The following is a 72089-nucleotide window of genomic DNA, read 5'->3' as shown; positions in this document are numbered from 1 at the left end:
TTAAACTATATATTTTGAACAATACAAAAAAAACTTATAACGTATATATTTGAAACTGAGAGCATATTTATCTTGAATCAATTGATATGCAATCGACTCTGAGTCGGGTTTCTATATAAAGCCAACGAAGCCTATTGAGTGAAATCGATTTTACATTTGCCATTTTTTAAATGACATCATCTCCTTGATTAAATGTTATTTTTGTTAACATATATTATCTTCATCCCAATTATATAAGCTAAATGATAAAGATAAAAAATTGTATATTAATTAAATGTTTTATAATATAAATATATAGTTTTTGTTTTATTAAATGTTTAAATATTATATGTTTTATAATAAATTGTATAAAATATAAGTAGTTGTGTAATTATAAGTTTTTACTATTTTTACAGGTTCGATAAAACAAGAATAACCTTGGCGTTGCAAATGGGATTAAGATGATTCTTGGACCTGTAGAAAATTGATAATAATATCTACAATATTGTTGACAAGCATGAGATAAAATTCCTCTCACAATTGAGATCAAATTAAGCAACAAATAAAGTTACCGAAGGAGTGGCAGTTTTACCATGCTCTAGTATTTTGACCATATCTCTCAAAGTACTTGGTCAAATAGTTTGAAAAAAATACCACAACTAGACAACTCAATTATCCACATGTTTCTTTTTATGTGAAGAAGCAAATTCGGAGAAGAAGATTTTCAAAAGTGATGTGTAATATAATATTAATTTCTTAAAACACGAATGAAGACTTATGTGTAAAAAATAATATTTTATTTGTGATTGTCTCCCCAAATTTGGCTATAAATAGGGGTGCATTGTAATGTATTGAGATATCCCTCATTCTATGAACAAACCTTTGAGTTCATAATATTTCTCTCTATATTTTTCTTTTATTTCTTCATTTAAATATAATTAGCATGTTAATTTCATATTCAAAGTTTTACACTTTGAATAATGAATAGCTAACTTCCTAAAGTTGAGATGATAAGGTGAAGCTCTTGGTATGATAATAAGGTTATTAAAAGGTAAGAATCTATGTTTTATATTATTTAATCATTATTTATTGTTTATGTTATATTTATGTCTTTAAGCATTTTTATACCCTACTTATAAGTGGGAGTTTTGATTTATTGTTGCTATATGTTACTAGGGATGGCAACTTTCCCCATGGGTTTGGGGCCCCGCGGGGAAAACCCGAAACGGGGATGGGGATCCCCGATTTTTTCGGTTTTGGGTTCGGGGATGGGGATTTTTTTAAATCCCCGATGTATTTCGGGGCGGGTATGAGATTACTATCCCCATCCCCGAAATCCCCGAACCCGTCCCGAAAATAATATCAATAATAAAATAATAATATTATTAACATTAATAATATAATAATAATATTATTTTTTAAAATATTAATAATCTTATTATTATTAATATTGATATTGATATTAATATTAATATTATCTCTAATAATAATAGATAATAATAACTTTTGGTTTGAGAAAATCTCCGAATTCGTCATCGTCTTACCATATTAATATTTTTGAAACGGGGATGGGGACGGGGATGGGAAGTTGATCCCCGAAGTTTCGGGTTTGGGGATTCCCCGAACCCGAAAAAGCGGGGATAGGGGCGGGGATGGGGGTGGGGATGGAATTCGGGGATGGGGATGGTAATGGCAAACTCGCCCCCGCCCCGGCCCATTGCCATCCCTATATGTTACACTAAATTCTTGAAACCATTTAAATGTTAGTTTGGTTTTACCAACCATTTAGCTTGGATTCTTTGATTTATTATATATGAATATATCATAGTATTAATTTATTGGTACCATTTAAATGTTTGTTTGGTTTTACCAACCATTTAAAGTGGGAACCTTGATTTAGTGTTTACAAATATATATAGCACAATAAATACTTGACCACATTTATAAGTTTTGGTATATATTATATACTTATATGTTAATAATTTATAACATATTATAAATATGATTATTTAATATATTGGAACCATTTTATTAAGTGGATTTCAATATTGTTCGTTAATGTTAACTTTATTAAAATACCAAGAGTGGATCCTTTAATCTTAACTACTTAAATTAAAATTCGAACAATTAAAATTTACCCATTAAAGATTCAAACAATTAAAATTAAAAAGAAACAAAAACAAAAACAAAAACAAAAAGACATTGTAGTGGACTTGTAATTACCTTAGCTTCCATGTGGATACGATATTCGGACTCACCGAATTATACTACTTGTGTGGACAACCTGCTCTTGGGAGTGCAACAATCAAAGTCGCGACAAGTTTTTGGCGCCGTTGCCGGAAAGTATAATTTAATTTCAAGTCTATTTAATTTTGTTTATAGTTTTTTTTATTTGAATTTTTATTGCTTTTGTGTGATTTTATTCTTTTGCATTTGCATTTGCATGAGCATTTGGTCACATACACTTAATGGTCGACTCATTCGAAATAACCCTTTATTTTTACAAAATATGGCGGAAGAACCCATCCAAGAAAATCAAGATGAAATTCAATCCCAACATGATCATGATAGACGAAGAAAATTTAGAGATCACATGAATCCTACACGTACTAGTGCACCTTCATGTCTAGTTTTTCCCCCTGATGCATCTCATTTCAATTTTAAGCCTGGTATTATCCAACTTTTACCCAATTTTCATGGCTTAGATTCTGAAAATCCATACATGCATTTACGAGAGTTTGAATAAGTGTGTAACACATATAATGATCTAAATTGTAGCATGAACACCATTCGACTTAAGCTTTTTCCTTTTTCTTTAAAAGATAAAGCTTAAACTTGGCTACAAAATCTTAGATCGGGATCCATTCGAACTTGGGATGAATTGCAACAACAATTTTTGAAAAAGTTTTTTCCATCTCATAGAACAAATTCTTTCAAAAGGCAAATCATCACTTTCACTCAAAAACAAGGAGAAACTTTTTATCAGTGTTGGGATAGATACAAAGAATTGCTTAATCTTTGCCCACATCATGGTTTTGAAATTTGGAGAGTTGTTTCTCAATTTTATGAAGGCTTAACACCTAAAGATAGGCAAATGGTTGAATTTATGTGTAATGGAACATTTGAAGATAAAGATCCAAACGAGGCAATTGAGTATCTCGATTCATTAGCTGAAAATGCTCAAAATTGGGACACTATAGGTACAATCGAACCATCAAACAAGATTCAATCTCCTACATCTGGTGGAGGTATGTACACTCTCAAAGATGAACATGATCTTCAAGCTAGATTTATCTCTTTGGCAAGAAAAGTTGAGGCACTTGAATTGAAAAAGAATGGTCAATTAAAATCTGTTCAAGAAATTGCGTGTCACATCTGTGATACAAGTGACCATTTTACAAAAGATTGTCCCACTTTACCCTCTTTTAAAGAATGTCTCCATGAACAAGCCAATGTTTTGAACAATTTCAAAAGGCCAAATTTTGAACCATTTTCTCAAAATTACAATCCAGGTTGGCGAAATCATCCAAATTTTAGTTGGAGGAATGATAATGCTACACAATTACCGCAACCACATTTTCAAAATCAACAAAATTTTCAAAATTATGCACCTTATGTTCCTCCACCTAAAAGAAATTTGGAAGATACATTGAATTCTTTCATTGCAAAGCAAGAGCCTATCAATACTCAAACTGCTCAAACCATGACAGATTTGAAAGATACTCTTGCTAAATTTGCATTTGCACTTAATGTTCATGAAAATGGTAAATTTCCTTCACAACCTCTGCCTAATCCCAAGGATCATCATTCACAAACTGGAACTTCTGGAACTCAACCGATGGATCAGGTAAAATCTGTTATTACTCTTCGAAGTGGTAATGTTGTGGAAAAATCCATTCTTGAACCTTGTGAAGATGATGATAAATCAACTCCAAAGGGTAAGGAAGTGGAACCCATAACTTGCGAAAAGGAGGTTCAACAGACAGTGTCACCACCATTCCCTCATGCATTGAAAAATACAAAAAAATCAAATTTGAATTCTGATATATATGATATTTTTAAACAAGTAAAAGTTAATATTCCTTTATTAGATGCAATAAAACAGGTACCATCATATGCTAAATTTTTGAAAGACTTGTGCACTGTGAAAAGAAAATTGAATGTGAAAAAGAAAGCATTTTTAGCCGAACAAGTAAGTGCAATCATTCAAAATAATAATGCTTTGAAATACAAAGACTCTGGTTGTCCTACTATTTCTTGTATTCTTGGAGAACGAAATATTAAAAAAGCCTTGCTTGACCTTGGAGCTAGTGTGAATTTACTTCCATATTCAGTTTATCAAGAACTCAATCTAGGCGAGTTAAAACCTACTTCGGTAACACTTTTACTTGCCGATAGATCTGTTAAGGTGCCAAGAGGTATGGTAGAAGACGTATTGGTCCAAGTTGATAACTTTGTATATCCTGTCGATTTCATAGTTTTAGATACACAACCTATCGAAGCTTGTAATGCAATTCCTGTAATTCTGAGTCGTCCATTTTTAGCAACTTCTAATGATCTTATAAATTGCAGGAATGGAATAATGAAGTTGTCATTTGGTAACATGACCTTGGAGCTTAATGTTTTTAATCTTTGTAAGCAACCACATGACAAAGGAGATGAAAGTGAAGATGAAAATCTTATTGAAACTCTTTTGGAAGAAAACATTCAAGAAGGGAGTACTCGTGATCAATTAGATATTTGTTCAATTGAAACTGTTAAAGAAAATATTGAAATGGATCTTGACGATTTTTACAGGTATCATTCGTTACCAGGATCAGAAAAAGAATTTGAGGCGAAATATGAGAACAAAGACAAACCACCCATATTGGAGTTAAAACCCTTGCCAGAAGAATTGAAGTATGCATTTCTTGGAGAAGATGAAATATATCCGGTGGTAATTTCTTCCAAACTATCAAGTAATCAAGAAGGTAAATTAGTTGATATGCTTAAAAGACATAAAAATGCAATTGGTTGGACACTAAAAGATCTTAAGGGCATTAATCCACTAATTTGCACACACAAAATTCATTTAGAAGAAAATGCTAAAACATCTCAACAACCACAAAGGAGATTAAATCCACACATTAAAGATGTTGTGAAAATTGAAGTTCTCAAACTACTTGATGTTGGGATTATCTACCCTATTTCTGATAGTAAGTGGGTAAGCCCAACACAAGTAGTTCCAAAAAAATCTGGCATCACAATGATAAAAAATGAAAAAGGTGAATTGTTAAAAAGTCGAGTCCCATGTAGTTGGCGGATGTGTATTGATTATAGAAAATTAAATGACGCCACTAGAAAAGATCATTTTCCATTACCATTTTTGGATCAAATTTTAGAAAGAGTAGCAGGTCATCCATACTACTGTTTTCTTGATGGATATTCAGGCTATTATCAAATTCCCATTGCACTTGAAGATCAAGAAAAAACTACATTCACATGTCCTCTTGGAACATTTGCATTCAGAAGGATGTCATTTGGTTTATGCAATGCCCCAGCAACATTTCAAAGATGTATGTTAAGCATTTTTTGCGACATGGTTGAAAATTGTTTGGAGATTTTCATGGATGATTTAACTGTTTTTGAGAATACATTTGATAATTGTCTTGAAAATTTGGAAAAAGTTTTAAAAAGATGCGAGGAAAAAGGTCTTATTTTAAATTGGGAAAAATGTCATTACATGATTACTTCTGGATTGTTTTGGGACATGTCGTGTCATCTCATGGAATTGAAGTTGATAAAGCAAAAGTTGATGTCATTGCCAATTTACCCCTTCCAAAAACCATTAAAGAAATTCGCTCATTTTTGGGACATGCTGGATTTTATAGGAGGTTTATAAAGGACTTTAGTTTAATCTCTAAACCCATTTGTAACCTCTTGACAAAAGACAGTGCATTTGAGTGGACTCAAGAATGTCAAAATGCTTTTGATAAAATCATTCGACATTTAACATCAGCTCCTATCATTCAACCTCCTGATTGGTCTTTACCATTTGAAATCATGTGCGATACGAGTGATTATGCAGTCGGTGCAATACTGGGTCAAAGAAGAAACGGTAAGCCTTATGTGATATATTATGCAAGTAGAACTTTAAACAATGCTCAAATGAATTACTCCACAACTGAAAAAGAACTACTTGCTGTAATATTTGCATTAGATAAATTTCGTTCTTATTTGATTGGATCAACTACTATTGTGTTTACTGATCATTCTGCTATAAGATATTTGTTGACCAAACATGATGCAAAGCCACGACTGATACGATGGATTTTGTTGCTCCAAGAATTTGACATTGTGATCAAAGATAAAAAAGGAACCGAGAATGTCGTAGCCGATCATATATCAAGACTAGTAACAGGATCATCTTTTGAAATGACACCAATTAACGATAATTTTCCCGATGAACATCTATTTTCAATTACTACTACACCTTGGTTTGCTAACATAGTAAATTTTCTTGTGACAGGAAAAATGCCACCGCAATGGAGTTCCCAAGATAAAAGAAAATTTTTGAATGAGGTAAAAAACTTTTATTGGGATGATCCGTATCTGTTCAAGTATTGTTCAGATCAAATTTTTCGACGTTGCATACCCGACAATGAGGTAAGTAGTGTCATTAAATTTTGTCATTCAGAAGCATGCAGAGGACATTTTTCTTCAAAGAAAACGGCTGCAAAAATCTTGCAGTGTGGATTTTATTGGCCCACTTTGTTTAAAGACACCTACGAAATCTGCAAAATCTGTGAAAATTGTAAAATTGGGTGTGATTCAAAAAGAAACATGATACCTTTGAATCCTATCATTGAAATTGAAATATTTGACTGTTGGGGAATTGATTTTATGGGACCTTTTCCACCGTCGTTTGGATACTTATATATTTTAGTTGCAGTTGATTATGTTTCCAAATGGATAGAGACAATTCCATGTCGAACAAATGATCATAAAATCGTCATCAAATTTTTAAAAGAAAATATTTTTAGTAGATTTGGAATTCCTCGAGCCATGATAAGTGATGGGGGAACTCACTTTGTTAATAAACCATTTGCTTCATTAATGAAAAAATATGGTATTACTCATAAAGTAACTACTCCTTATCATCCTCAAACAAATGGACAAGTTGAATTAGCTAATAGGGAGATAAAGCAAATTTTGGAAAAAAATGTTAACTCAAATAGAAAAGATTGGTCTCTGGGACTTAATGATGCACTTTGGGCATATCGAACAGCTTTTAAAACATCATTGAATATGTCTCCCTATAGGTTGGTTTATGGAAAACATTGTCATTTGCCTGTGGAATTGGAACGTAAAGCTTATTGGGCGATCAAAACTTTAAATTCAAGCATGGATGATGCCAAAAAATTGCGTAAATTGCAACTTAATGAACTTGATGAACTCAGAAATGACGCGTATGAGAATTCAAGGATTTATAAAGCAAAAATCAAATCATTTCATGATAAAACAATTGTTAGAAAATCTTTTGAGATTGGTAGAAAAGGTTTGCTTTATAATTCTCGACTTCACATATTTCCAGGAAAATTACGATCAAGATGGATAGGCTCATATTTTGTAAAGCATGTGTATCATTATGGAGCTGTGGATATTGAAAATCCTAAAAATGATGATGTTTTTAAAGTAAATGGACAAAGGCTTAAACCATTTTTAGAAAATGAAATCTTTCAAGAAGAGTTTATTTCCCTTTCTGATCCTTGATTTTTATTTTTTATTTTTTGGTGTTGCATTTAAGTTTGTTTGTTTTTATTTCAGGTTTTCTTAATCTTTTTATTTTCCAGGTTAAATGGCGGATAACGGTATTCCGTGACTCTCATAGTCGGTTAAATCAGTTTCCCACAATTGCTGATACGAAAATAAAAAAAAATCATTTCTTTTCTTTTCAAAATGGATGAAATTCTCTCAAAAATTTGTAAATATTTTCCCTCTGTTTCTGAAAATGTTCTAAGAAAAATTTATGCAGGAAGGTGTGAAAGATTGAGATTGCTAATGCAAAAAGGAATTCCAGAAGATATCCGTCTTGTAATAGAAGCTAAGGTCTGATTAGGAGGAGAAGTTCCACAATCATTGCTCATTCGGTATTTGCCTGGATTAGGAAAAAGCACTTATGCGAAAAAACTAAGGGCCAAAAGTTTAGGGGTTTGTCATAAGTGTGCAAAATGGACTTGTGACAAACGATGCAGATCTTTGGGATGTGTTTCCAATAACAGAGAAGATAAAATTGGTTTCATTAAGAATGGGCTGAGTAAGGAGTCTGTAGATAACATCTTATTGACTCTTGAGACGCATTCTAGTGGACATGTGCATATTGAACTTCTCCGTTTATGGAAACAATTCCAAGATGAGCGTCATAGTCTTGGGAATCCGACTAAAAAAGACCCTGTTTGCCAATTTATAAGAAAATTGGATGGGAAGCATATCCTCGACTCATAGAAGGCGTTGAAGCCGTTTCTGGACGTAAAACCAGAGGAAAATTGTGAGCCACAATCACACTACTATTTATATGCATGTGTGTCATTATTGTTTTTACTATTTATTCTGTTTACAGCTGTGACTTATATTTTTGTCATGATAACATATTACCCATATAAAATCTCTCATCTTTCTCTCTATTTTCGCATAAAAAAAAAGTAAAAACATGGCTGGATCCTCTGCACAAACATTGAAAAATATTTGTGTATTTTGTGGGGTCGAGTCCTGGAAACAATGAAGTGTTTGTAGAAGCAGCGAATAATCTTGGAAAGATATTGGCTCAGAGAAAAATTCACTTGGTATATGAGGGAGGTAATATTGGGTTAATGGGATCTGTTTCAACATCTACTCATCTTGGAGGTAGTCAGGTTTTGGGTATTATTCCTACAGCTTTAGCTGAAGGAAATATTACAGGTGTTACGATTGGGGAGGAATTAAAAGTTTCTTCTATATATGAAAGAATCACTCAAATGATTGAAAATTCTGATACTTTTATCGCACTACCAGGTGGTTTTGGTACATTAGAAGAAATTTTTCACACTGTTTCTTGGGCACAACTTAATATCCATAATAAACCTGTGAGTTTGTTGAATATCAATAATTATTATGACAGTTTGTTGACATTTCTTGATAAAGCTGTGGAACAGAATTTATTTCAGAAAATTCACGACGGATGCTCATCTGTGCTTCGACTGCCGACCAATTAATTGATGATTTGGAAGCTTTTGTTCATAAGTCTAATTCGATGATAACAAAGATCAATTGGTCGCAATCAAGCAGTAAGAAAAGAAAGTTGGATCATTGATTCAAAAGTCGTGGATTTGTTTGCGTTTGTTTCAGTTTGTTATCTTCAATAAAATTCCAGGTGATATCTCTTTCATTATGTACTCTTTATTAATAGCTATTTTGACATTAGGGACAATGTCATATTCTGATTGGGGGGAGAACAAATAAAAAAAAGAACAAATTTAAAAAAAATATTATTTTAAAATAAAACCATGTTTATTGTTTGTATCTTAGTAATTTTTGCAAAAAATGTCATACATTACATATTTGAAAGATTTAAATTAGAACATGCATTAATCTATTTAAGAATGTTTAAATTTCTATTTGAAAAAAGGTCAATTTTAATATTCTGATCAATATAAAAATATGATTTATGAAATCTTTTTGAGTGATTAACCATTGTGATAAAATCAGGTATTAAAGTATATGGCCCAAGATATACCGTATATGAGTGCCTAAAATTTTAAACTCACACATATTTTGTGAGTGAGTGGAGAGGACTGAGAAAACAGCTTTCGAGCCTTTATTGATCATGAGAGAGACTATCTATTGTTTAGATCTTGAGTTCTTATTTTGAAAAAAAAAATTGATATTTCCTGAAAAAAAAGGAGAAAACTACAAAAAGAAAGATATTGAAGATCTATGTAATTTTTAAATTATATGCTACGACCCATATATCTCTCATAAAAAATAAAAAAAATAAAAAAAATAAAGAAATAGAGAAATTTATTGTACAAATTAAATAAATATGTGGTCAAGAAGCATAAACTTAATCTGATTCAATGATGTTATGAAAAAAAAATATCAGGAAAAAATATATAATAAGAACAACTATATTTTGAATCAATGGATTTTCTATCTTTTGATTAGTTTGGCTTGTTTGTCTGTCTGCATTCTGTAAACCATTTTCCTGAGCATTTATCTGTATTCCAACTCCATGAAGAAATCGTTGCCATAAATTGAAACATTTATTAACCTGTGATGATATGGAGTTGAGACTCTTACTAAGAATTTCTGAAGGCTGTGTACATTTAACTACCTGAAATAAGCTTTGAATTGATCATCTCAAATTATTTCATAAATTATAATTATGATGATCTTGATATAACTTTGACAGTTTTCAAATTTAATTTAAACACTTAGATAGTTTTGATTACATTTCTATTTATATTAATCAATATGTTTTGTATTACTATTAACGCTTAAATTGCTAGGGACTAGCAATAAGCTGGTTGGGGAGTGTGATAAAGATAAAAAATTATATATTAATTAAATGTTTTATAATATAAATATATAGTTTTTGTTTTATTAAATGTTTAAATATTATATGTTTTATAATAAATTGTATAAAATATAAGTTGTTGTGTAATTATAAGTTTTTAATATTTTTACAGGTTCAATAAAACAAGAATAACCTTGGCGTTGCAAATGGGATTAAGATGATTCTTGGACCAATAGAAAGTTGATAATAATATCTACAATATTGTTGACAAGCATGAGATAAAAATCTTCTCACAATTGGGATCAAATTAAGCAACAAATAAAGTTACCGAAGGAGTGGCAGTTTTACCATGCTCTAGTATTTTGACCATATCTCTCAAATTACTTGGTCAAATGGTTTGAAAAAATACCACAACTAGACAACTCAATTATCCACATGTTTTTTTTATGTGAAGAAGCAAATTCGGAGAAGAAGATTTTCAAAAGTGATGTGTAATATAATATTAATTTCTTGGAACACCAATGAAGACTTATGTGTAAAAAATAATATTTTATTTGTGGTTGTCTCCCCAAATTTGGCTATAAATAGGGGTGCATTGTAATGTATTGAGATATCCATCATTCTATGAACAAACCTTTGAGTTCATAATATTTCTCTCTATATTTTTCTTTTATTTCTTCATTTAAATATAATTAGCATGTTAATTTCATATTCAAAGTTTTACACTTTGAATAATGAATAGTTAACTTCCTAAAGTTGAGATGATAAGGTGAAGCTCTTGGTATGATAATAAGGTTATTAAAAGGTAAGAATCTATGTTTTATATTATTTAATCATTATTTATTGTTTATGTTATATTTATGTCTTTAAGCATTTTTATACCCTACTTATAAGTGGGAGTTTTGATTTATTGTTGCTATATGTTACACTAAATTCTTGGAACCATTTAAATGTTAGTTTGGTATTACCAACCATTTAAAGTGGATGCCTTGATTTATTATATATAAATATATTATAATATTAAATTCTTGGAACCATTTAAATGTTAGTTTGGTTTTACCAACCATTTAACTTGGATTCCTTGATTTATTATATATGAATATATCATAGTATTAATTTATTGGTACCATTTAAATGTTTGTTTGGTTTTACCAACCATTTAAAGTGGGAACCTTGATTTAGCGTTTACAAATATATATAGCACAATAAATACTTGACCACATTTATAAGTTTTGGTATATATTATATACTTATATGTTAATAATTTATAACATAATATAAATATGATTATTTAATATATTGGAACCATTTTATTAAGTGGATTTCAATATTGTTCATTAATGTTAACTTTATTAAAATACCAAGAGTGAATCCTTTAATCTCAACAACTTAAATTAAAATTCGAACAATTAAAATTTACCCATAAAAATTCAAACAATTAAAAATAAAAAGAAACAAAAACAAAACAAAAAGACATTGTAGTGGACTTGTAATTACCTTAGCTTCCATGTGGATACGATATTCGGACTCACCGAATTATACTACTTGTGTGGACAACCTGATCTTGGGAGTGCAACAATCAAAGTCGCGACACTAAAGTATTCATAAGTAAGTTCGGTTTTAATGTGTCCAATTTCGGTTCGATTTTTCGGTTTATGAAAATATAATCCGGAATTCGAATCATTTTAATTTGGTTCAGTTCAGTTTTGTAACATAATGGACCGATTTTACGGATCGATTTTGATGATACCAAAATTTTACCTTGGGTTCGGTCTGGAGAGCTGATATTCAAATCTTCACGGCTGAATGGGTTGGGTCGGATTTCTAGGTTCTGCACAGACAGAAACAGGGTTAGGGCGCTGGAGAGTTTTCTATCGTGACCCATTCGATGCTTAAGTCAGTCCGGGGAGCAAAATGAAGAATGTAATATAGTGCTAAGTGAGTAAGAGAATGCGAATGTGAAAAACCATTGTACATACCTGATATTTATAGGGGGATTAGTCACTTTGCTGGATTAGGATTCTTGCTCAAATAGAGTCCTACCTGAGATAAGAGACTTCAAACACTAGGACTATATCCCAACGACGGCTAGGACTCGAACCATATCTAGATCGGATTTACCCGAATCTCGGGTTCATCGGGACTCTTATCTATTGCTGAGAATATCTTCATATCTTTAAGTTACCTTAGGGCCCAGGATTCCAGACCCTTTGGTAGGCTTGGATATCTGAGCACCTTGGTGGGCTCAGATTTTTACAGGGATAGGGGGTTGTGGCTTGGATTCTTGGTAGGACTAGGTTCCATTTTGATGTGTCTTGGATCCGCCCCGGTGTATCAATTTCAGGGGGGTCAATAGTACCCCCAGTCTAAATGAAGTATGAAATTTATCCTTAAGAAAATCGATCAGTGTGAAGCTGTGGGGACCCGGACGCTAATCCAGTTCTTAATCGTTATTGGGACTAATTAATCAAGTATAATAAACAGGGTCTAAATTTTTTTTTTAAAATGCAAAGCGGAAACGTAATGTAATTAAATTCAAATTATATATTAAACATAACATACAATTATTGTATAATCTACAATAATCCGGCTAGGTTCAACTACAAGTCAGTGCTGAATCCTAAGTTGCTTCAAAGCCCGGATCTCCACGCTATCTAGTCCAGCCTCGTTCTCTTCTTGACACTGATCCTAGCCCACCTGTTGCCATGCACACATACAAACAAGACAACAGCCGGATATATCCGGTGAGATATAAATATCCCAGTATAAATCATGTATACATGCCATCATATAAACAATATAAAAGCACATAACAGAAAATCATATCCCATATCAAAATCATGACATGAATCAATAACAAGAATAAGTCATATTCTAAACATGTACCCTAATCAGGAACATAATCAATATCAAGAATAACTCCTATTCTAAACCGGTACCAATATCAGGAACAGCAAGGAATATGAACCATATTCAGGAACATAACCAACATCAATACATATAAATCAATGTAATTGTCACTCAGACTCGTGACTTCACGTTTTAGACTAGACTCAGTCCTAGCCTAGGGATCCCGATGTCCAGATGTGGTATTCCTATATCGACCAACAGTAATAGAAAAGACTCCAGTTCTATCCACGTCGATATAACCAAACATCCAGTGTCCTGACCTATCCGTCATGGACTATGGTCCTATCACCAATATCATGTCCTGTGACAAAGTGCAATGGGCCAGTGACGAGTCCTCACTATCCGGCCCTTCTGTCACAAGATAAAATGTCTACGACTAAGCATATCCGCTTATGACTCAAGACATACATTGTCTATAAATCCATAGACCAAAAATATCAATCGTATTCAATTGCAAATAACAATTCAATAAAATAAGTATGTGATTTAGGGAAACTCGAGTCAAACCTCACTCAAGTTGTGCAATCCCAACTCAACATTAATTTATACCTTTATCTTCTCGCTTAGAAGAAGAAGAAGTCCCGACTCTATCTCGGTCCATTCTCAATCTGGTAATAACAATACCGAACAGATATAATATCAATAAACAACTCAATTCAATACCTGTTCTGATCAATACTCAAATCAACACATAATCTGATCAATGTCAAGTCAAGACACAATCTAATCCATATCGACGATGTCACGATATAATCGAAATCACTACTGAATCTGATCAATATCAATCAACTGATGTTTCGACGGCATAACAATACTGTCTGGATAACCCCGTCATTCCCAACATCACAGATATAATACCAGAACTCATAATAAATATCGATATCAGTCATAATCTCAATAACCATACATATCTGATATGAATTCTCAGTCAAATCGACTTCAAAAATCATAACAATTTCATAAGCAGTCTGTTTCTCAATCTGACTTCGATTCTGTGATGTCTAACATGACAAGAACATCATATATGAATCCTATTCAATTCTGACAATAGTCTAATTTCAAAACATGTCAAAACGTAGAAAAACTTACGTCCAGTTGTAGCCTACGTTGATAGGAATACAGTACTGAAGTCGGATTCAAAATCAGACGGACGGATTGAAATAAAAAGGCGTAAGGATATAAAGCTTCCTCCTCGTTTCTTTTTCTGATTTCTGAAGGAAGATTCGTGTGTGTATATATATATATATATATATACACACACTCAACTTGCATGCATCAAGAAACGTGGCACATTTTCATATTTTTCGATCGGCGCTCGGGCGGTTAAACATTACCGCTCGAGCGCGGAATGTTCTGCCCGGATGCTTAGCCATTGGCGCTCGGGCGGTAACTTTCTACCGCTCGGGCGCCACATGTTCTGTCCCAAACCTATTCTTGTGGGACACTGGCGCTCGGGCGGTATTTTTCCACCGCTCGGGCGCCAGAGGTTCTGTCCAGAATCTTGGCTCGTAATGCACCGACGCCCGGCTTCACCTCTCATGTCTTATTTTCGTGTCCCGATTAATCCTTTCATAATCATATCAAATTATATATCAATAATTATAGATTACTAGGATTAAATTTCCGGGCATTACATTTCTCCCCCTCTAAGATATGATTTCGTCCCCGAAATCACAAACACTCAACTCGTGTTATACAGATAATCATATTATATCTCAAATCAGATACCGGAAGGAGATGTACAGAACTGCAATAAGCTCATATCAACAACAGCATTCGTGATAAAATCCATCTCAGAACAATGGCTGCACAACATCCGTATATGCCAATCTCCAGTTCATAACAAATCAGTTTTGGCATCTGCTACCAAATTCGTTAATCCTAGCCAAAGATATATTCAATCTTCGGCTTCAAATACCAACAGTCATCGTCCGACGTTAGCATGTTTATCTATGTATTCTGGGCTATCCTTGATTTCTTCTGAATCAGTTTCATTTTTCTTATCAGATTTCTGTTCCTATTAATTCCAGTCTCAAGCATCACTGCATTATCATTCCTCATTCAAAGGAAATCCACAGTCCTCACTGTACAATACCTTGACTAATGCTATTTCGATACTCATCTAATAGCTATTATCGTACAATAGTTCAAGAGTGACAATGAATCATGTCAACTAGTGCTATAATCCAGCACTACATTTCCTGGATATCCTCCAGTATCTAGATAGTTCACTCCGACTATCCTTCAATCTATAAATCATAGATGAGAATCATGTCATACACTCAGCCAAAAGTATAAATTCAAACGGAAATCACAGTCTGATAAAATCAACTCTGGCATTCCATACAATCTGACTCATGTTTCTGACATACTTCTCAGTCGTCTGGTCATATTTGTACGTCATCCTGTACAATATCACCTTTGCAGATTTGAACCATCGTTCAATCACAATCACTATTTTGGCAAGATTGCAGTAGTGTCATCACACAATCCATAGAAATGTACTCCCATTTCTATTTAAAAATCAATACTCAAGATCATTAATCTACAATTCCTATCTTTCTGTCTTCATCTGTCAGCGATTTAGACATTTCAGTACAAATTCTGACATAACTGATTTCATCGGTTTATATAAAAACTGTCTATTCGAATTATCACACATTTCCTGTTACCAGAATAATACTGCATCTATTACTGTGTGCATCTGACAATACCTGTCATTGCAACTTCGAATGTCTGACACAAACACATCAGGTAATAATATAAATTAAAGAAAAATACCTACCTGGTATTCGGTTCTGACTATCAAAATCAAGTTCTAAACAGTCTGATCAAACTTCTGAACTGCTTTAATCTTCAAAATCAGTTCTGACTCAACTGAACTGTATATAAGCTCAACGGTTCATAACAATCGGTATCAAAAACGGACTCAGAATGATAATAATATCGGATCAGCTTCAGAATATCACTACGCCATACTGATCTAATATCTGCATAGAACGCGATTTCTGACATTTCGAAAATTCTGCCATATTCAATGTCGTTCTCAGCCACTGATCACGGTTTCAAAGTGCTACAATCAATCAGTATACTATCTTCAGATATCACAGACTCTGAATACAATCTGTTACAATCCCAATTCATATCCAAAAAATTCTGTATACAACACTCTCAGTACCCAGAATATTCCATATAAATGTCAACTGTTCGATTCAATCAATCATATGCTACGAATATATCAAAAGATCATAGATAAAACGAGCATAAAATCATCAGAACACTTCCGAGCACAGGATTTATCAACCCATGAATGGAACTGAAGTACTTTACAGATAAACATATAATCAGATGTGACTCTAACTTTCAGGCAATAAATCTTTCAACTGATATCTCAATCCTTTCAATTCGATCAATATCAGTTTATAAGAAATTCTAAAATGAAACCAATACCTGGAATCACATCAAGGCTAAAGTCATTCTCCCTGATACAGGACCAACCTGAAATCTCATCTGAAAGACTATAGCAAATTTCCTGCTACTAGTGAATCCATTAATGATAGGCTCATCTTCAGTCATCAACTGAATACATAAGGAATTACTCCATTCCTTTCGATAATCATCGAATCTTATATAATACGGATATCAAGGAATTCAAAATCAAGAATCCTTACCGTATATCATTCATTCTTTGGCCATTTCAGGTCCAAATCTTACCATTTCCTGGCAAGACTCTATAATAGCTCTGTACATGTTCGATATATCAATATCAATCACGCAGTCATCATCAGACAATACAAGTACAAGCTAATCTAATTCAATCTTATTCTTAATTTACTGCAGTATATAATATATCACAGAATTCACTGCTATCAATTCTTTTCCCCAAAAGGTATAAAGGTCAATACTTCAGTAATACAGACCCAACAGGTACAACATATATCAATGCAACTCAGTCAACGATAACCTCAAGAATGCATTCGTATATATCAATACATATGCAATAGAATTATAAAAAAATCAGTACCTGTCACTGTATCATCAAGTGTGTCATGGGTCTGTTTCTCGATCCCTCCCACCAGAGGATTCTGCTCCTTGAAATCGTCGGGGACCCCTCTGTGGACAAGCTTTAGCAAAATGTCCTTGCTGTTTACAGATATTGCACCTACCAGTTACTCCCCGGCATTGCTCCGTGAGGTGTCTGCCGCCACAAACTCTGCAATAGGTTCCAGTATAACTCGGACTAGAACCGCTAGAACTAGATGAACCACTCCCTAACTTCTTGAATGGTTTCTTTCGAGCTATCAGCAAATCCTGCTTTCCACTCGTGCTACCGCGATCAAATCGGAGAGGGGATTGCTGTGTCTGGGGTTGCTTCACAGTTACCAAGGTGCGTATTTCTGGATTCAAGCCCTTGATAAACTGATCAGCTACAGCTGTATCATTTCTAGGCCACTTGCAGACCAAACTTTAACAGGGTAAAGAAATGGGCCAAATATTCATCAATCTTCAATGGACCCTGCCTCAAATTTGCAAATTCTGCACTTTTGTCCTCTCGATATGATAGAGGTACAAACCTTTGATAAAATTCCACTTTAAAAAATTTCCACGTAATCGTGAAACCACGCTGTGCTATGGCTTCCCGGGTTATCAGCCACCAATTCCTAGCGACTTCCCGTAGTTGATTCCCAATCAATTTAATTCTGCACTCATCTGTGAATCCCAGAAATTCAAACAGCATTTCAATCTCCTCCAGCCAAGTCTCACAATCAGCTGGTGCCTCAACACCCCTCAAAATTGGTGGTTGAAACGACTGAAACCTTATCATCTGTGTTTCCATCAAAGTTTCAGACACATCCATCTGATCAGACGAAGTACTACCCCTTTCTGGAATCCTTCTAGGAGGAATATCTGATAATCACAGATGTTAGTAATAACAGGAGACAGATCCGTCTCAATCCCAATCCTGATCAGCTTACCTCTGATCAAGAATTGGTTCTGATCCAGTTTCAAATAATACATATTACCAAATCAACTCAGATATTCAGGTAACATGTAGCTTAATATCCAGTAAGAACATACTGAAATAATAGCATAAACAATGTAATTTCAACATTATATTCAATCATCTGCCATATAAATCTAGGCAGTAAAACATAATATCATGCTAGCATACACAATGTAATTCTACATTATAATCAATCACATGCTAGCAATCACATGCAAGGAAAGAAAACTCATTCTACCCCGCTCACTCTCCTCTATCTCAGTGCTAAGGAACCTACAGTTCAAGGACCTACAGCTCTGATACCACCTGTTGTGGGGACCCGGACGCTAATCCAGTTCTTAATCGTTATTGGGACTAATTAATCAAGTATAATAAACAGGGTCTAAATTTTTTTTTTTTAAAATGCAAAGCGGAAACGTAATGTAATTAAATTCAAATTACATATTAAACATAACATACAATTATTGTATAATCTACAATAATCCGGCTAGGTTCAACTACAAGTCAGTGCTGAATCCTAAGTTGCTTCAAAGCCCGGATCTCCACGCTATCTAGTCCAGCCTCGTTCTCTTCTTGACCCTGATCCTAGCCCACCTGTTGCCATGTACACATACAAACAAGACAACAGCCGGATATCTCCGGTGAGATATAAATATCCCAGTATAAATCATGTATACATGCCATCATATAAACAATATAAAAGCACATAACAGAAAATCATATCCCATATCAAAATCATGACATGAATCAATAACAAGAATAAGTCATATTCTAAACATGTACCCTAATCAGGAACATAATCAATATCAAGAATAACTCTATTCTAAACCGGTACCAATATCAGGAACAGCAAGGAATATGAACCATATTCAGGAACATAACATACATCAATACATATAAATCAATGTAATTGTCACTCAGACTCGTGACTTCACGTTTTAGACTAGACTCAGTCCTAGCCTAGGGATCCCGATGTCCAGATGTGGTATTCCTATATCGACCAATAGTAATAGAAAAGACTCCAGTTCTATCCACGTCGATATAACCAAACATCCAGTGTCCTGACCTATCCGTCATGGACTGTGGTCCTATCACCAATATCATGTCCTGTGACAAAGTGCAATGGGCCAGTGACGAGTCCTCACTATCCGGCCCTTCTGTCACAAGATGAAATGTCTACGACTAAGCATATCCGCTTATGACTCAAGACATACATTGTCTATAAATCCATAGACCAAAAATATCAATCGTATTCAATTGCAAATAACAATGCAATAAAATAAGTATGTGATTTAGGGAAACTCGAGTCAAACCTCACTCAAGTTGTGCAATCTCAACTCAACATTAATTTATACCTTTATCTTCTCGCTCAGAAGAAGAAGAAGTCCCGACTCTATCTCGGTCCATTCTCAATCTGGTAATAACAATACCGAACAGATATAATATCAATAAACAACTCAATTCAATACCTGTTCTGATCAATACTCAAATCAACACATAATCTGATCAATGTCAAGTCAAGACACAATCTAATCCATATCGACGATGTCACGATATAATCGAAATCACTACTGAATCTGATCAATATCAATCAACTGATGTTTCGACGGCATAACAATACTGTCTGGATAACCCCGTCATTCCCAACATCACAGATATAATACCAGAACTCATAATCAATATCGATATCAGTCATAATCTCAATAACCATACATATCTGATATGAATTCTCAGTCAAATCGACTTCAAAAATCATAACAATTTCATAAGCAGTCTGTTTCTCAATCTGACTTCGATTCTATGATGTCTAACATGACAAGAACATCATATATGAATCCTATTCAATTCTGACAATAGTCTAATTTCAAAACATGTCAAAAAGTAGAAAAACTTACGTCCAGTTGTAGCCTACGTTGATAGGAATACAGTACTGAAGTCGGATTCAAAATCAGACGGACGGATTGAAATAAAAAGGCGTAAGGATATAAAGCTTCCTCCTCGTTTCTTTTTCTGATTTCTAAGGAAGATTCGTGTGTGTATATATATATATATATATATATATATATATATATACACTCAACTTGCATGCATCAAGAAACGTGGCACATTTTCATATTTTTCGATCGGCGCTCGGGCGGTTAAACATTACCGCTCGAGCGCGGAATGTTCTGCCCGGATGCTTAGCCATTGGCGCTCGGGCGGTAACTTTCTACCGCTCGGGCGCCACATGTTCTGTCCCAAACCTATTCTTGTGGGACACTGGCGCTCGGGCGGTATTTTTCCACCGCTCGGGCGCCAGAGGTTCTGTCCAGAATCTTGGCTCGTAATGCACCGACGCCCGGCTTCACCTCTCATGTCTTATTTTCGTGTCCCGATTAATCCTTTCATAATCATATCAAATTATATATCAATAATTATAGATTACTAGGATTAAATTTTCGGGCATTACAGAAGCATAGATGAACAGCCGAGATTCTCTGCCCGCTCAATTCCCGAGTTAACTGTACACCTGCCCGAGAAAATCCAAGCCCTTGATTTTAGATGATCAGACGACTATCCTGATGCTCATGTTCCCTATAAATGCGAGGTATCAGTAGCACATTCTTACTTTCCTTTCTCCGAGCTGTTACTCTACCGAAATTCCGAGCAAATTCCCAACCAGCCAACATCGTAGCCGAGACCTTAAAGTCTGACCCCTTCTTCAGTAAGTTTATTCATTCTAACTTGGTATTTAGGCTTTAAGACGTCTTCTCCTGATGAGTCCAATATCCAAGAGCTATTAGACAACTTAGATGAGACCTTGTCCCCTACCGGTGAGTCCGAGCCCCCTAAATCTGAGCCAGGCCCCTCTGAGCCCTTAGAACTCGAGAGAGAGAGAGAGAGAGAGAGAGAGATGGGGGTGAGAGTCCCGAACCCATTCACCCTAAGACCTGGGCGGAGAAATCAAGAAGATTGAGGCAACTGAAAGCCGGTGAAGTCCGATTGAAGAAAGACCCTGGTATGAGGTCTTACCCTCCCACTTAGATCCCCACCTAGGGCCTTCTATTAGAGAGGGCTTGGGCATGCCCCGTAGGTATGAAGCATGTATCCCTGGTCGGACAGATCGAGCTCATCTTCCCCCTGAGGGTTTCCACACGTTCTACATTGACCAAGTGGAGATGGGCCTTAAGTTTCCCGTGCCCAAACTCATCCAAACCACGTGTAGCTATTTCCAAATTTGCCCGAGCCAACTTAGTTCGAGCCGTACCCTGTAATCAAAGAACTTTCTTGCCCAATCTCGGTGGGCAGTACTGCTTTCATTTCATAAACCATGTTGTAAGGTGTTTTTTTGTAGCAGTCTGGGCTGTGGTTCTGTAAGACCAGAGTACGGTCGGGAGCTCAATTGCTTAGCTTCCCTGAGTCTCCCCTAACCGAGCCTTCAGAGCATGTCCTATTGTCATGTTGGTGACCTCAACTTGTCCATTGCCTTGGGGGTAGGCTACGGAGGTGAATAGCTGTTGGATATTCATCTCTTCACACCAGGCCCTAACCTTCTCTCCGCAGAACTATCTTCCATTGTCAGAAATGAGTTTTCGAGGTCACATACAATACTTTTCCATAGGAATTTGAAGACTTCATTTTATGTGATTTTGGCTAGTGGCTCGGCCTCCACCCATTTGTAAAAGTAATCAATTTCGACAAACATGATTTCTTTTGTCCCGAGCCCATTAAGAAGGGCCCAACAATGTCCATGCCTCACTGTTTGAATGGACATGATGCGAAGACCGCCTTCACAAGTTCTGCTGGCCTTTTTTTGGAGGTTGGCGTGTTTCTGACTGCTATGACAAGCTTTGAACAGGATGGAGGCGTCTCTTTTCAAAGTCTGCCAGAAGAATCCGGCTAGTAATGTTTTACGGGCAAGGACCATACTTCCCAGGTGGTTTCCGCAGCATCCTTCGTGTATTTATCTAAAGACGTAATTAGCTTCTGTTTCTCCCAGGCCTTTCAGGAGTGGTAGGTACAAAGAACTCTTGAACAAGATGTCCCCGATCATTACAAATCGGATAGCCCTTCTTTTGATTTCCCTTGCCTTTATTTCTTCTCCGCGTAGTCTTCCATTTTTTAGACATAGGTGAATATCGTATCTCTAGTCTCATTCCTCCTCCTCAGCAATTACGTCATCCAATTGTTCGATCTGAGAGACAAGCTCTCGACTAGTTGGGTCGGGTTCGGCCACCTGATCCAGAGCACTGACCAGTCTGGCCAGTTGATCTACTTTCTCATTATCTGCCCTGGGGATCAACTCCGAAATGAGTTTGGAGAACCCTTCCTTGGCTTTATCCAACACCTAATTATATCTGACCATCTTATCATCCTTCACGTCAAACTTATCATTACTTTGTTGGATGGCCATCTAGGAATCCGAGTATAGGATGGCTCGGGAAATTACCAGATTGCGGGCCATTTTGAGTCCTAGCACTCAACTTCATTATTCGACGCTCTGAAATCCAAGTTAACCGAGATTTCAGTCTCTTCTCCCCATGGAGAGATAATTATAATGCCGAATCCGCTTCCTTTCTGGCAAGAATATCCATCTAAGAAGATTTTCCATCGTTGCTTTTGTTCTAGATGTACCGTTTCCGCCAAGGAATTGACCAAGGCTTGTGCTTTTATTGCTGTTCGGGGTTCATACTTGATGTCATATTCATCGAGTTCTATTAACCACTTGATCAATCTTCCTTAAGCATCTGGGTATGTTGCGATTCTGCCCAGGGTACTGTTGGTAAGAACTGTTATGGGATGTGATAAGAAATAAGACCTTAATTTCCTTGTCGTAACAACCAGAGCCAGGGCTAGCTTTTCTTGGATTGTGTAATTGAGTTCAGGCCCTCTCAGGGCATGACTCACAAAATAGACAGGCCGGTGGGTCGTTCTTTCTCTTCTGACCAGGACCGAGCTGACGCCCCGGGGAGTAACTGACAAGTAGACCACCAGCTCTTCACCTCGGACTGGTTTGTTGAGAACAAGTAGCTCTTTCAAATAGGCTTTCAGTTCCCGGAAAACCTCTTCACTTTGTTCATTCCATTCAATATTCTTGGTCTTTCAGAGCATCTTAAAGAAAGAGAAGCTCATGTAAGCCGACCTAGCTATGAATCATGCTAAGGCGGCTATCCTCCCAGTCAATCTATGGACCTCTTGGACATTGCGAGGGGAACCCATAATGGCTAGGGCTTTAACTTTATGGGGTCTAGCTTCAATCCCCCTCCTTGTAACCATTTAGCCCAAGAATTTTCCAGTCTGGACTCCCAGTCTGCATTTGCTTGGGTTGAGGTTGAGCTTGTAACCGCGAAGTGTCTGGAAAGTTTGTTCTAGGTCGGCTATAAAGTGTTCGGATACCATTGTTTTGATGACGATGTACCATTGTTTTGATGACGATGTCGTCCACATATACTTCAATATTTTTCCCAAAATCGGGTGCTCGATTTTAATGGCCTTTTGTTCAACCCACACTTCTTCCACGTAACATTTCCGTGCTATTTTGTGATCTCTTCTAAATTCTCCGACCTCGTTGCTTACTGGGAACTTTATTTTTTGATGCAGAGCTGAGGCGACTGCTGAGAAAGATGTTGATGCGATCCTTGTGAAATGGACGAGCTGGGTCGGGAGCTCCACAGGATCTGCTATCAATAATTTATTTCAGGAAGATGAGCAAAGTAGATGGCTTCGGCTGTCACCTGCACACAATGAAATGAACTCGTGAATGGGCGCCGGAGGGGTGTCCGGCGTGACCACTCCGATGCTTAAGTCAGCAGGGTACTCAAGCAAGAAACCAATGTAGCCAAGTAATGGCTGTGTGATTGGTGTAAAATGAATGAATCTCTATATGTAAAGAGAGAACCTGGTATTTATAGTAGGAGAAGTAATAATGACCTCGATTTGCGTGTACACCTACCACTCATAGCATTTGATGTTGACTTCCTGTCAAGTTGTCCTATTTTCCCATCGTATCACATCAATAGGATTATGTCGGGTGCGCTTCTCGAGACAAGATCTTATCTTCTGAACCACTTGAATGCGACACTGTAATCGAGGTGCCCGGGTAGAATGCTTTATACAAGAGATTTATACAAGAGCCCGAGCCTATGACTGCCCGGAGAGTAGAGCATGGGCTTCCACCTGCCCGGCTCCAGAAGAATCCACCTGCAGACTTACTCGAATTTGGGAATCCATTTGATATTCCGGGTCATCCATGACCCGGGCTCTTACGGGGGTATCATCACACATCCCTTAAATAGTCGGGCTAGAGTCATACTCGCTGTCCCGATCAGTCATGCTTGGATTCCCAAAGAGATAATCAATCTTGTTCTATAAAAGCATCGGGGGCTTCATGTCTCCTAGAAATGAGAAGAAATGCCGGAGTATCGTGCCTCATGGACTTGAGATAAGATGCCGAGGCCTTTTGTCTCTCGGACTTACTGAATAACCAAGGTGCGGAGCCTTGGGCCGGGGAGCAGGTCCCGGGACTTGGAATGGTCGAGGTGCGGAGCCCCGAGCCAGGGTGTAGTGCCCTGGGCTTATCAATAACCAAGGTGCGGAGCCTTGGGCCGGGGAGCAGGTCCCGGGACTTGGAATGGTCGAGGTGCGGAGCCCCGAGCCAGGGTGTAGTGCCCTGGGCTTATCAATAACCAAGGTGCGGAGCCTTGGGCCGGGGAGCAGGTCCCGGGACTTGGAATGGTCGAGGTGCGGAGCCCCGAGCCAGGGTGTAGTGCCCTGGGCTTATCAATAACCAAGGTGCGGAGCCTTGGGCCGGGGAGCAGGTCCCGGGACTTGGAATGGTCGAGGTGCGGAGCCCCGAGCCAGGGTGTAGTGCCCTGGGCTTATCAATAACCAAGGTGCGGAGCCTTGGGCCGGGGAGCAGGTCCCGGGACTTGGAATGGTCGAGGTGCGGAGCCCGAGCCAGGTTTGAGAACCCTGGGCTTAATAGATAACCAGGGTGCGGAGCCCTGGCCTTCATAAATGGTCGAGGTACGGAGCCCCGAGCCAGGTTTGAGAACCCTGGGCTTATAAATAACCAAGGCGCGGAGCCTGGGCTTCATGAATGGTCGAGGTACGGAGCCCCGAGCCAGGTTTGAGAACCCTGGGCTTATAAATAACCAAGGCGCGGAGCCTGGGCTTCATGAATGGTCGAGGTACGGAGTCCCGAGCCAGGTTTGAGAACCCTGGGCTTATAAATATCCAAGGCGCGGAGCCTGGGCTTCATGAATGGTCGAGGTACGGAGCCCCGAGCCAGGTTTGAGAACCCTGGGCTTATAAATAACCAAGGCGCGGAGCCTGGGCTTCATGAATGGTCGAGGTACGGAGCCCCGAGCCAGGGTACGGATCCCTGGACTTAATAGATAACCAGGGTGTGGAGCCCTGGCCTTCATGAATGGTCGAGGTACGGAGCCCCGAGCCAGGTTTGAGAACCCTGGGCTTAATATAATGTGCCGAGGCCTCATACCTCCCAGACTTAAGATATAGTGCCGGATGCCGGGGCCTCATACCTCCCGGGCTCTGAATATGAGTGCCGGGGCCTAGTATCTCTCGGACTTAGAAGATTTTGTTTCTCCTGCTATATTAGTTTTATTAAAAACCAAATTACTAACCTGGAAATATTGAATCCAAATTCATTTTCGGTAGAGTGGAACTTCTCTGGTTGAGCTAAATTAGGTGACTAATATAGCTGTATGCTAATGAGTGCATAAAAAATGTTCTTCCATGCCAATCCGGGATAGCTGCTGAGCTTTGAGCACATATAAAACCCACATAAAATTTGAGTGCCGAGCTGGTCGGACTTGTATGTTTGCCAAGCAGAGTTGGGCTTACTGAGTGCCGAGCAAGGTCGGACTTGCTTCGAATGGAAACCATGTCTACGTCTTGAGCTCAAGTTTCCCACAGACGGCGCCAATGATGCGATCCTTGTGAAATGGACGAGCCGGGTCGGGAGCTCCACAGGATCTGCTATCAATAATTTATTTCAGGAAGATGAGCAAAGTAGATGGCTTCGGCTGTCACCTGCACACAATGAAATGAACTCGTGAATGGGCGCCGGAGGGGTGTCCGGCGTGACCACTCCGATGCTTAAGTCAGCAGGGTACTCAAGCAAGAAACCAATGTAGCCAAGTAATGGCTGTGTGATTGGTGTAAAATGAATGAATCTCTATATGTAAAGAGAGAACCTGGTATTTATAGTAGGAGAAGTAATAATGACCTCGATTTGCGTGTACACCTACCACTCATAGCATTTGATGTTGACTTCCTGTCAAGTTGTCCTATTTTCCCATCGTATCACATCAATAGGATTATGTCGGGTGCGCTTCTCGAGACAAGATCTTATCTTCTGAACCACTTGAATGCGACACTGTAATCGAGGTGCCCGGGTAGAATGCTTTATACAAGAGATTTATACAAGAGCCCGAGCCTATGACTGCCCGGAGAGTAGAGCATGGGCTTCCACCTGCCCGGCTCCAGAAGAATCCACCTGCAGACTTACTCGAATTTGGGAATCCATTTGATATTCCGGGTCATCCATGACCCGGGCTCTTACGGGGGTATCATCAGATGTCATAGCTGGTCGGCCCAGAATGACATTATACTCAGATGGGGCGTCTACAATTATGTAACCGACAATCCTGATTTTCCTAGTGTGAGCTTCCCTGAGTGTGATGGGCAAATTTATCATGCCTATCGGTCGAATGGCATGCCAGTAAATCCGAAAGCGAAGTTAGAACTGGCTCGATTTTATATTATCCCAAGTCCATTTGATCCATAGTTTCTTGGAAGAGCATATTTCCCGAGCTTCCTGAATCGACGAATATCCTGGCCACTGCATAATTAGCTATCATGGCTCGGATGAGCAACGTGTTATTGTGAGGGTCGGACAATCCGGCCAAGTCCCCTGGTCCGAATGACGTAAGACGCCATGTCCGGACTTTTTCCCGGTGATTTCCATGTTTGTCAATCTTCTACTAGTTGTCTTTCTGGATCGAACATCCAGTCCACTACATAGTTAAGTTAGCTTAGTTCAATTGTCTTAGCTGCGCATTAATCTTCAGTTAGGAATCCAATAGTTTGTGTATTTTTAGATCAATTCTTTTCAGTTTTCTCGATAAGTTAGTTCAATCTTTATATGCTCGGTTTGTCGAACTTCCGAAATTAAGTTTCTAACAAGGGATTTTTATGCACTTTAAATTCTTTTGATGTTAAATAAATTTTGGATTTTTGGAAATGTTGTCTATGCAAGTTTCGATTTTGAAAAAAAAAAACTTTAGTAGGATTTTAAGGTTTAAAAATAGTGGACGTTTCAGGTTGTAATAGTACATCTCAAATATTTTAAACCTTATAAGAGTCCAAGTACCACATTTTGATCGCTTTCTCAACAGAGATAATTATTGTACTCTAACAATTTTATTATTTTATTTTCATAAAATACATTAATTAATTAAGTCTAAATAGAGATGATTTGATTTATAATCAAAATGAAGATGATTGACCAATTTTTTTATTTCAAGTTATCTGGCCAAAATCGATGGCCATATGAGATAATTAGCAAAATAATTTCGGTTAATTTTTTTTAAAAATAACCTATATATTTGAAATCACTCAAATATGCCGTGGGAGGGTTATTTTCCAAAAAAAAAAAGTTTTGGCCGATATCATTCCCCCAAATTTCTCACGAAAAGTCATTCTTCATCTCTATGAAAATTAAATAGGCGTTCTAGTTCTTGTATTTTTATAGAAGTTGCACGATTAACCCATGTTAATTCGATTGTTGAAACATGCACCTATGTTGCTTTTATGAGACCAATTTTTTTAAAAAAATACATGAAATATACAAAAATTGTCTTTAGTTATTCTGAAAGGAAAATATAGTTATTTGCACCTAAACTCTCCGTGAAATTTCGAAAATACGTATTCCACTACATAAAAATTAAATAATTGTTTTTGTGTCGAATCAAATGCCATGTAACATTTGGATGATCTCACGTTTGGTTTTATATACTTGGTTTGTTATACAATTAATGTCATATGTTGATTTGATATTTCCAATGACAAATTCAACATACTAATTATAATGATTTACGATAAATTGAATACTCTACAGATTTCACGGATCATTCACTCATAGAGATTCAAGAAACATGATGAAAATGTCAAAAAGTTTCTGAATTCAATGTTAACCAAACAAGCATCACCACAAAAAAATTACAATCCAAATACCATAGCACCAAACCAAAATGATAAGTTCGTGCATATTTAATGAAATGTGTAGAATACCAAATTGTTTGCATTGATGTGGTTTTACTAAAACACTTACCAAGCAACAAAGAATCGGAGGAAAGAAGATGACATGTTGATCTCACGTTCTCCAAAGTTATATCACCCTCAAGTCTCTCCTATTAAATTCTTTCTTTAATGTCAAACAAAAATTAAATAATAGTTGATAACAATTTAATGAAATCACAACTACTTCCATGAGTGTTTGAACTTGGGACACATGTACAACTTCTATAAAAACACAAGTATTAAATTTTTATCAGAGTAAAATGTGTATTTTCGATATTTAACAAGGATTTTAGGTTAAAAAAACTTCATACATAAATTAAATAATAATTGAGGACAATTTAGTAAAATCTCAACTAGTACATATTCAATTTCTATAAAAACATAAAGATTAGGATGCTTGTTTAATTTTTATAGTGATTAAATGTGCATTTTCGATTTTTCATATTTTGTGTTATCCGTAAAAAAAACAAACAAACAATAAGAAATGTTAGATTTTTTTTAGAAAGAAAAGATATATTTTAAAGTGGAGGTTAGTTACTTGCTTACTTCCCGTAAAAGAAAAAGCCCTAAAACGGCATCAGTACACTGACTGCAGCCATTCAGATTCTCGTTCATCGCGTCATCGTTGGTCATCGGCACGATTGGTTCGGGGTTATGTGATTATTGAATGATTATAAGTAAATAAGTTATAAAAAGTTAATTGATTTTTGTTTTATCCTTCTTTTTCTTGATATTTGAATCAATTTTCTGTATGGTTTTCGAACTATTGTAGGTGACTTGACGCTTTTGGGGAGTTTGATAAGTTAGAGATTCCAGGTCTTTTTCGAGGTAATTTTCGAATTTGCTTGTTCGCGACGTGTTTCTATTTTTTAAAACCTCGCGTTTCCTTTAAGATTTTTAAATACCTTATTGTTCATGTTTGTTCTGTTGTGCTTAGTTTTTTGTAATTGTGGCCAAATAAAGAGATGAAGTAAAGGGCTGGCATGGATCAAGCTCTGTTGTTTTTGGTCCAATAAAAAGATGAAGTAAAGGGATTGTATTTGGTCCAATAAATCTGTTGTTTTTACTTCTGAACCGTTCATAAATCTGATTTAGTCTTTGCACATGTGAATTGAATAATATATTGCAATCAGAATAAATATGATCAGACTAATTATATGTTGTATGTTTATGCGTGTGTCTTTCATCTACTCGTATGAAATATGGTATGGAACTCTTCTAAGTCTAGAAAATTTATGCAGCTCCAAGGTTTAGATATTATATTGAAATTTGGATGTGTAGCAATCAGTGTAAGTTTTACTAACCATTCTTCAAACCAGTCTAGAAAATTTATGCAGCTCCAAGATTTAGATATTATTTTTCTTCGCAATTGTTCTACTTTTTTCCTGGTTTCATCTTCTTGAACTTTCATAGATTACTCTCTTGTTGCTTTTCATGTTGGCATTGTTCAAAGGTGGTATTATCACCTTGGTTTTGGTACTCTTTAGGATTCATTGGGCATTTGCCTACATTACATAATTTATACTGTTATTTGTGGTGATATTCTTGAGACCCCACAACATCTCAGGATGGATATTTTCCCTAAGCATAACAATTTGAGATTTGTGGTGAGAATATGGTGTTAAAGGTAGTATGTTTAAACTGATTTAATTATCTAATCGTATCATTTTATGAGGCAGTATGTTTAAACTGATTTATTATCTAATTTTTATCATTTTATGACCATGCTCAGGGTCTGTTATCACCCCTTCATTCCTCGCCATCATTTACGTAAGCATGAATGACGTGTTCGTATAGGGAAGTTATTGTCATTAGTCACATTCATCGTTAAATAACCTCAATCATAGTTATCTCTCTTACTCTTCGAGTCAATGGAAAAGCTGATTCATTGTGCTAGGTCAATAAGGGTCACGACTTAAGTCAACGAAGAAACTATAAACTATCTCGGTGATCAAATAATATAGTGGATTGATTATCACTATACCGTCTACATTCTTCATTGCTAGCTATTGGATTCACGTATTAGCTTGACATTCTATTGTTGAAAAGAGTATAGTAGAAACTAAGAAAAGAAAAAAAGTTGTATCAATTGTCGAACTAAGAGTCCCCAGCTGACATTTGACTTATGTCTCATATAATCATATCCACATACGAAATAAGGAATCAATTTGTATATTAAAACTGATTGGAGTTGTCTCGAAGGACAAAATGAGTTTCAATTAAGTTAGTTTTGTTTCTTTAGCATGTCTATGTATTTGGACATTTTTTATTCTTTTTCCATCTAAATTGTATTCTAATTTCTAAGTAGCTTCCTCCTTCAATTTTTTGACATTGCTCTCGTCATATCATTAAAGTTGATGTATTATTTCATATTTTCGTTTGTTTGTCTTTTTCCTCCTTCCAGTTTTTGTTTCGAAAATTAAGTATAAAATGGGTAACCTTTAGTTCTATTCCCATCCATTAATTTCATTTTGAAGCTCTGAAGCAATCTGTTTTTGGAGTGAGAATTTGAAGCATCATTGGCTTGGCCTTGGGAACTTTGTGGGTGTTTTTATTTGATTTTAAGTTCTATAGTACGTATTTTGTTGTGAAGCATGAGATGCAAACTGAGATTTAGAAATGTTGAGGTCTCTTGTTGTAATGCCCGGAAATTTAATCCTAGTAATCGGTCATTGTTGATTTATAATTTGATATGATTACGAAAGGATTAATCGAGACACGAAATAATATTTCATATGAATTGTGCAAGTTTTTAGCAGAACTATTGGCGCCCGAGCGGTAGAAAATGACCGCCCGAGCGCCAATGTTCAGCAGGGTAGGCTTTGGGCAGAGGATGTGGCGCCCGGGCGGTAGTGTTTGACCGCCCGAGCGCCAAGGCTTAATCGGGAGGCAGAGTCTTCCGCGCCCGGGCGGTAAGTTGTTACCGCCCGAGCGCCGAGCAAGCGCCCGAGCGGTAAAGATCTACCGCCCGAGCGCAAGACGTGTTTGGCCAAGAGTGAGCCATTTGCCATTATGCATGTGCTAGATGTGTATATATATATATATATATATATATATATATATATATATATATATATATATATATATATATATATATACATGCATTTCAGTTCTCCGGGAAAGGAAATCGAAAGCCGAGGGAAAAGTTTAGCTTCTTGTGATTCAAGTTGCGATTGTACAAAATCCGTCCGTCTGAATTGTAATCCGACTTCGGTACCGAGTTCCTATCAACGTAGGCAACAACTGGACGTAAGTTTTACTACGTTTTGACATGCTTTGAAATTATACTATTGTCAGAATTGAATGGAATTCATATATGTTGTTCTTGACATATTAGACATCATAGAATCGAAGTCAGATTACGAAACGGACTGATTATGGAATTGTTATGGATTTTCTGGGGTATATTGATTTATACCAGACAGATTTGAATTGTGATTGGATTACGGATTGTATTGGATATGGGTTATGGATTGTAACTGTTATCTGGTGATATGGTATTGACGGGGATACTGAGTTTGTACCGTTATGCCGTTGATTTTGAATTAAATCAAGATTGATCAGATTGTTATTGATTTGAAAGGTATATTGACATGAGATTATTGATATTGTCATTGCCAGACAGACTGCGAGTTCAGGACTTCGACTGAGCCAGAACCGACGAAAGAAAGGTATAAGTCAATGTGGTATTGGGAGATCGACTTGAGTCGGATTAGACTTAAGTTTCTCTAAATCACATACTTTACTTTATTGAATTGATAATTGCATTGATTTGACTGATGTACTTGTTTTATTGAATTATAGATAGCAGGTATCAGATGAGTTATCTTGTGACAGAAGTTCCTTATAGTGGTGGAATCGCCACGGGAACATTGCACGATGTCTCAAGATAATGATATTAGCGATAGAGCTACAGTCCATGACGGATAGGTCAGGACACCGGATGTTGGTTATATCGAGTAATTATGATTGGAATTCTTCTATTACGGAATTCGATATAGGAACACCATATTTGGTTATATCGAGTAATAGGAACAGAGTTCCTTCTATTACGGAATTCGATATAGGAACACCACATCTGGAAACCGGGATCCCTAGACTAGGATTGAGTCTAGTCTGAGACGTGGAATCACGTATATGTTTGATAGTTTTATGATTGATTATATTTCAGATTTTGATACATATATCTGTTACCTGATTACATGCTTTATATTTGTTTATATGATGGCATGTTTCGTTGATTTATACTGGGATTTATTCTCACCGGAGTTATCCGGCTGTTGTCTTGTCTGTATGTGTACATGACAACAGGTGGGACAGGATCAGGGTCCAGGAGATGAGGAGAGAGATCGTGATTAGAGTGGAGACTACGGACTTTGATTATGATGTATAATAGGGTTTGAACACTTGACATTAGTTGTTAAACCTTAGTTTAGTTTGAATGCATGCAGTACAGGACTTGTATTGTATTTTATACTGATATGTATATTAGTTTGATTTCACTACGTTCCGCATTTTAAAAAGAAAAAAATTTTAGACCCTGTTTTATAATTGATTAATTAGTCCCAACGATGATTAAGAACTTGATTAGCGTCCTGGGTCCCCACACTTGTTCTTTACATTCTAGTTTTCGAGAAAAGCGAGTATGTTCCACAGGTTTGCAAATCATAGCACTATTTTATTCTTCACCTTTTCCTTGGTTGTAGAGATGTGTATATTTTCTTAGAGGGGGTGTGCATATGTGTGTATAATTCTACCTTATTTTACCCATTTGAATTTGCCAATGCATATGAGATAAGATACATAAACATAACCACAGATTCTATAATTGAAAATTTTAGTTTCCATTTTTCTATTAAGATTTGGCACTACGTTTGGATTCCATCACAAGCAAATTTTTCGTTTTAGTCATTGGTTTAAAAGTTATGCAGAACTCAAATACGCTTTTTATCCATTTCTTGCAGCTTTATAATGTTTTATCATGTGGAGGGTTTATGTTGATTTTTATCGTATTTCTGTGCTTCAAGAGCATTATCTTTGTTTCAAGCTCTTTTCATGCTTTGTCTCTTGATAGCATTATAAATTTATAGTTTTTTTATCATGTGGAGGGTTCATGTTGGTTTTTATCTAGGTATTCCAAATCGACATACAATATTTTTTCATAGGAATTTGAAGACTTCATTTTATGTGATTTTGGCTAGTGGCTCGGCCTCCACCCATTTGTAAAAGTAATCTATTGCGACCAACATGATTTCTTTTGTCCCGAGCCCATTAAGAAGGGCCCAACAATGTCCATGCCCCACTGTTTGAATGGACATGATGCGAAGACCGCCTTCACAAGTTCTGCTGGCCTTTTTTGGAGGTTGGCGTGTTTCTGATTGCTATGACAAGCTTTGACCAGGATGGAGGCGTCTCTTTTCAAAGTCGGCCAGAATAATCCGGCTAGTAATGTTTTACGGGCAAGGACCATACTTCCCAGGTGGTTTCCGCAACATCCTTCATGTATATATCTAAAGACGTAATTAGCTTCTGTTTCTCCCAGGCCTTTCAGGAGTGGTCGGTAGAAAGAACTCTTGAACAAGATGTCCCGATCATTGCAAATCGGAGATCCCTTCTTTTGATTTCCCTTGCCTTTATTTCTTCTCCGCGTAGTCTTCCATTTTTTTGACATAGGTGAATATCGTATCTCTAGTCTCATTCCTCCTCCTCGGCAATTACGTCATCCAATTGTTCGAGCTGAGAGACAAGCTCCCGACTAGTTGGGTCGGGTTCGGCCACCTGATCCAGAGCACTGACCAGTCTGGCCAGTTGATCTACTTCTCATTATCTGCCCTGGGGATCAACTCCGAAATGAGTTTTGAGAACCCTTCCTTGGCTTTATCCAACACCTAATTATATCTGACCATATTATCATCCTTCACGTCAAACTTATCATTACTTTGTTGGATGGCCATCTAGGAATCCGATTATAGGATGGCTCGGGAAATTACCAGATTGCGGGCCATTTTGAGTCCTAGCACTCAACTTCATTATTCGACGCTCTGAAACCCAAGCTACAGAGATTTCAGTCTCTTCTCCCCATGGAGAGATAAGTATAATGCCGAATCCGCTTCCTTTATGGCAAGAATATCCATCTACGAAGATTTTCCATTGTTCCTCTTGTTCTAGATGTATAGTTTCCGCCAAGGAATTGACCAAGGCTTGTGCTTTTATTGTTGTTCGGGGTTCATACTTTATGTCATATTCATCGAGTTCTATTAAATCTTCCTTAAGCAGCTGGGTATGTTGCGATTCTGCCCAGGATACTGTTGGTAAGAACTGTTATGGGATGTGATAAGAAATAAGACCTTAATTTCCTTGCCGTAACAACCAGAGCCAGGGCTAGCTTTTCTTGGATTGTGTAATTGAGTTCAGGCCCTCTCAGGGCATGACTCACAAAATAGACAGGCCGGTGGGTCGTTCTTTCTCTTCTGACCAGGACCGAGCTGACGCCCCTGGGGAGTAACTGACAAGTAGACCACCAGCTCTTCACCTCGGACTGGTTTGTTGAGAACAAGTAGCTCTTTCAAATAGGCTTTCAGTTCCCGAAAAACCTCTTCACTTTGTTCATTCCATTCAATATTCTTGGTCTTTCAGAGCATCTTAAAGAAAGAGAAGCTCATGTAAGCCGACCTAGCTATGAATCATGCTAAGGCGGCTATCCTCCCAGTCAATCTATGGACCTCTTGGACATTGCGAGGGGAACCCATAGTGGCTAGGGCTTTAACTTTATGGGGGCTAGCTTCAATCCCCCTCCTTGTAACCATTTAGTCCAAGAATTTTCCAGTCTGGACTCCCAGTCTGCATTTGCTTGGGTTGAGGTTGAGCTTGTAACCACGAAGTGTTTGGAATGTTTGTTCTAGGTCGGCTATAAAGTGTTCGGATACCCTTGTTTTGATGAGGATGTCGTTTAATTATACTTCAATATTTTTTCCAATTCGCTCTCTGAACACCTGGTCCATAAGCCTTTGATAAATGGCCTCGACATTCTTAAGGCCGAACGACATAACAATATAGCAATAAGTTCCTGTGGATGTGAAAAAACTCACTTTGTTCGGGTCTTTCATTGCCAGTGGAATTTGATGGTATCTTTGATAGGCGTCTAGGAAACTTAGCAGTTCATGGCCTGCTGTGGAATCCACTAATTGATCTATTTTTGTCAGGGGATAGCAGTCACGGGGGCATGATTTATTTAGATTGTGGAAGTCGGTGCAAATATGCCATTTTCCCGAAGATTTAGGCACCGGGACAACATTTGACAGCCAGGTTGGAAAATGTACCTCTTGGATGTGCCCGGCCCTCAACAGATCCTCCACTTGTTCACGAATGCTACCATATTTTTCTGGCCCGAAATAACGTTTCTTCTGGATGACGGGCCGGAATTCATTTGAGATGATAAGTTTATACTCCATTACTCTCTTTAGACCCCTGTGAGGTCGGCCACAGACCAAGCATAAACATCCATGTTCTTCTGCAAGCATGTTATCACCTGACTCCTTAGGGCATCTTCCAATGTTTTCACTATCTTGACCATCCCGAATCTCTTCACACTCTTCCTCCGGGGTCACCAGGGCAGCGTCTTCTATCATGTTCAAATGGTTGTAATCCGGGGATTCTGGTCAGCTTGGGTGCTCGATTTTATTGGCCTTTTGTTCAACCCACACTTCTTCCACGTAACATTTCCGTGCTACTTTCTGATCTCTTCTAAATTCCCCGACCTCGTTGCCCACTGGGAACTTTATTTTATGCAGAGCTGAGGCGACTGCTGAGAAAGATTTCATAGCTGCTCTGTCCAGAATGACATTATACTCAGATGGGGCGTCTACAATTATGTAACCGACAATCCTGATTTTCCTAGTGTGAGCTTCCCTGAGTGTGATGGGCAAATTTATCATGCCTATCGGTCGAATGGCATGCCAGTAAATCCAAAAGCGAAGTTAGAACTGGCTCGATTTTATATTATCCCAAGTCCATTTGATCCATAGTTTCTTGGAAGAGCATATTGTAACGCCCCGAAAATTTAAGGGTCCACGCGAACCACATGCATGCAATTATTAAATTCTTTGTATTTTAGTTAAATTGTTTTAATGACATTAATTAATTATGTTGTGCATAATTGCATGTTTAAAATATACTCTTCTACATGGTTGTATTAAAAATGTATTTTTTAAAAGGTTATTCGAGTTGCGATCGAAGAACGGAGACCGATGGCTGAAAAATAGGAAATGATTTTTATTAAATAATTGTTTTTAATTATTTAAATTATGGGTGATGCTTTTTATTATTTTTGAAAATAAGGGGTTTTGAGGTGATTTTATACGCCGGGACGTAAATTTTATCGGTGTTGGTTTTTCAACTAAAATACGAACGTTTTGGCAACCCGGCTATTTAATTCACAAATCTTATTAAACAAACAAATTTTTATTATTTAATTAAAGATTTATGGGCCTAATTTGTATGCTTATTGGGCCTAAGCCTTGTTTAGTGAATTAATTAGTATATAATACTCAAAACCCTCCCCATTATCACACAATTCCCACTTTTAAAATTTATAAACTCTCCCCAAAATCCCCACCAACACACACGACACACTCAAGGGTTTGGAAAGGAAAAGCTTCGAAAATTCATCAAGGTTTCAAGCCAAGGTTATCCGTGTCGTCGTTCTTCGATTCGTCAACATATATTCGTGCGTTTAATACGCAAAGGCACGCCATATTCTCCTTTTACTCATCATCACACCATAGTATATTTTTATGCATGCAAAGAATGGAAATCAAGTGGCACTTCCTGTTATTTTCGGATTTATGGCCTATGTCAAGTTTTAGCTTGTATTTTCTTTCAAAAAAAAATCATGTTCTATATGTTTAAGAGGGCTGCCATGATATAGGTATTGATCAAGCATTGATTTACATGAATTTAAAGTCTTAATCATCACCTAAAACCCTGCACAACGAAAAGGAAAAGAAAAAACGTAAGCTGGAAGCATGGGGCTGTCATGAGAGACAAGGGTTCGGTTGTTGGGGTCCTACGGCTGGGCTTGGTAATGGCTCATGTCCAGGACTAGCCAAGGTCATAGGGGGGTCAAGGGAAGAGTCCTAGCCATGCTAGGACTCGAGCTAGATAGGCCGGGAAGAGTCCTTGTCCTTGTGGACAAGGACTCTCACCCGAGAATGGGAAAACAGCGCGCGCAGGTGCAGTGCTCGTCCAGGGCTTAGGGGCTTGGTCTGTGGACTGCGGGCTGGGCCAGGGGGTGACCTTAGGGTCCTAGGTAAGTGCTTGATACGTTGGTTCAGGGTTGGAGTCGTGGGTAGGGGCCCTAGAAGCATAAATCGTGAGAGTAACATGAGTTGCGCAGCTGCTGGGTTCCTGAACCAGGTGGCTCGCGCGCAGGTTTTAGGGTCTGGGCTTGGTCTGGTCATGGTCCAGGGATGGTTAGGTACAGGTGGGTTCGGTGGTGGCTCGTTTGGGAGAGTCCTAGACTAGATAGGAGTCTCTTTTGTTCAAGGACACTAGACACACACATGTGCAGAAATATGGGTCGAGTTCCAGGATCTTTTTGAGCGGGTTAGGGTCATGTTTTGGGGCAGGGCTTGCACAGTAGGGTCCCTAGATGGGTTGGCTAGGTTTTGGTTCAAGGCGGCTCGGGTGTGGCTCGAGAAAATTGGGAGATGGCTCGGGTGGTTCGGTAAGGGGTCAATATTTCGAATTTAAGAACTAAAATTGAATCCAAGGGTCCACGGGGGTGGCTCATGACTTGGAAGGGTAGAATAAGTAATAAAAAGGCTATGTTAAAAATTTGGGATCAAAATAACGAGTTTTGGATTTATTCGGAATTTAATCGCCGCGCGAAACGCTAATTAACGAGTTAATTGAAACACCTAGTTTTAGACTTTATAAAATTATGAAAAATTATATTTAAGCTTAAATAATTATTATAAGTCTAAGTTTTCAATTTGGTAATTTTATATTAAGGTTTGGTTTAATTCGGGATTAAAACGCATTAATACGTCATATTTAAAGATAAATTTAAAAGTCATCAAATTAAGCTAAATAAAAATATGAGAAAATTCTTGTAGGCTTAAATAATTATTTGGGACATGTTAGAGTCATGAAATCAAGAAAAAAGTCGAAAACGTAAAATGTCACGTCCAGGGGTAAAACGGTCTTTTTACACCTAAAAATTAGTAAACGTCATGGCAGTACTTTGAATGCTGTTTTATGTGTTAATATAATTACTTGAAATGTTTAAGAGTTTCATGATGTTGATTTTAAAAACGTTTATGTTTTTATTATTTTTATATGTTAAAACGTTTATTTTAAATGTTCATGGATTTTTATGGATTAATCGTTGACATTTAAAAGATATGTTGCATGCTTGGTTTCAAAAATAAAACGATATGTATATACATGATTTTTATTAAGTGATGATAACATGTTGAAGGATGTGAAGAGATTGTGACTACTGAATATGTTGGAAATATCGTGAGGGTTATGGTCCCAGTGGGAGCCCGACGATCGTGTTTCCTTGGATACGGATACGAATACGAATACGTGATACGAATATGAATATGTTAATACGTAGGCCAAGGCCCAGTTGACCGGTGAGAGTGTTGCTGGTGTCCCCGCCGCCCAGTACTGTGGTTTTCTTTAGATGGATCCATCGCCCATTAAGATTAAGAATACGAGTCACAATCACGATCTGAATTCAACAAACACGAACATGAACACGAACACAAATATGAATACGAATATGTTTATGTTTTTATGAAAATGTTTTTTTATGCATCATGAAAATGTTTACGAAAATGCTTAAGTTTAGGGTTATGCATCTTCATGAAAATGATATTTTAAGTACACGTATTTTTCACTGTTATATGTTAACTGTATTACGTATTACTTGTTATCAAAGATAGGACGTGTTGAGTCTTTAGACTCACTAGGTGTGTTGATGCAGGTGATATTAATAATTATGCTATTGGAGGTCTTGACGAGTGACTTGCTGGACTGTCGGTGCACACAACCCGAGGACCAGCGCTTCTATTTCCGCATTTAAGCTTATGATTTTAAGTTAAAGAATTTTACGACATTTTATCTATGTTTTGAGAGATTTTGAGAGGTTTAGGATGGGCTACACTTTTCAACATTTATTGCTTTCTAGGTTTGGTAAAACATTTGACGACTTCGTTTTTATGACTTTATCACTTGATTTTATGTACTAGTTGGTCGACGTTTTATTTCAAATGGCAAAATATTTTATAAATATATTTTCTTATGGTAAATGTACATGACCAAGGGTTGAGTGACAAAAAAAAAAATTCTAATACTTTTAAAGCAATAAAAAGGACAGGACGTTTCAGTTGGTATCAGAGCAGTGGTTCTTGTAAAGGGTTGTGCCACCATCAGCGCCGGAAAGATCAGTCGTCAAGCCTCAAATTTGTAAGTTTACATGCTTTATATGATTTTATGATGTTACCTGCATAAGTACATGACTTATATGTTTACGTCACATGTTTGTTTTATAAGCCTTGAATTTTTATACGTGATACGATATGAAATGAAAAATTATTTTTCAACGCATGTTGGTTTTGTGGTGGAATTGGACGATATTGACTTTTGGGTTTTAGTATCGACGTTCTAATTTTGGGTCATAAGTTAATCCTAAATATTACGAATGCTTTTTGGGACATGTAGATTTTCTAAGTAAATATTTATGATTCATGGTTGCTAGTCAAATTAAGTTATGGGAAACCCGTAGAAGGAAATTAAGAATGTCGAAAACTTATGGGTTAATCGTAGAATTTTCTAAATTTAGGACCAATTAAGATAATTTTTGAGGAACTTAAGAATTTATTTTTGCAATTGCTAAGGAATTTGGGGATTAGTTAGCAATAAGAACAAATTGAATGGGTTAAATAGTAAGAATTTTGATGATTTAGATTTTTAAGAATATTCAAAACCTTGGGATATCTTGGTTTTAGTATTATAAGAAATTTTAATCAAGGATTTTTAAGGATAAATCGATATTAGGCTTGAAAAATCTTAGCGTTAGCATATGCGTTTGGGATTTTAAGATTGAAATTTGATAAGTTAACGAACATTTTGGGTATAAATTAAGGAAAGTAATATACGATAAGTATGGTCATCCATATTTTATATTGGGAATCGTAAGAAAAATTGAAATTCGAGGTTAAAATAGCAATAGCACTAAGTCATTTGGGTATTTTAAGTTGCGATATGAAAATAAGAATTTAGAAAGAAAATTTAATTGTGATCAAGGAGACGTAAGGACATTCTAGAATTTAAGTTTTATCAGATTAGCGCATCGGAAGCATGGATTTTTTAGATACTAGAATTAAGTCTAAACTTTGCGTTATTAAGGATAAGCGAATTTCGAGGACGAAATTCAATTTAAGGGGGGGGAGATTGTAACGCCCCGAAAATTTAAGGGTCCACGCGAACCACATGCATGCAATTATTAAATTCTTTGTATTTTAGTTAAATTGTTTTAATGACATTAATTAATTATGTTGTGCATAATTGCATGTTTAAAATATACTCTTCTACATGGTTGTATTAAAAATGTATTTTTTAAAAGGTTATTCGAGTTGCGATCGAAGAACGGAGACCGATGGCTGAAAAATAGAAAATGATTTTTATTAAATAATTGTTTTTAATTATTTAAATTATGGGTGATGCTTTTTATTATTTTTGAAAATAAGGGGTTTTGAGGTGATTTTATACGCCGGGACGTAAATTTTATCGGTGTTGGTTTTTCAACTAAAATACGAACGTTTTGGCAACCCGGCTATTTAATTCACAAATCTTATTAAACAAAATAATTTTTATTATTTAATTAAAGATTTATGGGCCTAATTTGTATGCTTATTGGGCCTAAGCCTTGTTTAGTGAATTAATTAGTATATAATACTCAAAACCCTCCCCATTATCACACAATTCCCACTTTTAAAATTTATAAACTCTCCCCAAAATCCCCACCAACACACACGACACACTCAAGGGTTTGGAAAGGAAAAGCTTCGAAAATTCATCAAGGTTTCAAGCCAAGGTTATCCGTGTCGTCGTTCTTCGATTCGTCAACGTATATTCGTGCGTTTAATACGCAAAGGCACGCCATATTCTTCTTTTACTCATCATCACACCATAGTATAATTTTATGCATGCAAAGAATGGAAATCAAGTGGCACTTCCTGTTATTTTCGGATTTATGGCCTATGTCAAGTTTTAGCTTGTATTTTCTTTCAAAAAAAATCATGTTCTATATGTTTAAGAGGGCTGCCATGATATAGGTATTGATCAAGCATTGATTTACATGAATTTAAAGTCTTAATTATCACCTAAAACCCTGCACAACGAAAAGGAAAAGAAAAAACGTAAGCTGGAAGCATGGGGCTGTCATGGGAGACAAGGGTTCGGTTGTTGGGGTCCTACGGCTGGGCTTGGTAATGGCTCATGTCCAGGACTAGCCAAGGTCGTAGGGGGGTCAAGGGAAGAGTCCTAGCCATGCTAGGACTCGAGCTAGATAGGCCGGGAAGAGTCCTTGTGGACAAGGACTCTCACCCGAGAATGGGAAAACAGCGCGCGCAGGTGTAGCGCTCGTCCAGGGCTTAGGGGCTTGGTCTGTGGACTGCGGGCTGGGCCAGGGGGTGACCTTAGGGTCCTAGGTAAGTGCTTGATACGTTGGTTCAGGGTTGGAGTCGTGGGTAGGGGCCCTAGAAGCATAAATCGTGAGAGGAACATGAGTTGCGCGGCTGCTGGGTTCCTGAACCAGGTGGCTCGCGCGCAGGTTTTAGGGTCTGGGCTTGGTCTGGTCATGGTCCAGGGATGGTTAGGTACAGGTGGGTTCGGTGGTGGCTCGTTTGGGAGAGTCCTAGACTAGATAGGAGTCTCTTTTGTTCAAGGACACTACACACACACATGTGCAGAAATATGGGTCGAGTTCCAGGATCTTTTTGAGCGGGTTAGGGTCATGTTTTGGGGCTGGGCTTGCACAGTAGGGTCCCTAGATGGGTTGGCTAGGTTTTGGTTCAAGGCGGCTCGGGTGTGGCTCGAGAAAATTGGGAGATGGCTCGGGTGGTTCGGTAAGGGGTCAATATTTCGAATTTAAGAACTAAAATTTAATCCAAGGGTCCACGGGGGTGGCTCATGACTTGGAAGGGTAGAATAAGTAATAAAAAGGCTATGTTAAAAATTTGGGATCAAAATAACGAGTTTTGGATTTATTCGGAATTTAATTGCCGCGCGAAACGCTAATTAACGAGTTAATTGAAACACCTAGTTTTAGGCTTTATAAAATTATGAAAAATTATATTTAAGCTTAAATAATTATTATAAGTCTAAGTTTTCAATTTGGGAATTTTATATTAAGGTTTGGTTTAATTCGGGATTAAAACGCATTAATACGTCATATTTAAAGATAAATTTAAAAGTCATCAAATTAAGCTAAATAAAAATATGAGAAAATTCTTGTAGGCTTAAATAATTATTTGGGACATGTTAGAGTCATGAAATCAAGAAAAAAGTCGAAAACGTAAAATGTCACGTCCAGGGGTAAAACGGTCTTTTTACACCTAAAAATTAGTAAACGTCATGGCAGTACCCTGAATGCTGTTTTATGTGTTAATATAATTACTTGAAATGTTTAAGAGTTTCATGATGTTGATTTTAAAAACGTTTATGTTTTTATTATTTTTATATGTTAAAACGTTTATTTTAAATGTTCATAGATTTTTATAGATTAATCGTTGACATTTAAAAGATATGTTGCATGCTTGGTTTCAAAAATAAAACGATATGTATATACATGATTTTTATTAAGTGATGATAACATGTTGAAGGATGTGAAGAGATTGTGACTACTGAATATGTTGGAAATATCGTGAGGGTTATGGTCCCAGTGGGAGCCCGACGATCGTGTTTCCTTGGATACGGATACGAATACGAATACGTGATACGAACACGAATATGTTAATACGTAGGCCAAGGCCCAGTGACCGGTGAGAGTGTTGCTGGTGTCCCCGCCGCCCAGTACTGTGGTTTTCTTTAAATGGATCCATCGCCCGTTAAGATTAAGAATACGAGTCACAATCACGATCTGAATTCAACAAACACGAACATGAACACGAACACGAATATGAATACGAATATGTTTATGTTTTTATGAAAATGTTTTTTTATGCATCATGAAAATGTTTACGAAAATGCTTAAGTTTAGGGTTATGCATCTTCATGAAAATGATATTTTAAGTACACGTATTTTTCACTGTTATATGTTAACTGTATTACGTATTACTTGTTATCAAAGATAGGACGTGTTGAGTCTTTAGACTCACTAGGTGTGTTGATGCAGGTGATATTAATAATTATGCTATTGGAGGTCTTGACGAGTGACTTGCTGGACTGTCGGTGCACACAACCCGAGGACCAGCGCTTCTATTTCCGCATTTAAGCTTATGATTTTAAGTTAAAGATTTTTACGACATTTTATCTATGTTTTGAGAGATTTTGAGAGGTTTAGGATGTGCTACACTTTTCAACATTTATTGCTTTCTAGGTTTGGTAAAACATTTGACGACTTCGTTTTTATGACTTTATCACTTGATTTTAAGTGCTAGTTGGTCAACGTTTTATTTCAAATGGCAAAATATTTTATAAAAATATTTTCTTATGGTAAATGTACATGGCCAAGGGTTGAGTGACAAAAAAAAAAAATTCTAGTACTTTTAAAGCAATAAAAAGGACAGGACGTTTCAGTTGGTATCAGAGCAGTGGTTCCTGTAAAGGGTTGTGCCACCATCAGCGCCGGAAAGATCAGTCGTCAAGCCTCAAATTTGTAAGTTTACATGCTTTATATGATTTTATGATGTTACCTGCATAAGTACATGACTTATATGTTTACGTCACATGTTTTTTTTATAAGCCTTGAATTTTTATACGTGATACGATATGTAATGAAAAATTATTTTTCAACGCATGTTGGTTTTGTGGTGGAATTGGACGATATTGACTTTTGGGTTTTAGTATCGACGTTCTAATTTTGGGTCATAAGTTAATCCTAAATATTACGAATGCTTTTTGGGACATGTAGATTTTCTAAGTAAATATTTATGATTCATGGTTGCTAGTCAAATTAAGTTATGGGAAACCCGTAGAAGGAAATTAAGAATGGCGAAAACTTATGGGTTAATCGTAGAATTTTCTAAATTTAGGACCAACTAAGATAATTTTTGAGGAACTTAAGAATTTATTTTTGCAATTGCTAAGGAATTTGGGGATTAGTTAGCAATAAGAACAAATTGAATGGGTTAAATAGTAAGAATTTTGATGATTTAGATTTTTAAGAATATTCAAAACCTTGGGATATCTTGGTTTTAGTATTATAAGAAATTTTAATCAAGGATTTTTAAGGATAAATCGATATTATGCTTGAAAAATCTTAGCGTTAGCATATGCGTTTGGGATTTTAAGATTGAAATTTGATAAGTTAACGAACATTTTGGGTATAAATTAAGGAAAGTAATATACGATAAGTATGGTCATCCATATTTTATATTAGGAATCGTAAGAAAAATTGAAATTCGAGGTTAAAATAGCAATAGCACTAAGTCATTTGGGTATTTTAAGTTGCGATATGAAAATAAGGATTTAGAAAGAAAATTTAATTGTGATCAAGGAGACGTAAGGACATTCTAGAATTTAAGTTTTATCAGATTAGCGCATCGGAAGCATGGATTTTTTAGATACTAGAATTAAGTCTAAACTTTGCGTTATTAAGGATAAGCGAATTTCGAGGACGAAATTCAATTTAAGGGGGGGAGATTATAACGCCCCGAAAATTTAAGGGTCCACGCGAACCACATGCATGCAATTATTAAATTCTTTGTATTTTAGTTAAATTGTTTTAATGACATTAATTAATTATGTTGTGCATAATTGCATGTTTAAAATATACTCTTCTACATGGTTGTATTAAAAATGTATTTTTTAAAAGGTTATTCGAGTTGCGATCGAAGAACGGAGACCGATGGCTGAAAAATAGAAAATGATTTTTATTAAATAATTGTTTTTAATTATTTAAATTATGGGTGATGCTTTTTATTATTTTTGAAAATAAGGGGTTTTGAGGTGATTTTATACGCCGGGACGTAAATTTTATCGGTGTTGGTTTTTCAACTAAAATACGAACGTTTTGGCAACCCGGCTATTTAATTCACAAATCTTATTAAACAAAATAATTTTTATTATTTAATTAAGATTTATGGGCCTAATTTGTATGCTTATTGGGCCTAAGCCTTGTTTAGTGAATTAATTAATATATAATACTCAAAACCCTCCCCATTATCACACAATTCCCACTTTTAAAATTTATAAACTCTCCCCAAAATCCCCACCAACACACACGACACACTCAAGGGTTTGGAAAGGAAAAGCTTCGAAATTTCATCAAGGTTTCAAGCCAAGGTTATCCGTGTCGTCGTTCTTCGATTCGTCAACGTATATTCGTGCGTTTAATACGCAAAGGCACGCCATATTCTCCTTTTACTCATCATCACACCATAGTATATTTTTATGCATGCAAAGAATGGAAATCAAGTGGCACTTCCTGTTATTTTCGGATTTATGGCCTTTGTCAAGTTTTAGCTTGTATTTTCTTTCAAAAAAAAATCATGTTCTATATGTTTAAGAGGGCTGCCATGATATAGGTATTGATCAAGCATTGATTTACATGAATTTAAAGTCTTAATCATCACCTAAAACCCTGCACAACGAAAAGGAAAAGAAAAAACGTAAGCTGGAAGCATGGGGCTGTCATGGGAGACAAGGGTTCGGTTGTTGGGGTCCTACGGCTGGGCTTGGTAATGGCTCATGTCCAGGACTAGCCAAGGTCGTAGGGGGGTCAAGGGAAGAGTCCTAGCCATGCTAGGACTCGAGCTAGATAGGCTGGGAAGAGTCCTTGTGGACAAGGACTCTCACCCGAGAATGGGAAAACAGCGCGCGCAGGTACAGCGCTCGTCCAGGGCTTAGGGGCTTGGTCTGTGGACTACGGGCTGGGCCAGGGGGTGACCTTAGAGTCCTAGGTAAGTGCTTGATACGTTGGTTCAGGGTTGGAGTCGTGGGTAGGGGCCCTTGAAGCATAAATCGTGAGAGGAACATGAGTTGCGCAGCTGCTGGGTTCCTGAACCAGGTGGCTCGCGCGCAGGTTTTAGGGTCTGGGCTTGGTCTGGTCATGGTCCAGGAATGGTTAGGTACAGGTGGGTTCGGTGGTGGCTCGTTTGGGAGAGTCCTAGACTAGATAGGAGTCTCTTTTGTTCAAGGACACTACACACACATGTGCAGAAATATGGGTCGAGTTCCAGGATCTTTTTGAGCGGGTTAGGGTCATGTTTTGGGGCTGGGCTTGCACAGTAGGGTCCCTAGATGGGTTGGCTAGGTTTTGGTTCAAGGCAGCTCGGGTGTGGCTCGAGAAAATTGGGAGATGGCTCGGGTGGTTCGGTAAGGGGTCAATATTTCGAATTTAAGAACTAAAATTTAATCCAAGGGTCCACGGGGGTGGCTCATGACTTGGAAGGGTAGAATAAGTAATAAAAAGGCTATGTTAAAAATTTGGGATCAAAATAACGAGTTTTGGATTTATTCGGAATTTAATTGCCGCGCGAAACGCTAATTAACGAGTTAATTGAAACACCTAGTTTTAGGCTTTATAAAATTATGAAAAATTATATTTAAGCTTAAATAATTATTATAAGTCTAAGTTTTCAATTTGGGAATTTTATATTAAGGTTTGGTTTAATTCGGGATTAAAACGCATTAATACGTCATATTTAAAGATAAATTTAAAAGTCATCAAATTAAGCTAAATAAACATATGAGAAAATTCTTGTAGGCTTAAATAATTATTTGGGACATGTTAGAGTCATGAAATCAAGAAAAAAGTCGAAAACGTAAAATGTCACGTCCAGGGGTAAAACGGTCTTTTTACACCTAAAAATTAGTAAACTTCATGGCAGTACCCTGAATGCTGTTTTATGTGTTAATATAATTACTTGAAATGTTTAAGAGTTTCATGATGTTGATTTTAAAAACGTTTATGTTTTTATTATTTTTATATGTTAAAACGTTTATTTTAAATGTTCATGGATTTTTATGGATTAATCGTTGACATTTAAAAGATATGTTGCATGCTTGGTTTCAAAAATAAAACGATATGTATATACATGATTTTTATTAAGTGATGATAACATGTTGAAGGATGTGAAGAGATTGTGACTACTGAATATGTGGGAAATATCGTGAGGGTTATGGTCCCAGTGGGAGCCCGACGATCGTGTTTCCTTGGATACGGATACGAATACGAATACGTGATACGATTACAAATATGTTAATACGTAGGTCAAGGCCCAGTTGATCGGTGAGAGTGTTGCTGGTGTCCCCGCCGCCCAGTACTGTGGTTTTCTTTAGATGGATCCATCGCCCATTAAGATTAAGAATACGAGTCACAATCACGATCTGAATTCAACAAACACGAACATGAACACGAATACGAATATGAATACGAATATGTTTATGTTTTTATGAAAATGTTTTTTTATGCATCATGAAAATGTTTACGAAAATGCTTAAGTTTAGGGTTATGCATCTTCATGAAAATGATATTTTAAGTACACGTATTTTTCACTGTTATATGTTAACTGTATTACGTATTACTTGTTATCAAAGATAGGACGTGTTGAGTCTTTAGACTCACTAGGTGTGTTGATGCAGGTGATATTAATAATTATGCTATTGGAGGTCTTGACGAGTGACTTGCTGGACTGTCGGTGCACACAACCCGAGGACCAGCGCTTCTATTTCCGCATTTAAGCTTATGATTTTAAGTTAAAGATTTTTACGACATTTTATCTATGTTTTGAGAGATTTTGAGAGGTTTAGGATGTGCTACACTTTTCAACATTTATTGCTTTCTAGGTTTGGTAAAACATTTGACGACTTCGTTTTTATGACTTTATCACTTGATTTTAAGTGCTAGTTGGTCGACGTTTTATTTCAAATGGCAAAATATTTTATAAAAATATTTTCTTATGGTAAATGTACATGGCCAAGGGTTGAGTGACAAAAAAAAAAAAAAATTCTAGTACTTTTAAAGCAATAAAAAGGACAGGACGTTTCACATATTCACCGAGCTTCCTGAATAGACGAATATTCGGGCCACTGCATAATTAGCTATCATGGCTCGGATGAGCAACGTGTTATTGTGAGGGTCGGACAATCCGGCCAAGTCCCCTGGTCCGAATGATGTAAGACGCCATGTCCGGACTTTTGTCCCGGTGATTTCCGTGTTTGTCAATCTTCTAATATTTGTCTTTCTGGATCGGTTGGAGTCCCCATCGGTGGTCCTCTTGATATCATGTTTATGACTCCTTGAGGGGAAATACGATGTCTTTGGTTAGGCCCGGGCTGATTTTGCTCCGGGGGAGGATATTGCTCCTTTCACAGTTCACTTCCTTTTCTTCTGTCTTTGTGGTCGGGACCTTCCTTAGCCTTTTTTGGGGGTCGGTAGTCCGACCCTTGATGGGTTGGAATGTTTTTCATTTGCACGTCCTGTTGTATGATGCGTTCTATCTCATGACCCAGGTGTTTGCATTCATCGGTGGTGTGCCCATAGTCTTTGTGGAAGTCACAATATCTGTCCAACCTACGTCTCCGAGACCCTTGATCACTTCCTTGGGGCTTCTTTATAAGATGTTTGTTCTCACATATTTGGAGGGCCCCGAGCTTACTAAACTTAAGTGAGGTGTATGCGGTGAACTGGCCCAGGGGCTCCGAACAGGCTGGTCAGTCAAGACGGGGAGTGGAGTTCACTGGCTGGGGATTTTTGGGGCTGTTGGACGGCTCCCTCCGTTGATGGGCCCGGGCAAGCTGGAATTTTTCACGATTAACATACTTTGCCTCCCAGGCTAGAAGTTCGTCATAATTACTCGTCAGTTTTTTTTATCAGTGATTTGAGGAAATCCTTCATGGTGAGTCCCTGGATGATTGCACTGATCAATAAGTTGGACGTGGCAGAGGGTACTTAAATGACCACAATGCTAAACCTTCGTATGTATGCCTGCAAGCTTTCGTGCTCTTGCTGTCTCATAGCAAAGAGACTGAAAGGAGTGATGTGATTTTTTTTGTTGCTGGCGAATCGATGGAGAAAGGCTCGGTTCAAGTCCAGGAAGGTTTTGATGCCCTGGGCCGGAGTAGATTAAACCACTGTTGTGCCGATCTATTAAAGTTGTAAAGAATACCCGACACTTGATAGGGTCTGAATATTGATGCAAGAGTGTAACGTTTTCGAACCGCACCAGATGGTCTTCGAGGTTTCCTTCCCGTCATAATCTTCGATATTCGGGAATTTGAAATTTTAGGGAGTTCTTTAGCCAATATTTCAGCGGATAATGATATGGCCCGAGTTGGGGGAAGGAGATTACCATTCCATTTGTCCTTCAATTGCTCAACCTCCTCTATTAGTTTCTTCATTTCGGCAAGTTGTATCTCCTGATCGGAGGGCGGTGGGAGCATACCACTATGAGGCTCTGGTTCCCATTATGATTTTTGTTTTCATCGCCTCCATTGACGATGTCTTCCGTATTCACTATCTTATCTCTTTTCCTTCAATTTCCCACAGAGGACGCCAATTAATGATACCAAAATGTTATCTCGAGTTCGTTCTGGAGGGCGAATCTTCAAATCTTTAAAGGTGAATGGGTTGGGTCAGATTTCTGGGTTCTACACAGACATAAACAAGGTTAGGGGGCGTTGGAGAATTTTCCAGCATGACCTTTCCGATACTTAAGTCAGTCTGGTAAGCGAACTTAAGAGGGAAATACAGTGGTGCTAAGTGAGTGCTGCGATAGAGTCCTACCTGATATAGGAGACTTTAAACATTAGAAATCTATCCCAACGGTGGTTAGAACTATAGCCTTATCTTGATTGGATTTACCCGAATCCCGGATTCATCGGGAGCCTTGTACATTGATGAGAATATCTTTGTATCTTATAGTTACGTTAGGGCCAGGATTCCCGATCCTTTGGTGGGCTCGGGGGCTCGGATATCTGACATGGCTAGGGGGTTGTGGGCTTGGAATCTTGGTAGGGATAGAGTCCGTTTTGATGTGGGATTGGATCCGTCTCGGTGTACCAATTTCAGGGCATCAGATTTGAACAATACTATGTGGTACAATTTAAAAAAAAAATCATAAATTGCATCAAACATGCGATTTAGGGCAAAAACTTGTGTGAGACGGTCTCACAAGTCGTATTTTGTAAGATGAATATTTTATTTGGGTCATCCATGAAAAATTATTACTTTTTATGCTAAGAGTACTACTTTTTATTGTGAATATCGGTAGAGTTGACCCGTCTCACATATAAAGATTCGTGATACCTCCTCACAAGAGACATACTCGTGATTTATATACACACATAACGTCAAAGTATACCAATAAATCAAGAAACATTAAAACAAAAACGGAATGATAATAGCAATGATAATACTATATATTTTTTTTCTTTTTTCTGTTGTCAGGTGTATAGTTCAGGTTATAAGTTTAATTGTATTTTTTCGGTTTTATTGATATACTTTTATTGTTTAAATATTGACAAACTTGTAATTATTTTTTAAATGAATTAAATAAAAATAAAATAATATTAGTGAATTAAGTCTATATATATGACGAATATTGTAATTTATCTTAATAAATAATCATTTGTTTTCGGAAACCCTTCAGCAGAGCTTAGTGTGAAGATCGAAGAATAAAAAAGATGAAGTTTGTGGATTGGTACTTGAAGATTTCGATTGTTTCGGCCATGATTGGAGGTTCCATGGAGTACTTCATGATCAAAACTGGTTTCTGTGTGAGAACCCTCCTTTTTCACTTCCAATCTCCATTTTTTCAGTTCTCGATTTTGTTCATTACCCATTAAAGATGAGAACCCATCTTACTTATCATGGAAACTATGACTTTAACCTTGGGAAAAACAGAGGTGAAACCAGGGTTGAATGTATATGAGGAGGATAGCTTGTTAGTTGGTCTGTTGAAAATATCATCTCTGAATATTGATACCCGATCCCACTTTTGTTGGCTAGATTTGAACTTGAAGACATGGCTTGATTGCTGCTGTGTCCAAGGTTAATGCTTGTTTTCGTAATCAGGATTCAACAATACCATTACTTAGATTAGTATTTTTCTACGTATGGAATTGGGCGATGCAAATTGATAACCTTCCTTCTAGACAGGAAGTAGATCTAATGTTTTTATTCGATAGCAGCTGCGAGCCTCTTATGATAGATATGAGTATTTTTGGATGTCGTTCTTTTAAACTTCCTTCTTCTTGTTTTCGCTGTGAAGGACTTGGATTATTGAAATTGCAATATGATTCTTGAGGTGAATTAGCAAGTTCAGATTCATGTTCATTTGTTTGTTCAGGTGTATCACTTGAGATGCACAACTTTGTTTGATTTTCTCTGTGGATAACTGCAGATGATAAAGTAACAGTTTTGGAAGCGGAGAAGAGGTCTTGGGAGAGTACCCCTGAAGCTCAGGCAATTAGAGATGCTCTTAATCCCTGGAGAGAACATGATAAACAAGCCAAGAAAAGCTCCTAGCACTAGTTTTCAAAGGTCCTTTCACAAGTTCTACGAGAAACGGTTATCAGGATCAGGCTCACCTAAATAAGTCTGGTTTTGTCTCTATGGTGTATTTTGAAACTAATGACTTTAAATGACCTTCCTTGTATTGGTAATTAGCTCCTTTAAAGGGATGTCTGGAGTAGGCAAACAATCTTGAGACACATTGGTCATATATTCCCTAAATGTCATTGTTATGGGCAAAATTAGCTGCTGCCTGTTGGTAAAATGGAATTTTATTTTAGTACCTTATCTAAAGAGTTTGGTACAATTGTTCGAAGTTGTGTGAACTGATGGATGATGCCATGGCGTTAATAATTTCTTCAAAGGTCTTTTCATCATTTTTTTTTTGTTCATTTGCAGAAACCGCAGTCTGATGCACGAGATAATTCAAGTGAGCATTGATGATCTGAGCAATATGGCTTGTCCTAGCCAACTATGATGGGTGTTTAATCACGGTATATGAAGTTTCGTCTGAGTTTTCGTTTCATGGAAATACATTTGAGCCGTGTTACTTGAAAAGACGATAATAATCATTCTTCCAGTTTCAAGTCTGTTGTACTTACCGATGATTTGTTTCACATACAGATTGAAGTTGTATGCATTCTTGCATTCTATTTCTCACATTAGTAATTGCCTATGCATAGAATTCAATTAATGGACTCATGGATTTGGATCGCACTAACTTTTCATGTGAATCTTGTAGATATTTCCTCATCTTATAAAAGTGAGCTGAAGAAATGAAATTTATGCCGTATAATAAAAAAAAAATGTTCAAATTTGGTGCAGGGGTGCAAGTGAGTCAAACTAATCATGAGTAACTCATGAGATGCTCAGTCAAAACTCGACTCTTAACTCTAAGTTGAGTTCGAGTTTTAAATGTTTCTATACGTGCAGCTTGCGAGCTAGTTGATTATATATATATATATATATATATATATATATATATATATATATATATATATATATATATTTAAAGATGTATAATGAAGGGTAATTATGTCAATATGAGTATGATATAAACCCTAAGCTTAAATCCTAAAAGAACCCAAGTAAAAGAAGTCAATGTGTCCGCATAGTACGTCATCCTCATTCCTTCTTTCACTTCTCAATCAAATTTTAACATTGGCCGCAACGTCATTCGTTGGCGTTGATCACCATGTTTGCCATTAAATTTGAAGATAATACATTTTTCAAGTTTCTACATTATCGTTGATGAAGAATATTGTGATAGAAATGGCAGCGAGGAGACTGAAGAAGAGCTGCCGATGAGAGTTCAGCGAACAACAATTTCATTACAGAATTGGCGAAAATTCTAGTTTTCCTACTGATATTTATTATGTTGAAATTTTGATTTTTAATAAATATAATCTCATAATCTTGGTGAAGAACTTCTTTTAAGGCAAAAACTTGTGTGAGACGGTCTCACGGATTGTATTTTGTGAGACGGATCTTTATTTGGATAATCCATGAAAAAATATTACTTTTTATGCTAAGAGTATTACTTTTTATTGTGAATATGGGTAGGGTTGACCCGTCTCACAGATTGTGATCCGTGAGACGGTTTCACATTAGACCTATTCTCTTTTTAAATATATATGCCTGAAAAATTGGCGAATACTCAAATGTTATCTTGCAATCAATCTATTTGTGAAAATTAGAGGTATCAAAATGTGTTAAGTATGTTGGATTGGCTTGCCTTGAAATAGGTGGGGTGAGGTGGGTTGGGTTGGGTTGGGTTGGGTTGGTAATTTTTCAAGCCACCAAATAGCGGTATAGGCCGTCTAATGGAAGTTGTGCGTCGGCTCGCTTCAGCCCGGCAAATTACACATAAGCTCGGCGGGTTGCTTCATTCCGCCATATAAAATAAATGTGTTGGGTTGGGTTGGATTGGGTTGGTGTTTTCTCAACCTACCTAAGAAGCAGGTTGCCCCGCCCCACCTAATGGTGGTAGGTTACAGTGGGTTGTGGGTCGGCGGCCTGTCCCGAGCTCTCGCTAACCCAGTTTGACACTTCTAATGAAAATTACGCGTGCAGAGGACACATTTCAGTTACGTGTGTGTGAATATGGTGATACATTCGAGCTTTCTCGAATAACTCATTATGTTCATGAGTCGAGCTCGAATACTCAATCGAATTTTAACTCGACTATAAATTTGGTCTTCAAATGCTTTTGTCATTGAATTTTCTATCACATAGGCTATTAATATAGATAGTACAATTGAGGGGGAGCAGCTTGATGAATGGAACAAGACAATTGTGACGCTCATTCCGAAAATTAAAGTTTCCAGGACTATAAGGGACTTTAGGCCGATAAGCTTGTGTAATTGCTCGAGCTTTAACAAACAAACTTAGACCAATCCTGAAGATGACAGTCGACCAGTTCCAGAGCCTGTTTATCCCAGGACGTTTGATCATTGATAATATTATAATGTGATTTGTAATACGAAGCATAAAACTCAACATGAGCAAAACTTATGATAGGTTCGAATGGATCTTTTTTGAACGGATTATGGAGAAGCTGGGTTTCTTGGTGACTTCTACGAAGTTTCTTTTTGTGCAATAGATTTAAAGTTTATAGACCACAGTTTCTACTACAGCTAATAGTTTAGCGTATTCTTTATTATTATTATTATTATTATTATTATGTTTGGATCGAGAAGGTGATGAGGTGATTTCAAACAATCAAACACTCTTTTTCTCTTAATGGTGAGATTGGATGGGTCCGTGCTTCCGGGCAGAGGACTGAGACAGAGAGAGACCCTATTTTTTGCGTACGACAGCCTAATATTTTTTAAGGTCACAATGAGCAATTGTGACGGGATAAGGCCAGCTTTGTCCTTTAGCCCGAACACAGCTGAGGAAATTGCCGAGAGAATCAAAACCGAGCTAGATATCCCCTGCAGTGCAAGGCCGTGAGGTGTAGTCTCGGGGTGGCCCATGTTCTCCCTTCGTAGTAAGAAGTTGCAGTTTCGTTATCTGGTAGAGCGTGAGGAGTAAACGAGGAGAGGAAAAGAATGCACTGGATGACATAGAAATCTCTTCGTAAACCGAAATGCATGGGTGGAATGAGCTTTCGACAGCCGGAGGCTTTCAACGAGGCCCTTTTTTTTGCAAAGCAGATTTGGAGAATCATCATCGACCTGGGATCACTAGTTGCTCGAGTTCTCAAACCTAGGTACTTCAAACATCAGGATATTATCGATGCAAAATTAGGGGGCAACACTTCCTATATCTTTGTGAGATTTGCTAGGGAAGGGACTTTGTGGGCGTGTTTGCTATAAAAAGAAAATAACAACATTCAAAGACCAATGGATTCCCGGCAGAGTATCAAGTGATCAAGGTGACTTCAACACAGTAGACTCACTCATTCAGAGAGGGACTCGGAACGAAAGTTTTGTACGCAATCTATTTCCTCTCCACGTAGCTCAAAACATCTTGTCTATCCCATGGTCCCCATCGCTAACAGAAGATTCCAGATTTTGGTCCTTCGATCAGAAGGGCAAATACTTGGTGCGAGATGGCTTCAAAATGGCAATTGGTTCTTGTCCCTCCGAGTCATTGCTCAGAACCACGTTCAAAAAGCTGGTGGAAGTTAGCAGGGACGCTGCCGATCGCCCCTGAGGTTCGGATATTTGGTGGCTCACACTACACAATATTATTCCCACGGAAGGGAATCTACTGGCCCCCATCATGTCCCCGTGAAAGGAACATGTCCAGTGTGCCAATATGGATGACCCTACAATGCCATGCACTGTTTTGGTGCCCATGATGAAGATGTGTTGGTAGGGGACAATATTCAGGCAACTCCTGAAACATGTTTGAAATTTATACATCCTCGATATTTTGTGATTTCCTCCCCCCCCCCCTTTTTGTTTGGGAGCTTGAGAATTTCTCGCTTGTAATGGATGATTTAATTTCTGCTTAATAAAATTAGAAGCTTATCCTGTCAAAAATAAAATGCGTTCATATGTATAATGCGATCAACCCATATTAATTAGCAAGTCCATAATATATATATACATACTTCGGCACATTCGTTGAAATAAGAGCAACTAACTGTCTTGTTATCCTATAACTTCCTTGTGATCGCAACTTTTCAAATTAAGCAATCACTGTTCTCTAAATCTAATGGGAAACACCAATGTACCCCCAGATATAGCAGAATAACTAGTGAATTAGGTATGCTTCAAAGTTTGGGACAGCAGGCAATACTCAAAGGAAAAACAATCACAAACGCATGCTCCAACCCAATGCTAGCACTAATGATTACATTAAACATAAATGTATTGAAGAAGCGAAAATTACAGTTCACCATGCGCTACTCGCACATTTTCGTAAACGATGCTTCACACAACACTTGTGAGTGCACTTCAACAGCCAAGAACAGAACAAACAGGGACCTTCAACGAGGACTGCGCATCAGAAAAATAGCAATCAGTTCCTACTGAACTGCGTGATATGCTTGAATACATTAAAATGAGAAAATTATCGCAAAAGAGAGCAGCATGGAATGCAGTAGAATAAATCAAATACAAACTGGCCCAAAACATTTGTTGGGAACATGATGACATATTTCTGAGAGTTAGAAATTTTAACATGATACAGAGCTGTAGGATCGAGAGAAAGAGACCTGGCTGGACTCCTAGAGTTCCTTCTGGGACTCTGGGGTGTGCTAGCTGGTACATAACCAGTCCGACCTTTTCCTGCAGGACTCGAGGATTGGAGACTTGGCCTGTGATTTTTCTCATGACGTGGAGAAGGAGAACGCGTGACAGATCTGGAATGTCGGGGAGATCTCTCATGATACTTGTGATCTCTATCATTCCTGGGAGAAACTGATTTAGAAATAGATCTTGATCTGCGGGGGGATAAGTAATCATCCCTATCGCCATGGCCCCTGCCATACATAAAATAAAATCAGTTGCTGCAATTTTTTCATTTCACAATAAATTAGCAGAGTAAAACGCATCAAACCAGCTAATAGCCTAGCAATACCAAATTCTAATAAAAGGTAATGACCTTCCAGAACTCACTTTGAAACAAAATCACAAGTCAAAAATTTAATAACAATATAACATTCTCGGCACCAAGACTAGAATCTCCCTTGAAATATCTAGTGACTTGAGCATTACCCTTTACCTGCAACTTTTTCACGGAAAAACAAGGATATTTTGATCCACACACTGTTTAAGGCTTTATAGCAGTATACGGGTACATCAGCATCTCAAAACTTCAAAGCTTTCTTTGCGCCCAACAATTAGAAACCTCACACTATCTTTTCTTGCCCAATTTCACATCATCTCAATCAGTAATAACTTTGAATGGCTTTGCTTCTTTGAAGATGATTTCTTTCTTTGTCCAACTATAAGCTCTATGTTCTTTCTTTAACTGGATATTACGCAACATAGATATCAAACTAAAAAGCTAACAGAGAGAAACAAAATTTTGTTTTCCTTATAATCACGTAAGGCAGAAACCTTACAAGCTGAAAAGCGAAATAAAGCAATATTTCTTCAAATTGAAATTTATCGGTTATGATTTTGGAAGGCATTGACAAAATATAAAGCAAGTAGTCTTTGACTTTTCATCCCTTTCTCATTTCCCTTTATTAGTCTTGAGTTCTTTATGTCTCTCTTTGTCAATTTAGATCTGCATAGATAAGGCCATCAGCTCGTCATTCAATTCTACCAGAAACCATCCATCATATAGTTGAGATAATTTTAAAGCAATCTCAAGAAAATGAAGAGTAAAAGATCAAACACCACTTTCCAACCAGGTAAAAGAACTAAGAATGAACATCATTTTTTTACATAGAAATTAAATTTTTAAAAAAGCAGTAGTTTATGTTCCTGTAATATTGCGCTAATAAAGTTTTGAACACTCTAGCTCCTGCACACTATTTAGAGTAGAGGGTAGCCGTAAAAAGATAAAAAGATATATAAAACAAACAAATAGATAAAAAACCCCTCTTCACCACCTTCCTCTCGGTAGAAGAATATGATAAATGTCATATCATCCACAAAATCTCCAGATAGACCCGTAATCTTATTCCCAACTAAAGGATATGCAGGGATTACAGTAGTTTCACACATCACACTAATTAAATACTAAGGAATATTAAGCAGGTTTTGAGAGAGAGCGCTAGTTTCTTCTTAGGTCTCATGATTAGATATGAAAATATAACCATCCAACTGAATGAGAAAAAATTTTTTAAAAAAAAGTGAATAACAATAGACTGATCCACGATATAATAATAAACTAATATGTCAGAACAAAAATAATTTTGATTTAACCTGCCATCGAGCGCAACTATCACAGACATTTTAAAACTCAAGATCAAGATCAAGAAAGAGAAGATTGTTGTAAAGATTTTCTAAACCTCAAAACTCAGCACAAGCCACAAGACGTGAAAGAAGTTGACAGAAGTCAAAAACCAGATGAAAAAATAACATCCAAGTATTAAGCAGACCTTGATTCACGGCGTGCTAGAGAAGGGGAGCGCGAGTCAGCTGCCACATATTAAACATAAATCTTTCAGCGGGATAACAATATCATAAGAGAATATTAATTCTTCTTTCTTTCATTATATTCCTAGATGAGTCTATCCAATCAGAATTTAACCGCATAGATGATTTGCACATGCTAAAAACTTTTGGAGTAAAATGCCTACTGAGAAGAATATAAATTCTACTAACAGTGGTATTGCCGTCTAGGGGACCATGATGGACTCCGCCTCCGGTTATTTACCCGAGAGCTGCAACAGAAGATAAAAGTAAAAATACTCAGCAATCGAGAAGTACATATCCGAAATTCTGAACATAGGAAAAAGAAACAGCCATTAACAGAGTACACATCGACATGGACACAAACCTTACTCGTGAAACCCTACGCATTTCTTGAGGAGTTTTCCTGTTCTCTTCAGCAAAATCAATTCTTATTTCACGTCCACCGATTAGAGTGTGGTTCAATTGGCTCTTTGCTTCAGCTGCATCTTCAGGATAACGGAACTTAACAAATCCAAAGCCGCGTGCCTCCCTGCATTTTCATCAAAGAGTTTATATGACATTTGAGAAACAAAAAAAGTTTCGGGGATGACTGAAGCGTGTAAAGCCATAAAGAGATGAAAGCATACCCAGTATAGTAATTTTTGGGTAAATAGACATCTTTTATCGGACCGTATCGTTCAAAAGGAACCCTGAGGTCCTCTGGCCTGCCAAGAAGTAAATAAAGATAAATTTCCACTTTTTACAGATGCAGCAGATTTACGAAATGGAAAAATGAAAAGCAACAGATTTGGCAAACTTTTGTAAAATAATATGCTTATTATGGAAGCTAGAAAATTGAAAAGTTCAATAACACATTGCACCACTTGCTTCAGCTGGCTGACAGCAAAGAATCTAATGCAACTCCTATATTCCTCTACTAAAGGAATAAGTACAACATACTATATATTTTACAAATGCAGCATCGTCATCTAAGCAGACACCAAATTGAAATTAGACCATTTTTTAAATTAAATGCAAGCCCAAAAATTGTGTACAAAGAGAGTTGAACACCCTGCATAACTCAACCATGACAATGTACACACCTCATAATTACACCACAAAAAAATACTTTTGTTGATAAATATCCAATTGATTGATTACCAACCAACAAATTGAGAACCCATTCGAATTTAAGAACACCTGTATTCAATGAAAGTTTTCGAGGCATTCCAAGACATTTGGAAGAGTCAGAACAGAGCAATTCCCACACGAAATTCCAAACAATGTTTTTTTAAAAAAAAAAAACTAACAGCAGCAATCTTCATACAGCACAAATTCGCAGAGCGTTGGAATGACAATGATAACCTGGCACTGAGAGAGATGTTTCGAACAAGGAGACCAGAGGGTGCCGGCGAGCGTCTTTCGCGGCGGTGGTCACGTGGGTCGTCGTAGTGCTTGCTTCGCCTCACGGGGCTGCGACTGCGGCTTCTATATCTGGGCATGATTAATTATCTTGGAGGAAATTCGAAAACCCCGCAACAATCGTGAAACCCTAACCTCGGAAAGAAGCGGTATATATGTATAGCCTTATGGCTCCGGATTTAATATTTACATCTTATTTGTGTGTATAAAATTTATTCTGAAATAAAATAAAATAAGTTAAGGACAAATTTGAAAAAAAAAATATATTTGTACATTCTTGATTTAAGATTGAGTACTTAGATGATTTTTTTTACAAATCAATACCTGACAATACTACAAATATAGTTTTAATTCCCTACAAAGATAAATTTACATCTACCAATTGTGTGTTTTCCATCTCAATTTACATCTACCAATTTACATTTTTGACAACACTACTAATTGTGTGTTTTCCATCTACCAAAATATTATTATCTATTAGTATCTTTATGGGCTTCAGATACTTTATTTTGCTATTTGAATGCTCCAAATGTGTAAAAAATACTATATTTTCAAAGAATCATCTTAAATTCAATCATTGTTGGTTTTCATAAAAAATGCATTATGATGATTTATTCATGTCATTTTATTTTTTTAAAAATATAATTTTCACTCATCATGAAATAAGATTGTTGTGGATCGATATAGAGTTTAAATGGATGTGAATAAACTCGTTCCTTTGTTGGACGTTTTTGCAAAGGGTGCTAGAATCTTGTTAGAGATTATAGCTAATCTTGTTCGAATAAATATCCAGCAGATCACAATAATAAGTGCGGAAACGATCTAATGGTATGGGGTGAAAACAATAAAACAGTAGACAGTGATTGTTTCTGGAAGTTCGAAGATGAAATCTTCTACGTCTCCCCTTCTTCTGTTTTCAGAAAGTATCACTAAAAGACTTTGGTTATTACAGTACAACTTTTATACACATCCACTTCAGTAGGACTTACCATTAGCCTACTGAAACTCTTAGTTTCACACCACAATAGAACGAACACAACAAAGTTCTGGAAAAGACTCTTTTCCAAATTACAGACTCTTCTCAATAAGATATAGTAACACGGATAGCTTGTGAAGAAATAACGAAATAGAAGCACAATATGATCTCAGAAGATCAGATAATTGCTATAACGAGTGTGCTGTTTTTCTGTATGTAGATCTTTGAAGATAAGAAGTAGTTCTTTGATTGCTCAAAAATAGCGTTGGAAGAATGTATTGCTTGATAATAATAATAATCGTTATTTTCTATATATGGTTGATCCTTATATATAGAAAGCTTTGAATCCAATGTTTATAAATAAAACGACTTCTTTGACTTCTGAGTAAATCAGTTATATCACCGAAAAGGATCCTACAAAAAGCTTCAGAATAATCAGTATTTGTTTTATATCAAAACTGGTAAGGTTCTTTAAATGACTTCGTACCGCATTAATGGTGCAATTAATACTAGTACTAGGTAAAGTAACGGTAACATTTAAGACTGTAACGATCAAACAAAAGACGTTAAGTTCTGATAATTTTTGCTTCTGCTTTTCTAAGTTCTGATCCTGCTTTTATAAGTCGAGTTCTGCTTCTACTTTTAAAAGCCGATAAGTACTTTGAAAAGTATTGCTTCTGTTAAAGCGATACGAGGGCTTCTGCTATTTATACTATCTTCTTGTTTTACTATCACGGCCTACTGGTTTTGACTTTCATCTCCACAATTAAATTAAGTCTAACTATTGGAAACTAAGTTTCGGTTGTTTGACAAACTAAATGATTAATGTTCGTAACTGATTCGAGAGTTATTGAACATATACTCTAACTGATAGTTGCCTGAAACTGAAGAATAACGCGCAGATTTTCTAAGGCAACAGAAACCAGCTGAACTAAACTTTCAAAGACAACTGACTGATCAGTTGCTATATTGTGAAAGGATCGGTTAAACGAATAAAGAGTGTTTAGAAGGGGGGTTGAATAAACACTCCTCAAATTTAAATATTCTTCGACAATATGAGTTCAGTTTTGTTACAAACTGATACTAGGTATCTCGTCGGTCAATGAAAATCAGTTAAACTGAATGAAACAGTTGCGGAAAATAAACTGACTGAAAGATAGAGTATCTAACTGAAAAGTAACGACTGAAGTAAAAATAACACAATTTGTTTCTGGATGTTCGGAGACTTGAATAACTCCTACGTCACCCCTTCTATCACGAAGATAGGATATCCACTAAAAGACTTTGATCAAATACAAGATACTGTACTGACCCACTTCAGTTTGGACTTATCACTTTGCCACAACTGAAACTCTTAGTATGTAACACTTTTACAGATGGTAACTGATCTTAGCACAACTTAGAAAAACTATCAAAGATTACAAAGTGCTATTTAAGCTCGAGAATGTAGCCTTGAATGCTACTGATATATCTAGTAAACGTGAGCTTTTTGCTTCTGAATGTGAGTAGATATTTTAGCAGCGTAACAGCAAGTAGAATGTAATAGCTGAAATCAGTCGTGTTATCTTCGGCTGCTACCTTCGATTATTTATAGGCTTCTCTCTCAACGGTAACATTAAAGGATATTTAAATATTCTAACCGTTGATTTCCACGTCGATATACTCTGACAGTCGTACACTGCTCATTCTGAAATGCGGCGTTCCACTACTAGTTGCAGGTAGTTGTACTATTTGTCGGTTGTCGTTTTCAAATGATGACGTGTACAACTGAGAGATCAGCTGGTAAAGAGTCAGTTGACGAGAATGACTGAAGAGATGTTCAGCTAAAAGAGCAGCTTGCAGTTATATTTCAGTTGCGTCGATCAGTTAGCTGGATTCAGTTGCTTAGTTCAGTTGGTTTATCTTTTGTCAAACACCGGAATTAAGTTTCCAACAATTTCCCCCTTTATGGTGTTTTGACAAAACTAGAGTAAAATAAAATCGAATAACTGAACTCATAGTAGATAAAATAAGAAGTAGAACAACTGAACTCATATTCTTCACAAATACAAGAAACACTGCTGCTTATTAAGATTTCTTTTGCTGTTCTAAAATCTCTTTGAGCTCTTCCCCCTTTTTGTCAAACAGCTCAATGTTGATAGATAATTTTCGAACGTCAGTAGATAGAAGCCGGAAAGAAGTGGAAATGTTTTCGATAGCAGAGGTCATTGCGACTTGTAGCAAATCTATCTTTCTGGAGACGAGTGTCTCGACACTGTCAACTCATTTGTTAATAGAGGTTTGAGTTGCAGTGAGACTCAAAGCTATCCCCTTGTTCTTCTGGATTTCTTCAACTGCAGATGAGAGAGATGTAATAGCAGTTTGGATAGCCTTCATGTAACGTACCGTACTTTTACTACTTGAAATTTGCGGAAAAATTAAAAACTTTATTAAATAAAAACATCCATACGGTCGTCACCCAACATTCATAAAAATATTTTTAAAATAATCCATCACCAATTAAAAAGTTGCTAAAAGAACGCTGTCTCAAAACATCTCACATTCAAATCATAAAAATTCAGAGTATTTAAAACTGTGCTTAAAAACATAAACTTGCGGTCCTCAGGTTTAGCCTGCCGCTCAGCCCAAGCCTGCCCCTTGGTCGCCACCTCCTGTCTCCTGTTCATCGTACTCACCTGCATCGATCAAGTCTAGTGAGTCTAAAGACTCCACACGTATAAACTGGAAATAACGAGTACTACATAATAAAATCGCATGCATCTTTAATATAGGACATACATAACTTTAAATTGAACTTGCATAAACTTCAACTTGAAATAAACTTGAACTTGAACATACATATTACGACGTGCCATGATCATAAACTTTTCTTAAACATGCTATCATGCTTCACATACTTGGCTGCATAATTTTTACGTAGAGGATGTTTCAAAGCAAGTGACCCTTAACATGATAAACGCCTGATCAGACACACCACAGTACTGGGCTGACAGGGATGTATCCACTGCCGCATACATAAGATCCCTGTTCATAATTTAACAGGCCAGTTGATCCACGTTCATAATTTAACGCTTCACAACCACGATCTAACCCGTTCATAATTTAACGGGCGGATTGGTCCCCGTTCATGATTTAACGCTTTCCAATCCTAACTTTCTTTGGTCACAAGACAATTAGCATACCTCAAAACTTAAAACATTTCCTTTGCACGTCGTACATACTTACTTGGCGTTGAGGGATTCGTTGGACTTCGACTGGGGCCGTCGCTGCGACATACCAACATGAATTTCATACTTAACTTGCATTACTTAGACGTAGGAAAATTATACTTACTCGCGAGTTCGATCATATCTTAGGACCTTCTATAACTTCCCATGACATGACCTTACTAATCCTCGCTCCAAACCATGGCATCAAACTTCAAAACAAACTATAATATTTTCCCCAAAATAGAAGGACACGGACCCCGTACCTACATCCGTGTAAGGGTCCGTATAGGTACTGGAAGTAGACACTGAAAGGAAGCAAAGGCACGGACCCCGTGTCAGGGTCCGGGTGAGGGTCCGTGTAGGTACTGGAAAAAGACACTAAGCGAAACCCAAAGGCACGGACCCCGTGCCCTCATCCGTGTATGGGTCCGTGTAGATACTGGAAAAGACGCCGAGAAGGAAACAAAGGCACGGACCCCGTGCCTGGGTCCGTGTCAGGGTCCGTGTGCCTACTGAATGTTGATACCTGCGAGAAAACTTATGCACGTGCCTATCCTCCCAATTGCAACTCAATGGCACAAAGTTTAACACCTTATGACCCTTCTTAGGACACCATAATATTGCATCAAAACTTATACAAACACCTCAAACACAACGTGCACTATACTACACAATGCAACACCAATTATGCAATTAACATCAATCACTTTCCTACAACTTTAACTAATTCAAACGCCTAACAACGTACATCAAAACTTTAAAAAATACACCAAACCTCCATACCAACATACCCATACGCAGCAACGATCGCCCGTCGGTTTCCAACGAAGCCTGCAACACTGAAACTTCAAGAATTATCAATAACATAACTTTTCTGAGACGCAGTTTGCGCAGTCCTACGAAAAACGCCATAACTCATTCAATATTTGTCCAAAAATTTCGAACCATATATCAAATCGAAGGTATCGAAAAGTTCTACGTTTTTGTCGTTGAAAGTTTTTCCCAAAATATGAACAGAAAAATCGCAGTTTTGGCATGAACAGTAAAAACGAGTTTTAGATCTAAAAATTTTCCTTCGAAATTGATCCGATTCATGATCCGCTCAAAGTACTATCATCATACATAACTTTTACGCATAAAAACAACGCAATACAATATATGACTTGATCGACACAGCAAGAACAGATTATACGTGCCTTTTGATGATAACGTTACCGAAAGACGACACCGAAGCGGAGATGGAGAGAGGCTCGATCCGGGACGAACGTGGCACCGTTTCTCTTGAAATAAATCACGAAATCTGCTGGAATTCGAGAGGGAAGGGGGACGGCTGCTATGCTCTTTGAAGAACCCTAGTTTTCTCTTTTAAAATAATAAATCTAGAATGAAACTTGTGTGTCTGTGTTTAGGCGTGAGTTAGTGTGTGTAAAAGTGTGTTTGTGTGTGTGTGGCGTGTGTTTTAGATTAATTAGGAGACTAATTGCTTAATTAAAAATAATTATCTACTAATCAAACACTAACTCTCCTATACCTTTTAAATGAAACTCTATAATTAAAAATATAACACTCCATACTAGACTTTGAAAGTTCTAAAATCATAAACTCACAAAAATAATTAAATTTAGGATTCAAAATACTAACATCTCAAAAAAAAAATACTAAATTTTAAAAGTTTTAAACTCTTAAAATCACTAAATAAATATTTAGGCTCAAAAATGCTAAAACTCACTAAATTATTTAAAATGCCCCCAAACTCAACTTAAAATAAAATACCATCTTTAAAATTGCCAAAAATCGTCACCGGGTCTTTTCCTCAATCCCGCCTCGAATGATCGCCTGAAACATGAAACTCGAAAGACGTTTTAACGTGCATTACATAAACGTAATTAAATTAAAAATAATGCATTTAAATAATTATGCATGACTAAACTCCTTTTAAAATAAGTTAAATGCTTTAATAATTTAAATAGATGCATGGGTTATACGTGTACTGAAATCGGGTTCTACACTTCAACTTTTCGGAGTTGAACTGTTGAGAGTGTTCCAACTTTAAAGTGTGAGACAGTTGCATATTCTGAATCTTTGAGATGGCTGAGAGCATCTGATTCATACTATTCTGCATATTTTGAATTTCTTCAAGGACAAGATCAAAATCTAATGAGGATGGAGGAGGAGACTGATGAGAGGCTTCCGGTCCTCTTGTAGTTTGATCAAATATAACCAACTCTTGGTCAGTTGCTACTGTTTCAGCAACATTCTGAACTGAAGTGATTGTTGCAGCAATGTCTTCTGAAATTTGAGGCGGAGAATGTGGATTCTGATCAGTAGATGAGCTGCCTGGAGGAATAATAGAGTCTGATGAAGCCAAAACTGGTGCCTCTAGAGGTTGATCTTGGGAATCAATTGGCACAACAGTTGGAATAGCTTGTTCAGCAGATAAATCTGGCTGAACTGGTGCTTCTGAAGAGATAGGAACCTCTGGATTGATTTGATCAACGGGGTGATCAACTTGTTCAGAAATAGGTTCAATCAATTGGGATTCTTGCACCACTGCTTGGATAATTTCATCAACATTCGCGAAAGATAATTCTGCTTCAGTGTACATTTGATGTTCACCAGTAGGTGATTGAGGCATATCCTGAACTGGCTCTTCAGTTGGAATAATAGCCTATTCTGAAGATGACTCTTTATGCTGAGAGGAAGGTTCTTCAACTATTTCCTCTTCATCATCGTCTGGATCTCCTTTATGAAGGACTAACTCTTGATCCATTTCCCAAAACTTTATCTGAGATAGCAAGCCAATCAGATCTGTGTCTAGCTGAGTAATCACCGCATGATCAGCATAGGCAGTAGGATTTGTTGGAACGTAGTTAGCCTTCAGTTTGTCAACAATTTGTGCTAACTTCTTGACTCTCATCTGATCAAACAAATATGTTTTTCTCTCCAGATCGAGCTTGAACAATTGTGGCAGCTTTGACCATCTTGAGGACAAAAGCTTCCAGTTTGATGAACTTGTTCAGCTGGGATTTCTTTCTCAGTTGCTTGGAAAAAATATGAGTACGATAGGCTGTCCAAGCATCATAGAGTTGAAGTTTTGATGCTGCAAAATTATTAACCTTATCCCAAACAAGGTCAATGTGGGTTTGAATGGCATTGGATGGCATGTGCTCTTCAATCAATTTGCCCTTGCCTTTATCATAACTGAGGATGTGTGGAATTTCCAGACCAGTTCGAGTAGTATCCACCCGTTCTATAATACTGATGCCTTTGGGTCGGGCAGGTGCCAGAACAGTAGGACGAATAATATTAATCAGAGGAGCTTTGATCCTAACTGATTCTCTCTTTGCACCAACTGATTTTTCTGGTGGGATGATCTTCAGAGGAACTGCTTCAATTGGATGCTGAGCAGAAGATATTAGCTTGTCAGTAGGAATAGATTCCTCTGTAGTTGTTGGTTTAATCCTCTGGGTTCTCGGTTTCTTGGCTATCTTTGGAGAAGGAGTTTTCTCTGAATCGGATTCACCCACAACTAATTTCCTTTTTGCTGACTTCAGTTGAGCCAATGTCTTGGCCTTTTTCACTGATTTAGGAGCCGCCTGTTGAGTCCCAATCTCCTGTTTTATCTTTACAAACTGAGCAGGAGAAATGTCCAATTTGGTCTTGAGTGGCATAGTATTCTTTGCATTGAAGACTTTGAAATATTGGATGATTTTTCTGAATCATCTGCCACTAACCCCTTCACTTTCAGCAGATAGCTCAGTTGCACTGCAAAGCCTTTGGACTGTTTGGATGATAGAAATATATTCTTTAAAATATTGAATATAAGATGCTTCCAGTTGAGTTTACGTTCAGCCATAATGATAGAAATGGCTTGAAATTTTTCCAACGTAAGTGCAGAAAAAGATCCAGCTTTCGCCAAAATCCCTTTGGCGATTATATCAGCAAGTAACTGAACCTCGTGCTTCAGCTCTTTCTTTGGATCGGAAACTTTGATTTTCCGTCCATCAGCAGAGAGTGAGGTTTGCATTTCTTCAACGTCAGATGCTCTAACATCAGAGAGGTGTGCCAGTCCATCAGATGGTAAGGAAAAGATTTCTCCAAAGGAATCTTCAGAGATGGTCAGCAACTGACCATTGATAGTAGAAGCGATGTTTCCATCAGAATTGATCATACCGCTAGAGTAAAATTCTTGAAGTTCTTTGGGGTAGATCTCTTGTGATGATTGTCCCAAGAATGTCCTTAACCCAGCAGTTTCGAGTTTTTGAAAGACGTTCTTGACATCAGTGTCGCCGAAAGATAGAATGGATCCGAAGTTGATAGCCATTTCATTCAGCATATAAGCAGGAGTTTGATTCGCCATTTGGAACTGAATGATTTCCTAAAAAATAGAAGGATGAAATTTGTTTTTGCTCTCAAGAGTTTGTAGATAAGTGTAATAATAAAAAGAAACTGAAATGGAGCGGGGAATGGTACATATGTACGTGACTATTCAAATTCTGGACACGTGTTAGTCCATAGAAATTTTGAATTACAACGTGTATACGTGTGCTGTAAGCGTGTGTACTTTAAACGGTTCAAAAGGTGTCCACGTTTTCACTAATAATTTGCTGAAGGATAGCATTTAATGCTTGAAAGACAGTCACGTCACTTGATTTGGAATATAAAATGGTTAATTAGTTAACTTATATGAGAAGATTAGTGAAAAACTCAACAGAACGATCAATTGTGAGACTGTGTCCTCAGTTGAGAGTTGACTAACAATTGTCTTCTCAGTTAACCTCTTAAAACCAATATTCCCCCTTAATAGATGCATAAAAGAAAATATCGAGAATATAAACAAGATTAATTAAAAGAAATCCTGATTCTTAGTAGTGTAAACGTCTGTCATAATGAAATAGTCCTTTCATCTTCTTTGTCCTCTTCTATAAATAAGAGCAGCTCTGTTAGTCGCAAATATATTAGCAAATTATATTCAGTAGAAGAAAATGACAGGTGCAAGCAGTTCAAAATCTCCGGACATGGCTGAAGATTTCATGAAAGCAGCTCTGGAGAAGAGAAAAGTTGAGATGGAAGATGATGTTTTCCATCAAATTCTTCGCTACTGGGAGAATCTCCAAGAACTTCAGTTTCTTTGGGAGAATGAGATGGCAACCACTCCCATTTTGCTGGAAAAACTGGAGAAATATCGGGAACACTTGCACGTTGCCTATACTGTGAATATTTTCGAACCAGACAATATTTAAGAACTGATGCTCTACAAGGAAAGTAGGATCCTGGAGCTCATAGCTCAGTCTCACAGCTTTCATAAGACATGTACTGGGGATTTAAATCAATGGATGGCCAAGTGGAGGGCTTTTGTTCAGGAAGAATTGTATGATGTAATTCGCAACAATTTCTTCAAATGAATAAAACGATGTTATCAGTTTATCTCTGTCTTTTTATTTTCCTGCATTACTTGATTTCATCAGTTGATAAGTAAATCATAAACACAATTACTAAATACAATGAACTGATAGAAGATTAACTGACATCAGTTGAGAGTCATATGAATAAAGAACTAACTGAATGATCAGTAAATGACAGTAAAACTGACAGATGAATTAACAACCAAGACAACAACAAAAAATGATTATGATAAATCAATTAATCCAAGTATATTGCGAAAATGAGAAAACTTAGTCTCAGCCAGTGGTTTGGTGAAGATATCAGTTGCTTGCTGCTCAGTTGAGACGTATTCCAGTCTGATGTTCTTCTTCAAGGCATGATCTCTAATGAAGTGATGCCTGACATCTATGTGCTTGGTCCTGGAGTGAAGAACTGGATTGTAGGTGATAGCAATCGTACTTGTATTATCACAAAATATGGGCGATTCTTTAGCATCAATTCCATAATCTCTCAGTTGTTGCTGAATCTAGAGCAGTTGAGCACAACAGCTTCCAGCAGCAAGATATTCTGCTTCAGTTTTGGAAGTGGCTATGGATGTTTGCTTCTTGCTGAACCAGGAGATTAGTCTGTCCCCCAGAAACTGACATGATGCACTAGTACTTTTACGATCAAGCTTACATCCTGCATAATCTGCATCTGAATATCTAACTAAATTGAAAGATGAATCTTTAGAATACCATAACCCAACATTTTGTGTGCCCTTAAGATATTTCAAAATACGCTTGGCAGCTGTAAAATGTGATTACATAGGATTTGCTTGAAATCTAGCACACATACATACATCAAATACAATATCAGGACGACCAGCAGTTATATACAATAATGGACCTATTAAACCTCTGTAAAGTGTCATCTCAATTGATATTCCCCCTTGATCAGTGTCCAGTTTTACTGATGAGCTCATGAGAGTACTTGCAGCTGAACACGATTCCATGCCAAACTTCTTCAGTAATTCCTTCGTGTATTTAATTTGACTTATGAAAGTACCCGACTCCAGTTGCTTCACTTGTAATCTAAGAAAGAATGTCAGTTCACCCATCATGCTCATTTAAAATTTCTCCTACATTAACTTAGCAAATTTCTCGCATAATTTGGGTTAAGTTGACCCAAAAATAATGTCATCAACATAAATTTGAACGAGTAGAATATGATCATTCTTGGAGAATTTGAACAAAGTCTTATCAACTGATCCAACAGAAAAATTGTGATCAGTTAGAAATTTTGAAAGGGTTTCATACCAAGCTCTTGGAGCTTGCTTAAGACCATATAAGGCTTTTTTCAAATGGTAGACATGATCAGGAAGGTGATGATTGATAAAACCTAGAGGTTGTTCAACGTAGACTTCTTCCTGCAGCTGGCCATTCAGAAATGCACTCTTTACATCCATTTGATAGACTTTGAAGTTTTTGAATGAAGCATAGGCAAGGAATATTCTGATTGCCTCCAATCTTGCAACTGGTGCATATGTCTCATCGTAATCAATTCCTTCTTCTTGCTTATATCCTTGTGCTACTAGCCTTGTTTTGTTGCGCACAACTGAACCATCTTCGTTCAGTTTGTTCCTGTACACCCATTTTGTATCTATAACAGTTTTTGAAATTGGTCTTGGAACTAAGTTCCAGACATTGTTATGGATAAACTGATTTAGCTCCTCTTGCATTGCATTTATCCAGTTTGGATCAGCAAGAGCTTCATCAGTCTTCTTGGGTTCTAGTTGTGATACGAAAGCTGAATGAATGAATAGATTGAGCATCTGATTTCTTGTTCTTACTGGATCAGATGGATTACCTATTACCAACTCTGGAGGATGTGATTTCTTCCATCTGAGTTTAGTGTTTATTGCTTCTAAATCAGCAACTGCTTCTGTGGGCAACTGAATGTTTTCAGTTTCAGTTGAAGCGGTTTCAGTTGGTAACTGAATATCATTTGGTTGCTCTCTCAACTGATCGTTAAGAACAGCTTTTGGTTCAGCTGGTTGATCTAACACTTCTGGTTCAGGTGTTTGGAGGTTTCTTTGATTAATATGGATGTCTTCTTCATCATCATCATCATCCAAGCTTATATCTGTAAATCTATCAGCTAGCTCAACTTGAT

General features: G+C 37.1%; 1 protein-coding gene across 1 annotated transcript; it reads right to left on the bottom strand.

Moving 5' to 3' along the window:
- Positions 1 to 56614: 56614 nt before the first annotated feature.
- On the bottom strand, positions 56615 to 60530 carry LOC140833149 (serine/arginine-rich SC35-like splicing factor SCL28). The gene is made up of 7 exons (XM_073197613.1): positions 60309 to 60530; positions 59591 to 59668; positions 59329 to 59493; positions 59154 to 59212; positions 58928 to 58967; positions 57089 to 57355; positions 56615 to 56870 (listed from the first exon to the last, which is right to left on the bottom strand). The coding sequence occupies exons 1-7, from the start codon at positions 60443 to 60445 to the stop codon at positions 56861 to 56863; spliced, it is 756 nt and encodes a 251-aa protein (XP_073053714.1). The 5' UTR covers positions 60446 to 60530; the 3' UTR covers positions 56615 to 56860.
- Positions 60531 to 72089: the final 11559 nt, after the last annotated feature.

Source organism: Primulina eburnea, chromosome 5, assembly GCF_022965805.1.
Source record: "Primulina eburnea isolate SZY01 chromosome 5, ASM2296580v1, whole genome shotgun sequence".
Classification (NCBI taxonomy): Eukaryota; Viridiplantae; Streptophyta; class Magnoliopsida; order Lamiales; family Gesneriaceae; genus Primulina; species Primulina eburnea.
Note: the sequence above shows the minus strand (reverse complement) of the source record. Positions and strands in the feature narration are given on the sequence as shown.

What these genes read in the sequence shown, in the direction of transcription:
- LOC140833149 (XM_073197613.1), bottom strand. Translation starts at nt 60,445, where the DNA reads ATGCCCAGATATAGAAGCCGCAGTCGCAGCCCCGTGAGGCGAAGCAAG. An exon ending in CGTAGGGTTTCACGAGTAAG is followed by an intron (nt 59,213 to 59,328) that starts GTTTGTGTCCAT and finishes CTTCTGTTGCAG; the next exon opens with CTCTCGGGTAAATAACCGGA. An exon ending in CTAGCACGCCGTGAATCAAG is followed by an intron (nt 57,356 to 58,927) that starts GTCTGCTTAATA and finishes TATGTATGGCAG; the next exon opens with GGGCCATGGCGATAGGGATG.